The 72,089-nt window shown below is 37.0% G+C and overlaps 1 protein-coding gene across 1 annotated transcript; it reads left to right on the top strand.

The window, feature by feature from the left end:
• Positions 1–523: 523 nt before the first annotated feature.
• Positions 524–43,842, top strand: SLC38A11 (solute carrier family 38 member 11; the record flags this gene model as incomplete). The annotated part of the gene is made up of 10 exons (XM_080671459.1): positions 524–598; positions 7,050–7,184; positions 8,070–8,135; positions 11,675–11,781; positions 14,580–14,659; positions 26,873–26,943; positions 27,621–27,782; positions 31,307–31,419; positions 34,192–34,323; positions 43,549–43,842. The coding sequence occupies exons 1-10, from the start codon at positions 538–540 to the stop codon at positions 43,840–43,842; spliced, it is 1,221 nt and encodes a 406-aa protein (XP_080527585.1). The 5' UTR covers positions 524–537.
• Between the last annotated feature and the right edge of the window lie 28,247 nt (positions 43,843–72,089).

Genomic DNA, 72,089 nt, shown 5'->3' on the forward strand with positions numbered 1-72,089 from the left:
ACAATTCATAACAAAATAGTTCATATTGCCCCCTTCAGCTTTATTAAAATATTTTGCCCTTCTCATTTTTCTCTCCTTTTCTTACATGGCTGCCCATTTTGACTACTCATATCCCATCACCCTTCTATGCTCTTTCTGTCCTCTCTGTTTGCCCAGGTAGCACATAAAGAAAGTTTTGGGTCTTTACTCTCCATATTCTAGGTCATATGATCCCTTCACTCTGAGGTGAACATTATTCGTGTGAACTGACATCTATTTTTCATTGGCTTCTTTCTTATTCTTATTTCATCACCTTATGAACTTGCTCTCTTGACATGTCCTTAATTTAAAACATTTTATTCTGAAATAAGTATTAATATATTAATGCTTGAATTTAGTAGTCATATGCATTGTTTATAATTATGTCATATAACTATGTCAGTTTACTTAGCCTATATATAAGAATTGGGGGAAACTTCTGTATTTCTATATGTTTTATTAATATGATGGGTGGGGCATTTTGTGTTTTTTTTTTTTTTTTCAGGATTGCCATATTCAATGAAGCAAGCTGGCTTTCCTCTGGGAATATTGCTTTTATTCTGGGTTTCATATATTACAGGTAAAATACTCTAGATTTGCTAGTTCCTGCAACTTAAATTGCACAAGCACTATTTTACACACACACACACACACACACACACACCGTAATTGACTTTACTGGATCAAAGAATCCTAAAGAATTTAGACATTATGTCTGAGGAGATTTACTTTTCTTGCTAATCCTCTGAACAGATTAGAAAAGCATTATATATTACCAAGCCTAAATCCTTTTCATGTGCCTTTCACTTTATGCAGCAAGTGGTAGGTGGGAAAGTCATTTTAAAGGCTGATTAAAGCTAAGTCAGCTATGTGCTGAAAGTGTACTCATCAGGACTTCCTTTCCCATTCCCACAGTGACCATGGGCAGGTGCACAAGAATGAGCTATGTCTGTGCAGGTGGAACTGAAAGCCCTGGAATTCCCACCTTCCCCACGCCTGCTCAGGCTCCCCACCAGCCCCTGTTTCTAAGTGCAGCAACAGGGTGCTTTTTACTACTCTCTTCTGCCTCCCCCTTTTCATGTACCATGTTCATTCACACACACGTTTTGCCACTCCCCCCCTATAAGTGCAGACTATACACTCATAATCAGCTCCTCTTCCTGCTGTCCTCCTCTCTGCCTTGTCATACCATCAACTCATGTCATGACAAATACAGGGTCTCTCCTCTACCTTAGGATCACTGTGAAAGAGGCAGCAATCACAGAAACCATCTGCTGTGGTTGCTGCTATGGTGGCCGCTATGTGTAGCCACCCTGATGCCTTTTTACCAGATAGTGCAAAACACCTCAGTGTTCCCTTCTCCAGAGAGTTGACCTGAGCCTCAGTGGCACCACTTTCCTTTATGAGGTTACGAGCCCCAGCTGCCATGTCCCCACAGCCTCCAGCCAATGACTGACTGGTGATATAGGAACTTGCCTCCAGGAAGGAACCAATGTGTGGTGCCCTTGGAGCTCCAGAGCATAGCTAGTCTCCACCTGGGACCTCATCCTTGCTGACTTTTTCCCCTGCCCTATCCTCTCACTCACCTTCTCCTGGGAGCACTCCCTCAATTGCCCAAGAATCTCTATCTCAGCTCTGCTCTGGAGAACCTACCAAGATGTTATCTCCCATAAACTCTCAGGCTTCCAAGCTCAGTTTGTAACTAATTTTCTCAGGCTGAGAAAGAGAGAATAAAGCATGAAGTAGACACCACGGTCAGGGTTGCGAAGGCACTGGGCTCCTTCCTCCTGCCTTCTCTTCACCACCCAAAACCTGAGCTGCTTTTAGCTTCTATAGTTCTTAATTTGTAGCTTAGTTTGTAACTTAGTAATGGAATCCATAATATTCAGAGTTGCTGGTATTTAAAAATTGCATTCTATTCATACAAGCATTTATCACACTAAAAAAAAAATCCCATTTAAGGATTTACCCTTATCGTTTCTAATTTCCTGCTTCTCAGTCAATCAGCACTGACAAATAATTTTCACCCAGGCATAATAACCATGGTTTATTTAAGTGCACTGTAAATATTTACACATATTACATAAATTAAAATATATAGATCAACTAAGAACTAAATACTTAAGGAGAATGAACAGTTTACTAAAGCTAAATCATATTATATACAAATAAAGCATGCTGTGAATAACTTTCTCAACTGATGCTATATATAAACCTACAGCAGTCATTGTGAGCAGTCCTTTGCAAAATCATATATTAGTTGATTCAATAATTTAGCTATGTAATAAAAATGTTATATTATTTTGATAAATAAAGGATAACCACACAAAAGCAAAAATTTTTAGAGATTATGGTTAATTTTGTTTTTTAATTAGACTTTTAAGAGCAAAATTTATAAGTAGGGTATAATATTACACTTTTCTTTAATTTTTTCTTTAAATAGACACTGTAATTACATAATAATTTGTCTCTAGTATTTTTTTTTTTTGTCTTTTTAAGGCCTTTAATGAAATATGACCAATTCAACAGGGAGTTTTTCAAAGTTCTGTTTGCATGTTTGTGAAATGTTGAGAAACAAAAAAAGAATCACAACTATTTACAACAGTTTTATTTTAAATTGCCCTAAAATTTTGTTATTTGTTGATTAGAGTAAAATAACTTTTATTGTCCAAACATACAGAATTATTTAAAAGAAAATTTTCATGTTGAATAACAGACTCATTCAGGGATTAACTAAAATTTGCATATAATATATTTAAAGTGAGATCAAAATGTTATGGTGATTGATATTTGAGATTCCGAAAAGGTTTCAGATATTTATAGCTTGTATTTACAAGTAGATGAAATCATTTATATTTATTATTGACTAAATTCTTACCAAATTGTTAACTTTAAGCAATACCTTTTGAACTTTTATGAAACTCTACATTCTCATTCCAAGCATACAGCACTTCACCAAAATTTACAACACCTGTGAAATTGGTTACTTCCTCTCTGTTACTCAGGTTTTCATTAATTATCTTCTTTGGCCAATAAGTTGCTGTTTTACTGCCTTTAGCATCTGTCCACTTTCTGATCACTCCTCCATGTTGCTTCAAGTTAACTTTATAAAACCTTGACCCGATAACTGTTATTCCTCCAATCAAAGCATTCCAAGATTCCATAATGACAATAGGAACAAAGTAGTATTGCATTCAAATTCCTTCATAGTGTAGTCACAGTATGAATTTTCAGTCTCATCTCCAACTATTCTAACCTCTCTGTTACACTGTCACCAACACTGTCACGTGTGGACCTTATGTTTTAGCTGTTCTGATATATCATTCCTCGCATAGAGAATATGCTTTCACACCACCTTCCCATGGATAGTCCCCCCTGCTTGACATTCTTTTTTTTTTCCTCTACCTGGTAAAATCCTATTCAAAGTTTAAGGCACTACTCAACTCTTCTGTGAAACTTTTCCTAGTTTTAAACAAAGGAACTAGAATTAATTGCTATGCCCTTTGTGCTTGCAGAATATTTTAAAATATATTTATTAGGTCATTGTCAAATTAAATTTAAACCCTGTTATATATTGATCATTGATTGATTTCAATATTTACTGACACTGCTGCCATTTAGCAATGAAAGCATTATCTCTGCCTGTATGAAGCTCAATATGTAGTGTCTCAGGCAGACAAAAATACATAATTATAATACTTCATTAAAAATCCTATCTAACAAAAGGGTTATATGCAAATTGACCATCACTCCATCACACAAGATGGCTGCCCCCATGTGGTCAAAGATGGCCGCCCCCATGTGGACACAAGATGGCTGCCACAAGATGGCCAGCAGGGGAGGGCAGTTGTGGGTGATCAGGCCAGCAGGGGATGGCAGCTAGGGGTGACCAGGCTGGCAGAGGAGGGCAGTTGCGGGGGACCAGGCCTGCAGGGGAGGGCACTTCAGGGGGGACCAGGCCTGCAGGGGAGGGCAGTTGGGGGTGACCAGGCCATAAGGGAAGAGCAGTTAGGGGTTACCAGGGCAGCAGGGGAGGGCAGTTAGAGGTGACTGGGCCGGCAAGGGAGGGCAGTTAGGGGCGACTGGGCCGGCAGGGGAGGGCAGTTGGGAGTGACCAGGCCTACAGGAGAGGACAGTTAGGGGCAACCAGGCTGGCAGGGGAGGGCAGTTAGGGGTGACTGGGCCATTAGGGGAGGGCAGTTGGGGGTGACCAGGCCTGCAGGGGAGGACAGTTAGGGGTGACCAGGACAGCAGGGGAGGAACGTTAGGGGCAATCGGGCTGGCAGGGGAGCAGTTAGGCATCGATCAGGCTGGCAGGGGAGTGGTTAGGGGGTGATCAGGCTGGCAGGCAGAAGCAGTTAGGAGCAATCAGGCAGGCAGGCAGGTGAGCGTTTGGGAGCCAGCAGTCCTGGATTGTCTGACTGCAGTCAGGCATCCCTCGAGGGGTCCCAGATTGGAGATGGTGCAGGCTGGACTGAGGGACAACCCCCACCCCCCATGCACAAATTTTGTGCACCAGGCCTCTGGTACCATAATAAAAATATATACACAATGATAGGGACATTGGGATTCAACACAGCAGGCATGTTTTGGGGAGCAGGAGATATCTCCACTAAGTGTTTATGAAAATATATGAGTGAGCAAAGAAAATGGACAGTTACTCTAAGCAGATGGAAATGTGGAAATACAAAAGGGACTGTGTAAATATTCAGTCTAGTTGAAGTTTAGGGCTGATGTTTGTAAGTAGAGAAAGATGCTGGTAGAGAGTTTGCAGAGGTGTTTATGAAGGCTCTCATGAGTGGCTCCTCATCATTACCGTTTCCTGAGGACTGGCCAGATGCTGAGCATGAAGCCACCACTATACTTAATCCTTTTGACTCCAAGAAGTAGGTATTCATGTTCTGCTTCTATGGAGGAGGAAACTGAAACTTTAATGGATTAAAATGACTTGCTCAAGGTCTACAGTTACATGCAACAGAGTTGAGGTTTTGATTATGTACATGGATGCTGGGGCCAAACTATCAGGCCCTGAATCCTGACTGCTCCATTGCTAACTCTGAAGTTTGGCAATTTACTTAACCTTCTGTGCCTCATTTTTCTCATTTATTAAATGGGGCTAATAATGGCAACTACCTAGGATTGTTGTAAATATTAAATAAGTTAATATAAGTAAAGCATTTAGAAAATGGCCTAAGGAAATACTGTGTAAGTATTTGCTAGCATTTTTGTGGTTGTAATATAGTAATAATTCAGAAAAGTCAAGTCCTTCACCCAAGGTCACACAGCTAATACATAACTTTTTTATGCATCATAAAAAGTAGTTGATTTTTATTCAGATTTATTAAAGGATCCCCTAGAGTATTTTGAGCAAAGACATGATCAGATTTATGATATGGTTAAGACCCATTAGAGGGGGGAATATTAAGAACGTCTTAGCAGATGTAAAAAATGTTTTGGTAGGGAGAGAGATTGGTGGATAAGAAAACTATTTGAAGGTTATTGCAGTAATCCAGACAGTATACGATAAAGGCCTAAACCCTTTATCATATACCAGGCTTAAATAAAGCAGGCTAAATATTAGAAATAAGGATATACAGTTGAATAATTTATGATGCAGTAATGGACTTGGTGACCAAAGGAATACAAAAGATGATGGATAATGAGAAGTCTAGGTGATTCTCAAATTTCTGTTAATAGCCATGTACTATTAAGGGATTGGAGAAATATGGATGAAGAAGCAGGTTTGAAAACAAATATATAAATTAGAATTTGGATATTTTAAAACTGAGATGTCTATGAGATCACCAATGTAAAGTATTTATTAGGCAGCTAGATGTAGAAATCTGGAGTTTTGGATTCTGGGCTAGAGATACAAATTTGGGGGTTACTAACATCTATGGGAAATTGAAACCATGGACATGAATAAGATCACAGTAGGACATCTTGAAGAGTGAGAAAAAAATCTAAGAATTCTGGATAAAAGAAAACTGGTGGAAAACGGAGTATACTAGTAAATGGCCAAAAAAGTAGGAGGAAACTCAAGAAAAAGTGAAGTCACAAAGGCCAGAGGAGGATGATTGAAAAAGAGGGAAATGGTAAACAGGAAAAAAAAAATGGTACTGAAAGAACAAATGAGATTAATATTTAGGGTGTGTCAACTGGATTTATCAATTTGGAGTTTATTGAAGAACTTAAAAGAAGTTTCAGTGATGTGGGAGGGACTCAGGGTGGAAATCATACTATAATTATTGGCATTTTCATCTTTGTCTTTGAATGCATTTCCAAGTTACTTAAAGGACAAAAAGAAATCACCTGTGGGTGGAAACATGAGTAAGAGAAAAGAGCAATAATCACACCCTGTGCAGAGCTGTGTACCTAATACATTGCATTGTTGTTCACTAGGTTAAATGGCATTCACTAGGTTCATTGAGTTAAATGGGGAAAAAAATAACTTTTAATTATATAATATTTATATATTTATACCTTTCATTTCAACTCTAAAATTGAAACTTAAATCTTTAAATTGTAAATTTCAAAAATTTTTAGAGTGCTCTCAACCATAATAACTATAAAATAGAGTTACTAGTTGTACTTTATTATAAAACAAATGATCTGAGTCTCATAAATCTATTTTTTATGTATGCTCACAACAGTTTTCATTCTCAGTCTTCAGACGTTGAATGCCTATGAAATATTTGATTACCTACATTCCATTGCATAGATGGTTGAGCCACATCCTAACAGTCTTTGCATTGGTTAATTAGGAAGTAAAATGAAAAACTGATGCTTGACTTTAGTCTGCACACCTTCTTCTGTCCAGTTCATTGCACGGATATGTTAAGTATACTGGTATCTTGATTGAAAAATATATAACTGGAAAGTAATATATAATGAAAAGAAAGTAAGTTTTGCTATGCTAATTTACTGTAACATTAAATTAATTTTTTAAAAAAATCCCTTTTTAAATCAAAAACATGAAAAACCTTTGTATTAAATGTAATCTGACATTTGTGTGTTTTTTTTTGCCACAGACTTTTCCCTTGTTTTGTTGATAAAAGGAGGGGCTCTCTCTGGAACAGACACTTACCAGTCTTTGGTCAATAAAACCTTTGGCTTTCCAGGATATCTCCTCCTCTCTGTTCTACAGTTTTTGTATCCTTTTATAGGTAAGATGAATGTGAAGATGCATATTATACTTATTTGCATAAACATACTTCCATTTCTGAATAAAATAGTTTTAATAGTCATTGCTTAGTCATTGAAGAGTACCCGTTGTTGAGATATATTCCAAATTAAGTATTTACTTCTTTAGCCATTTGTACTTGTTTCCTGGTCCTTTTGGTTGGTTTTCTGAGTATTTCAATGACATGAAATGAGAGTGATTTTCATCAGGTTAATGCTTGTGCTTCCCTAGTTTGGTGAAAAATAGAATGATCTGGGATTAAAAGTGAGTGAGAGAAACAATAGATTTTTTCTAAGGCTGAAATACAATTTCTGAAAACCTAAGGATTTGTGAAAGCCATGTACCATAATGGTGAAAATGTCACCTAGCACTTCTTAAATGAGTAAAATGTTAACATTCAACAATGGCCAAATTGTAATAGTAATACAGAAGCCATTGTTTAAACCATTAGTTTCTTATGTCTCCACCAAAGGCTAAGAACATATTTCTCAAAAATCTTACTTTTTAAATGAGAAGATATTTTGGAGCCTTTAGAACTTTCTGTTATTAATACTCACTTTGAGAAATACATGTGTTCCTGAAAAACAATTTGGAAACTGAATTTTAATGACAAGTAAGTCACATTTTAAATGACTACCAAACATCACCATTATTTAAAAATGCTTAAGTGAAAATATTTTTAATACAAATTGATAATCTTCCATAAATCTATTGTCTAGTTATTTTTAAAGTTGTACATATTGGTAGTCAAAATTTATATTTGAAAGTAGTAAGATTATACCAATACTTGTGAAGTAGCAACTGATTATTTTCAAAATATTCAATATGAAAATTGTTGGTGACTGTATTATTTTAATTATGTATTTAGCCATGATAAGTTACAACATAATAACTGGAGACACTTTGAGCAAAGTTTTCCAAAGAATCCCAGGAGGTAAGTAATATATTTATTACATATAGTTAATTTGGCTCATAATAATTTATAAGTAAAGTATTTGCAAGTTCAAGAGCTGGATGACCTCAAATATCTGGCAATATTTATGATCCATTCTGATCCTAAAGTATTAATCTACTTTTACATACAGTTTAATTATTATTTAGCTGTTTAAAAATGTTATTACTATTATTGCTGTACTCAGTAATATTATCACTATCAAACTATACCTAGCATAATAGTAAGAATTAACAGTAATATGTATTATAATTAATAGTAAATATTATGATAATAAATATTATTACAATATTTAGAATATGTATATTTGAAATATCTTATGCTACATATCACCATGTGTTAGTAATATTTTCTCATGTACTATTTTTACTACATCATTTCTTAGATAAGCAAGCGCTCTTTTCCCCCATGACTTCTATTAATATGTAACTTAATATAGTAAAATTAACCCTTTTTATTGGATAGTCTTGTAAGTTTTGACAAATGCATGTAGTCATATAGCAACAGCCACAATGAAAATACAGAACGTTTCCATAATATCCAAATTTTCCTTATTTCTCTTTCTAGTCAAACCCTCCCTCATCTCCAGCCCCTGGCAACCACTGGAATCTGATTTCTCTGTCTAGTTTTGTTTTTCCCAGAAGGCCAAACCAATGGCATCATGTAGTATGTAGTCTTTTGAGTCTAGCTTCTTTCACTTAGCATAGTGCATTTGAATTTCAGCTATGACTTTTGGGATATAGTAGTTTGCTCTTTAAAAAAATAATGCTTGGGAGTATTCCATTGTATGAATGAATAACAATTTATCTGTCACATAGTTGAGGGACATTTGGGTTGTTTCCAATTTGGGGTGATTATGAAAAAGCAGCTATGAATATTCTCAAGTGGACCTTTTCGCCATGTGACACAGCCCCCTCCCTGTTCAACCTTTCATACTATTATGGCTATTTGCATAATTCAGAGTCTTTGTGTTTTGAAGAGCTTCTCATCCAAGCCACATAATCCCCATCTTATTGTGACCTAACTCTATAGTTGTTATTGTAGCACAATAACAATAATGCCTGTCATCTTAGTACTTGTAACACTCATTCTAAAAGACATACAAAACAAAACCTAGCCCTAGCCGGTTTGGCTCAGTGGTTAGAGTGTGGGCCTGCGAACTGAAGGGTTCTGGGTTTGATTCTGGTCAAGGGCACATGTCTGGGTTTTGAGCTCGATCCCCAGTAGGGGGCATGCAGGAGGCAGCCAATCAATGATTCCCTCTCATCATTGATGTTTCTATCTCTCTCTCCCTCTCTGTTCCTCTCTGAAATCAATAAAAATATATTTTAAAAATAAATAAATAAAATGTCATAGACAAGGCTAAAGTTCCCTTTGAAACCCATTCCTGGCTATTAATTTTATAAAACATTAAAAATTACTTTTAAAACATAGGTTACATAGCAAAGAACACACTTTTATTCTTATCACAGTTTCTTTACATCATTGAATGTTATTTTGTAATGTATGATGATTTTATAAAGATTAATATGATGCCAAAGTTTTTTTTAGAAGTAGATAAAATCCTTAGTGTTTTTTTCTCCTGAAATAGATCCCCAATGTCTTAGACTGACAAGTGGGCAATTGCTTATACCTTTTCCAGATAACTAAATTCTTGGATCATGATACAAGTCAAAGTAATGAGAAATGTTGGTGTAAGAAATAGTATGTCTTTGATTTTGAAATTTTTGAAATATTACAATGTTCAGTACTCCCTACTATTGTTAAAACATTTAGAACGCATATTTGGGTAAATTTTTGTTAAAAGATAGGTATAGATCTCATCATTGGATCATTAGTGAAAAATGTCCTTTACATGAATAGAGATCCTGCTACTAAGCTCCTCCAGGCTGTTCATAGCAGTCTATTTTAGTGTTTTTCTAGGCCTTAGAATTTTCCCAATAAAGGAAGTATATTTTCTACTAAATATATCATAAGGGAAGCGGTTTGAAGGGGTAAATAGAAACAAATATACAGATAATTTAATTCAAACTATGTTCACCAGAAATATGTAAATATTTACATTCAGGGTTTTGGGTACTTAAACTTTTATTGTTTTAATTCACAACTTTATTATGATTGTTATGGCTGAGTTAAATACTTATGATTAATTATTCCATTCGTATGTGTGTGTAAAATTTATGCCATTTTGAAATTCCTATCTTGGAACTTTCTTTTAGTTAATTAGCCAAATAAGAAAATTAGTCCCACTTTTCAGACTAATAGCTTCTTTTTTATTTTTTTAAAATCACAATCACTTATTTGACAGATTTGGCTTTTACAGACTTTAAACTTCACAAAATTAAAAACACAAAGACTTGGTACTACTGAGGATATTTAAAAAATATAACTACATGATCTCTGAAGGAATTCAATATGAGCTAAAAAATTAAAACAATGGTGTTTTCATTGAAATAGATGTAGAGCTCCTGAAGCAAATACAGTACTGTGATTAGCACAGCTTTAAAATATATATAAATCCTTATAAGTATGTTTTAATTTATATTTACAATTTTTGGGGTATTTGACGGTAGACACACACACACACACACACACATCTTCTCTCTCTCTCTCTCTCTCTCTCTCTCTCTCTCTCTCTCTCTCTAGAGTCTAAGACATTGTATACTAGGTTTCAGCAACTTTCCTATGACTTACTTCTCTATTCAAGTTGCTTCTCTCTATTTTCCTTCAAGGAAAATACTTCTTTCTCAACAAAAGGAAAAAAAATATATAGTGAATATTTTAATCTAAATATTTATTTCTGAAACTTTGTTAAAGTTTTACTGTTCAAGTTTCTTTGAAATACAGAAAAATATTTTTTAAAGCCTCAGAATAGCTCTGGCTGGGTCAGTTGGTTGGAGCATTGTCCCAGGTTCAATCCCTAGTCAGGGCACATACCTAGATTTTGGGTTCAATCCCTGGTCCAGGTGCATACGGGAGGCAACTGATCAATGTTTCTCACTTCTATGTCTCTGTCAGTCTCTGTCTGTCTCTCTCTCTCTCACTAAAAAATCAGTAAATATATATCTTTGAGGATTAAAAACCAAAAAGCCTCAGAACATGCCTTGTCCCTGTGTAGCTTACTTTCTGAATCAACAGTTTGGCCATTAGAGGGTTTTGGACAAGGAGTGACATAATGTTTTTTGCTTTTAGAAAGGACCTGTAGTTTCCAGGTTAAGACTACACTGTACTCTAAGGAGACAAAAAAGGTAGAAACAAGGAAACTGGCCAGGAGGCTATTAAAATATTTAAATGTAAAATATTTTAACATTATATGAACTGTAGGTTTATCCTTAAGTTATTTTGTATTTATATTTTCATGTATTATTTCTAGTTTTACATGGTTTTATGGAGCATATTTACTCTCAAAACTTTGTCTTTTAGATATTATTTAATATTAAAGTCATTTGATAATTCAGTATTTACTGTGTCACTAGTATGTTGCTCATACCTATAAACACTTTATAACATTTGTGTTTTAGTTGATCCTGAAAACTTGTTTATTGGTCGCCACTTCATTATTGTGCTTTCCACGATTGTCTTTACTCTGCCTTTGTCCTTGTACCGAGACATAGCAAAGCTTGGAAAGGTAATTTTTACATTTTAAGTTGGCACAGAAATGTACTTCCTAATTTGCATTAATTTTGTCCAACTGCTGTCTGTATGGCTAAGTTCTTATTTACAGTATTTATCTTCAGTTTCTTTTAGTTTAATTATAATTGTGCTAGAGTAAACTATGGTTGGATCTTTAGCTTACTTTTGGGAATGGGAGGTTAAATAGTTGATAAATGTGAACTAAATATGCCCTTTCTTTTTCTTTTCTTTTTTTAAAGAATATACTTTTATTGATTTCAGAGAGGAAGGGAAAGGGAGAGAGAGATAGGAACATCAATGATGAGAGAGAATCATTGATTGGCTGCCTCCTGCATGCCCCCCAATGGGGCTCAAGCCAGCAATGAGGCATGTGCCCCTCCTGGGAATCAAACCGTGACCTCCTGCTTCACAGGTTGATGTTCAACCCCTGAGCCATGCTGGTCAGGCCCTTTTTCCTTTGTGAGGTAGATACTCTAACTGATGTCAGGCAGTACCCCTTTACATTTAGAAAATATAAAGAACTATACTTAAACCACATTTAATTTGCAAAAAATGTTTTATTGTTTTTATAGTCAGTAAGTTAATTTAAAAGTAAACTAAATTTAGCCCTAGCTGGTTTTGCTCAGTGGATAGAGCATCAGCCTGTGGACTGAAGGGTTCTGGGTTCCATTCCGGTCAGGGGCATGTACCTTGGTTGCAGGCACATCCCCAGTAGGAGGTGTGCAGGAGGCAGCTGATCGATGTTTTTCTCTCATCGATGTTTCTAACTCTCTATCCCTCTCCCTTCCTCTCTGTAAAAAAAAAAAAAAAAAAAAAAAAAAATTAAACTAAATTTAGAAATAGGGAGGAATCACTTTATTGGCTTAAAATTTTGTTTATAAATTACAATATCTGTTGTGCCTGTTTTTCATCCATTGCATGTCAATGTGTTGATTGATTAATTGTTGAGAATTTATGATTTGTATTGCTAAATATTTATGATTTGTATTGCTAAAGACAAATGCTGATTTCTTTCTAATGAGACCAATCACATAATTATTCAATTTTCTGCATATGCCCATCAACATAGAGTAGCCTTTATCTGGTTATATTTTATTTCCTTACTAACAAGGATGTTTGTATTTTACCCAAACTATTATTGATGCTGTATCTACATGATGCCAAGCATTCCACTGAAACATTTTTTAAATAATTATACATATATTTTTGTATTCTGTTTTGAAAAATCCAACAGCTGATTGAATTTTACTTTTTACTGTGATGTTTGATGTGTGTCTACAGTTAAGACGTCCCTCTTTTCAGGTAGAGTTGAGAATGGAAATGATATTCCAGAGTATTCTGACTATTCTGCCTGCCTTTCTTAACAGTCATCTGGAGATAAACAAGAGTATTTCAAAGGGGGCTTTTTATGGTGGAATATCTGAAATGGCTGCACTATTTTCCATTCACACGTTCAATGTAAACATAAATGTTGCCTTCACAGAGCAGAAGACAAGGAATTCATGAAGAGAAGGCTGCTAATAGTCTATCATGTTATTACCTGAACATTTTCCCCTAAATGCCCCTTCAAAGTGTCATATAGAAATATCTAAACAAATTTCCTAATGAGTAAAGCAGGGTAGTTAGGAGCCATGATCTGGAGTCAGGATACTTGCATCTGAATTTCTCCTTTGCCACTTTCTTGCTGTGTGACCTTGGGAATGTTACTTAATATTTCTGTTCCTCAGTAGATCAGAGGGCTCATAATAGAACTTGCCTCCTAGGTAAAAACTAACAACACAGAAAACAAGGTTAACAACAATTAAATGAAATAAAGTAAAGTTTGTGTTATATTTATCTTATCAGAGAAAAGAAGTATAAAATGTGTTTATCCATTAAAAAGTAAGAGATTAAATATAGATCTAATGTAATGAGTGTGTAGAACACATACATACACAGATCGGTTTATATTTTAACCAGTTGAAATAGTGACCAAAGAGAAAGGAAGAAGCAAAGAAGACTTAGAAATACAGACCAAATGGCAAGATCACAAAGGCAAACAACTAAAGCTAGAGAACAAAAAGGAAACATTAAAGGCACCCCAAAAATGTGAGAGGGGATTTTTGGGTTGGAAGGGTGAGGGTAAGATAAAGACAAGCAGAAGGAGCAACTATAGACAGAAAAAAAGCATAAGTCAAGACTAACATAGGGCCTGAAGAAAAATAAAGATATTTTCACTTTCATAAAAGAAAATCATCAGTTTTGTATTCTACACAGGAAGCCACTAAAATCATGTAAAGCCATCTTGCAAGATTACAACAGTCATATATGATACTTGCTATCCTATTTAAGTGGAAAAAAACAGACTATGATATGATAAAAAGTTATATACTTGAAATTATCAACCCAATCTATAAGAATAAACCACTAAATTATTGTATTTGAAACTGGGCATATATTTACTCAAGTTAAGAGAGAAACACCTAATATTTTCAATAAAATAATTCCTATACCAGCGATTTTCAACCTTTTTAATATCATGGCAACACATAAACTAATTATTAAAATTCTGTGGCACACCAAAAAAATATTATCTTTTTTTTTGTTGATATGACAAAAGAAATAGGCATATTGGTTCATTCACACCGGATGGCTATTGTTGTGTTGGCTGTGGTCATTTTTTTATTTGACAATCTAGGGCAAAAGTGGTCAGTGACCCTGACTAAATAGTCGGGTATTGCATTTTTAAATATTAATGCAGCAACACACTGCTCTATGAAGCAACTAATGGTATCGTTTCATTTTCTTTTGTAGATCTCTCTTATTTCCACAGTTTTAACAACTGTGATTCTTGGAGTTGCAATGGCCAGGGTAATTTCATTGGGTCCACACATGTAAGTTTTGTTGCTATATTGATTGGTCTTTGATTTATGACCTTCATATAGGTATTTATTTGGCGTAAATTTTGAAATGTAAAGTAATAGTGGTACCAGAAGCATCATTTTTCTTTATTATTTGCAAAAATGAGAGAAAATAATTACATGTAGGTAGGCATGCATGTTTACCTTGGACTCTGCATGGCTGATGAGAATGGTGAGAAATAGGGTCAGCCGTGGGCAAACTACGTGGAGCCGAAAGAACGGAGGGTTCTCTTGCTCTCCCCTCCGCTCCTTTACTTTGAATTTATATTAGTTCACACAAACACTCCATCCATGCTTTTGTTCCGGCCCTCCGGTCCAGTTTAAGAACCCATTGTGGCCCTCAAGTCAAAAAGTTTGCCCACCCCTGGTAGGTAGAGCACTCAGGAGGAAAAGTGGTAGATTATAGAAATTTCTATATATACCTCAGAGATAGATTTGTTCTTAACAAATTTCATCAATCTAGGCTGAAATGAGAGGAAGAAAGAATATTTTGGATGCTTTTGGCCATTAAACAAAATGTAGTCACATTGAAAGCCACCCTTTACTGTCTACTAAGATTATATGCTTTAATTATTTTATGTTAACATGCTTTGTCATTTGTGAACTAATAGTGAAAGATGATAGTGGTATTTGTTTTTAATGTTAATAATTGGCCAAATAAATGTTGGCAACTTGGTATCAGTTTCCCAAATTTTATTTACTCATCCATGAAATTCAAAGTGTGAGTACTGCTGATCTAAACTGCACAGTTTTTATTATTTGGTTATAGAATAAATTCACCAGAAGAGGATTGAGTAGTTCATCTCCATAGTCCCAAGAGAATGCTGGAATGAAACTAACTAAATTGGCTTTAAATGCAAAATTAGATTCCCATAATGCACAATAAGTATTTGTTGAATAAATAAATAATACATTATGGAGTTTCCATGAGACCTTAAATATTTTCACTATCCCAAATAAGACAAAATGAAATTAATTTAAGACATAATGACAGGCTAAATCTTCAAAGAATGTTACCTGTGAGAGAGGGAAAAAAAGGAAGCATGGTGAATAGCTACAATTAATAATGTGGTCCCCAAGGTAGCTTACTTTTTTCCTATTGATTAACTGTTCTTATACAAAAATCACTTCATTTGTTACTCGATGCTGTATCAGGTAAATACCAAAAATGAAGCCTCAAATTTATTGGGAAGAAAATATGAAATATCTAGTCTAACTGCATTTGATATGGCCTTTCCTTTGTAAAAACAAACATTTTTTAAAGACTTAAATAAAAGGGAAATGTGTAATTATCTATGATGCTTATATTAATATTCTTTTCAAACAACTTAATCCCAGCTCATAATTGTATTAGTCAACTTGGGTTGCTGGAACAAAGTACTATAGGTGGGTAGCTTAAACAACAGACCTTTATTTTCTCATAGTCTGGAGGCTGCCAGTGTGGTCAGATTCTGGTGAGAAATCTCTTCCTGGTCTTCTTGCTGTGTCTTCATGTGTCAGAAAGCAAGCTCTCTTGTGTCTCCTCTTATAAGAGCACTGATCCCATCAAGAGTGCCCAGCCCCCATGACCTCATCTAAACTTAATTATCTCCCAAAGTCCCCATCTCCAGATACCATCTCACTGGAGGTTAGCACTTGAACATTGTTGGGGGAGACAGTTTAGTCCATTACAATAGAGGTTTTGAAATGCACCTGGTTCACTTCAATGTGGCCACGTATTCTTTCATATAGTAAACTCGGAGTGCCTATTGTTTCTGGCTATTTTGGTGTGCCCCGAGAGAAAAAGAACAGAGAGGCATAAGTCAGCACCTGCTGCAAGGTACTCACAATCAGTTATAGAGAAGGGACATATTTTTAAAAAAGAAAAAGAAATGACAGTATAGTAGAAGGAGTGCTAAATAGAAGCATAAACGAGGGGTAGTGGCAGTGCTACATAAGAGAGTGTTTAATTGTCTGAATCAGGGAAGGTTTCCTGGAGGAAGAGAAACATGATCTGTATGTTTTGAAGGATGAATCTGAACTTTTCCAGATAGATAAGGGTGTAAAAGGCAATACAGGCCCAGGAACGGAAAGCATAAAAACCCAAAAGCATATATTAAATTCTACTGATATTTACTTAGCATCTATTATGTTGGTCTGTATTCAGTTCTGATTTTCAAAAGTTGATTGCACAGCAACAAAGAGCTAAGAAATATATTGAACACAGAATTCAATTAATTATTTTGGCTTAATTTTTCAATTGTATAAGACAACTATTTTCATTGAAGTTTTTATTATGAAAAGTGATTCTAGAGAATAAACCAGTAGGTTATAATAAAAGGTCTTGTAGATTTGGTATAGCACTATGATACAATATTGAGGGGGAAAAACAAGTCCTTAAAAGTTGAAGGAAAATAAATTATTCATTAATTGACCTTCAGGAAAACCATTTAAAGCAATGATTTTTCAACTCTGGCTTCTCATTAGAATTACCTGAGCTGAGCAGCTTTTCAAAATACTGATGTCAGGTCCCTACCTGCAGAGATTCTGAGGGATCTGCGTAGGGACCAGGCGATTAGATTCATTATGTAACAGTTATGAATCTGTGAACAAGGATCAAGAGCCTCTTGGTAAAGAGATTAAAACTATGAGTACACTTTTAACTGATGCATCATTTCTAAAAATAGACTGGAGATTTTATGTTATTTTAGTTACTCTTTTGTCATTATTTTTCATGTTTCATTTTCCACTTACTTTTTTTAGTAACATTTATATACAAAATGTTATGTGAGATACTATTTTGAATACAAAGAGAAATAAAATATCTCACAAATGATCATCATAAAGGCAGCATATCTCAATACAAAGGAAGAGAAAGGAGAAGCCACTTCCTGGTTGGCCTTAGTAAATTGACTTTATGGCCACAGAGCTATTTATTTCTATTGTAACCAAAATGAGGCTGCATCTTTCTAAGCTTCCTCTAGTGGTGATGTCTCATTTTATCTGAGCCTTTGAAATTATTCTAATAACAGTGTTTATTTACTTAACTCTTTCAATATTTAGATGTTAAAGAAGTGTGTTTCTCAATACTGTGCCGCCTTTTATTTCTGTTTGAATACTACTGCAAACAACTTCTATTTGCCCAGATTTACAATCAGGCTAATCAAATCCCATGTTCAGGGGTTGGCATAGTATCTGGCCAGGCAGGCTTCTTTCTGAAAATATGACAGCCACAAATGCTCGTAATCCATAAAACATGAGAAATTCAGTACTCCAATGTGTGTTTTTCCTCATTCTTGGTTCAGATGAATGATCAGAAAAACTATATTTTTTTCATAGGGTTTTTAAATTGGTATTTGAAAAAGATCTTTAAACCCACTATCAGAAAGGAGGAAGGTCTGTAATGGCTACTGGTATTGACCTTGTTACTATGGAAACACCTTTTTAGTGGTTGTGTTTTAAAAATGAAACACAGTTCAATTTCCTTTTTCATAACTCAGAGGGCCATAAATTCTGCTTTTTGATATGATTTCAAATAGCTCACAGTCCAATGACTTTCAGTTCTTTATGGAAATAATGGTCAGTTTATTGTATTTTCTAATCTTTTGTTTTCGAAAAACTGAGGCAGCAAAGCAATTTAATTGCTTTCTAGAAAGCGTGCTAGTATGAAAATGTAATAACACAGTCCTCCCATTCTTTTCCAAACTAGGATCAGAGACATTATTGCTATGAAAACCTTCATTCTGTGCTTTGTTAATATTCAATTATTTATATTCAAAATAGAAATGATAGTATGCAGTCCATATTTACAGCTATTTTCTCTTCATGTGGTATCTCTTTTACAGCATTTTAAACAACAGTGTGTGTGATTGGTGCTCCAAATATAATTGCAAAAAATGCAGCTACACTTTCCCCAGGTATTTATGCACATAAAATACGCCTTCCCCAAGGAACTCAACACATATTAGTTCCTCTACCCCTTATCCATTTTAATCCTGAAATTCTACAATATAATCCTAGACATAAGAAGGAACTAAAGGGAATTAAAGAAAGGATCAGAAAAAAAATGTGTTAAGATAGAGGAATAATGCATATTTGAAAAAATGGAATAATTAGTTTTGTTAAATGGGATGTTTTGATAATGTATACATTATTGCCCTTTTTGTTGCCAATGACAACAACCACAGGACCCTAACTGAATGAAGCAAAGGGAATTTATTGCTCAGATTACTGTAAAGTTCAAGGGTAGTTCTGTTATGAGGTTTGGTTGAATTTAGGAGCTCAGTCAATGAAATCAGACATAATTTCTCTCCTTTTTTTTAATCTCTTGGCTTCACTTCCTGTTATGTCTCTAGTTTCTGACAGGCTTTCCCTTTATCATGACAAGATGGCAGCAGCAGTCTCAGCCTACATCCATTCAAGTTCAAGTCTATATAAAAAGAAAGAGCTTTGTTTTATAAATTATCTCCAACTTTACTTCCAGTGTCAGTTCTGATTGGCTCTACTGAGGACCTGTGACAATCCCAGACCCTATCATCATGGCCTCTTTGAGTTGCTCATGTTTAGATTACTTGATTACCCTCCATGATAAGGATAAGGTCAACCAAACTAAATCACATAGACTCAGAGTGGGGGAAGGACGATCCTAAAGGAAAGCAAGGCAATGATGCCAGGAGCAGACACTGCCTGATGCAAACCACAAGTTTCTACTTCAAGTGACAGGAAGTTACTGGTAACCTTCCAGAGATTCAATCAAATAATATGGGTAGAAGCGAGATGAGAGAGAATTAAGATGAAAGCAAAATGATAGGAAAGTAAATTTTGCAAATCCTCTCCCTCCTCCTTCTTATTTATGTGTGAAGAGCATAAATAAATGCAAGTGACATGACAAAACAGTGGCTTGAGGGAGTAAGAACCCTAATAAAATATCTTTCTTACCATAGAAGATATTGAACTTGTTATAGATGAAGCCAGGAGATCTTGAAAAGTTGGAATTTACGATATAGAGTAATCCTTGGAGAGGAGTTGGGATACTTCCTCCTGTTGAAACAGTAAGAGTATGGAGAGTAAATATGGTTTCATTCTGAAGACCAGTAAAGGGTATTTGCATGTTCATGCATGGTACCCTCTATTTTTTTCTGAAATGGGATTATCTGAGAGTGTGGTAGATAGGAGTAAGTTCAGAACTTGGATACTTTGGTTGGTTAAATTTGGAATTTTACCATAGGACATGAGAAGGGACTTACACATAGGAATAAAATAATAATGCTATTTGTAAAATTATCTTTATTCATCTTTTGTATGTTTTGTTGTGTATTTTATGTATTTATCACCATATTGTGAACTCCATGAGAACAGAGATCACATTTGTTTTATTTCACACCGAATCCCCATTACTTAGCACAGTGCCTAACAATTAGAATTCAGCAAAGAACTGTTGATTAGTTGAATAAGTGGATGAATCTATGTTTTTTTTCCTGATTTTAGTTGATTCAACTTGAGGATTGACTGACCAAATTTTTGAAGTAATGAAAAAATAAAAATTATCTTGGGACAATAAAAATTTCATACAAAAATATTCCCTTGTCAAAGAAAATTTTCCTAAGGTTATTTCCATACTAGAAAAATTTTCTAACTCATTTGCAAAATATCATTTGATTCCAATTTCTGCAGCACTGTTAGAGCTACTGGTAAGTTTTACCAGTTTGCCTACATGAAGCAACAAATAAAATGTGCCCTTGACTGGGAATCAAACCTGAGACCTTTTGGTGCATGGGCTGATGCTCTAACCACCTCACAACACTGGCCATGGTCCATCATTCATATTTTTATAAATGGCTGCCTTAGTGAGGTTGGCAACCTGTTTGTTACTGCCAGTTAGAACACATACTGGTCTCTGGTATAGATTTATAATCAAAGAACAAAAATAGAGTAGCCTGTTGTTGTTGTTTTTTTAGCCAACAAGCATTTATTAAATGTCCAGCTGATGGCAATTACTCTTCTAGGAAATGGGACTGTGAAGATGAAGAAAAAAAATCCCTGGCCTTAGACACCTATAGTGTGTAGATGGGGAGAATAGACACTGGAGAGATAATCTGAATAAAATACTTAATAGAATTATAGGCAAGTGCCATGGAAACAGATGAAGAGTCCTTAACACAAGCTGGGCAGGCAGGCAGGTGGGCTGGACAAGCACATAGAAGGTAACCTCTGTAGACTAATTTAATAGAATTTCAAGATAATGCAATATGTGGTCTGCTGCTTAAAATGTGCTGGCATTAATTGGATGAAAAAGGAGAGTGGGAGGAGGTTGGAAGCTATTGTTGGCAGAAGTGTGTGAGGCCGAGAGGAATGATGCATATAATGACAGAATCAGTTCAAGATTATCACCTCAGGAGAGGGACATGGAGAGGACGGACACTTTGCCATGGATTAGGGCAGTGGTGGGCAAACTCATTAGTCAACAGAGCCAAATATCAGCAGTACAACGATTGAAATTTCTTTTGAGAGCCAAATTTTTTAAACTTACACTTCTTCTAATGCCACTTCTTCAAAATAGACTCGCCCAGGCCATGGTATTTTGTGGAAGAGCCACACTCAAGGGGCCAAAGAGCCGCATGTGGCTCACGAGCCACAGTTTGCCGACCACGGTATTAGGGGACTATCAAATAAAAATAAAGGCGTCTCCCTTAAGAATGTCCTCAAAAACTCTATCTTGCTTTTATGTTGCAGCAGAGGTGAGCACAGATTGGGGGTAGAAAGACATGATACAAGGGAAGAGGAAGTAAAGAGGCGGGTGATGCCAAGGTTTTCTGTTTGGATAACCAGACTGGTAGATGGTCCAGAGCTCACCACCAAAATGAGGAAATTGAAGAGTCTGTTCAGTCAATTAGCATTTACTAAATGCTTACTTGCTTTAGTCACTTTTCAGGTCCTTGGACTGGGAAGATCAATAAAGCACAATCCTTTTTTTGCAGGACTCTTAAAACTTATTGGGGGTGAGGTGAGGTGGACAAACACACCTCAGTAGACTACTTAATAGAGTTTTGAGCAGGTGTATTGAAATGTAGAGGAAGGACCCCAGATTTTTCTAAGTTATTAACCAGGATAGGAGAGGAAGCAGTCTGGGAAAAAATAATGAGTTTTTAATATTTTAGTATCTTTATTTTGAGTAACACCTGGTGTTCAGAGAGAGGAAGAAGAAGGAGAAGTCACCCAGCATTTTGGAAATGCAAGTCTGGAGTTTAGGGAGAGTCTGCTATGCACAAGATTGTACAGAGACAGTGTATAAGGTGAAGAGAGGTAAACCCAAGTAGAACCCTAATAGAAAATAATTAACTGCATTACATTTATTTTAATGTAAAATATTTTAATGTAATTTTGTTCTGTGCAAAACACAGTTGAGAATCAAAACAACGCTCATAATTCTAACCAATTTTTATTATATGAAGAAGTGAGGCCCTGGCCGGGTAGCTCAATTGATTAGAGTGTTGTCCTGAGGCGCCCAAGTTGAGTGTTCCATCCCCAGTCAGCCCATATGCAAAGAGCAGCCAATGAATAAATAACTGGAACAATGAATTGAATCAATGCTCACCTCTCTCTCTCAAATCAATTTAAAAAATAAATTTAATTTAAAAGTTATATAAAAAATGAAAAGTGAAATCCTGCCCTCTCTGATCCACTCTCTGCTTTTTCAATCCAAACTGACAAAAACAGTTAACACCAATTTTTAAAGAGTTAACAGAGAAATTAGAGCCAATAGTGGAGGAAGAGAGAAAGAAAGAAGAGACAATAAAAATCAAAAGTGGTTAGTGTCCCAAATGAGAAAAAAATAAGTATTTGTGATATTTGTGGTGCCAAGCTATGCAAGCTTTTTATATGATTCATATAAAAAAAGAAGATACTTTAGCCAAAAAAATCAGCATAATGTCTTATGTACATTTTAACTCAAGATTAGCTTTATGTAAAATGTGTGTGTGTTTTGTTTTTTTTTTAAAAAGGGATCAGTTTTGATGTTTAGAGTGATTCCCAAGAAGAATTTTCCTTTCCTAAATAGCTTTAATGTTCATATAAATCACAATTATGCAGAGAACAGAATCAGAAGAAACGTGAGCTGGGAGCCAGGAAGTGGCAGAGAGCTGTCAGCCAAGGCCGCACTGAGGAAGTGGGCAGATCTGCCTCCGTCATTAATAGCTGGTGGCCTGACAGGAAACGTGGTGCCTTTGTTTGCCTGCCAGCCGGAGCACTTAACTCTCCGATGTGTCTGGTTGAAGAGGTTAATATGTAAGGCTCTCTTAACAAAAATGCAGACCCTGCCTGAGATCATCTGATTTGGAAGGTGCCTGTGTTTAGTGGAAAAGAATCTGGGCAGGTACCACAGAGAGGTGTGATGTTTGATCTTTCGGATTGGAAGTCTTATGTTCTGGGGATCAGAAGCAATCCCCCTGAAGCTTGTTTTCATAAGTCTGTGAAGACTGAAGGCATATTTGTTAGGGCTTGCTTCCTATTGCTTTGCCTTATTACTACCACCCAACTGTTGTCAAAGTGGAATTTGTCTTTCAAAATAGGATGCAATGCCTGAACCCAAGAATACAAGCTGAGATAATTTTGCAGAATGAAGAACTCCCCCAAACCTCCCCACTCCCACACAAAAAGGCTTCTTAAAAAATGTAACTATGTATATGACTGGATTTTTTAGAGTAAGGGAAGCAAGCAATTATTCTTTTGAAAGTATTTGCCATACCAAGGCTGCAAACTGCTATAAGCCAGCCTCTATTTTTGTTAGTATTAAAATATATTAAAATACTTGAAGCATTTAACTTTACAGTAAGCCTCCATTATGTTGCCGTGATCTATTTGAAGCTTTGTGTGGCATTTTGAAGGATCCTGATTTTCCCCCATATTACTTTCATTTGGATTTATTTTTTTCTCAAAAGAATACATTCATATATTTCTACAAAATCAAATATTACAGATGGCTTTTAATGAAACAGAGCGATCTACTACCAAATCTTTTCCTATTTCAGATGTATCGTTTGGCATTTACATTTTTTACTTCTATATAATATGCTTGTAATTGCTATTTCTGGTTTCTCACTGTTGTCTTGTCACATAGTAAATGAGGATTTAGCTCTCTCAAATGATCATTTCTATCCTTCCATATCATAATATGCAAATATATAATACAATGTTCAAAATTTAATAGTTATAGCTCTCTTCTTGCACTCTTGGTTTTTCTCGAGTTAACACTTGCTTTTGGCTTTGTTTTTAACCATGTTTAGCTAGATGTCCAATTCAGATTTTTTTTAAGACTTTGTTTTTTTTTAGAGCAGTTTTTAGTTCACAGCAAAATTGAAAGGCAAGCATAGAGATTTTTCCATATAGGTCCCCCATTATTAGCATCCCCTACTAGACTGGTACATTGGTTACAATTGATGAATGTAGACTAGTATATCAGAATCAACCAAGGTCCATAATTTAAATAGAGTTCACTTTTGGTATTGTACATTCTGTGGGTTTAGCCAAATGTAATATGACATGCCTCCATCATTATATTATCATGCAGAGTATTTCACTGCCCTAAAATTCCTCTCACTCTGCCTGTTCGTCCCATTCCCTAAACCCCAACTCCTGGCAACCACTGATCTTTTTACTGTCGTCATAGTTTTGCCTTTTCTGGAATGAAATATAGGTGGAATTATACAGTATTTCTCTTCTTATATACTTGTTTTTTTCCTAGAATTAACACATGTATTATGGAAGACATTATGGTGAATATCCTTATCTGTTTTCCATCTTTAACTGTAGTGTCGATAATTTCCCACTTCTAAATATGCCATTTTTCTATTAGGTTAAGGAAGTTCTATTTTATTAATATTTTGCTTATCAAAATAAATACTGGATTATAGGCTATTCAAAATATTTTTCAATGGTGTTAGCTTTTACTTCCATTAATCTGTTAATGTGATGAATTGCGTTAATAGATTCTTCAGTTATTAAACTACCCTTGCATTTATTAGAAAAACTCTTTTTTGTCATGATTTTTCCTTATATATTTTCTTGATTGTATTTGATATTTCATTTTCTATTTCAGCATCTAAGCCTAAAGTCAGAACAATCTATATGTTCATTTTCTCATCCACATTGGTTATCAAGGTTTCAGCAATCTCATAAAATATAAAAAGATATTTTTTCATTTTTTTCTCTTGAAATGGTTGTCTAGAACTCAGTCACAGGCTATTTCATAAACAATTGCAAAGCCATATTCAATATCTTTTCTTTTCACTTTATCTAGATTTGAGCACATATTTTTTCCCAAGCTAAAACATCTTTTTTTTTTTTTTTTTTTTGGTACTTTACATCTTATAAAATCAGTATCATTACACTAAACACGGAAAATCCAAAATGATGTCTAATTACTGTTCCATACTTCATCTTTGCTAGGAATATACTGAAGGAACCATATGGGCCAAGAACATCTTTAAAAACTTAAAGAAGAAAAATGAATATCAAACTCCAATCTTTTCATTACTAATATAATAGTTAAAAAGTAAGACACCACTACATAACAAATGTTTGTTGTTAAATCTGTACTGAACAGAAAAAAATGAGTTTTATTTGCCTGCAAATCCTTTAACAGGAAAAGTACATCATTTAAAATATATTAGAAAGTTAAAAATAGTCAAGTTTCTGCAACTGTTAGTACTGCCTTTAAAAGAATATTTAAAGACCATGGACAAAATATGTATTTTTCCACATTAACATTGGAATTTGACAGGTAGTAGTGGAGGCAGCAGGTGGCAGCAACTCCCACTCAAAAAACTAAGGGAAGTGGAGCAAGCATTGTACCAGCTGGAGGCCTCCCTTGGAGGCTAGCTAGTTCCTTTGTGTCTGCATCTGCTCATTTCAAAAGTGGAAAGAAATAACATGATGCATAAATCTCACTAACTTTGACAAAACCAATGGGATGTTTTTGTGTCTACTTTGCTCTAGAATTAATAACAAACAAAATAGATGGCTTTGTGCTTTTTAGGACTTTTCTTCCCCATCCCCCTCTTCTAATTTCATGCATTCTTTGGGTTTTGCTAAAGCCTTGTCTTTTCAGGGAAGCTAGCCATACTTTTTTAGACTTTTGCTACCTTTTAGTTCATGACAGTGGATAATAACAACAATACAGTGCATAATCTGAACACTTAATATATTCTAGGCTCTCTGTCAGGAGTTTAGTATATGAACTCAGTGAACAAGGTACCATCATTATCCTACTTTTGTAGATATCAAAACTGAAACACAGAGAGGTTAAGTAACTTCCCTAAGATCACACAGCTAATAAGTGGAAGGGGCCAGAAAACCAAAACAGACTGTCCTACCTAGAGCCTATGCTCTTCACCATTACTGGGAAACCAATCCCTGCCAATAGAGAGGCGAGCAAATATTTTAATTCCACTGAGAAAGAGGCTTCTTTGCATTATTTAAAGTGTATATGTTTCCAGCCTTTTTGAGAAGTATGTCCACAGGTGGAAACAAGGTGACAGGGAGTTCAGTGTGGAAGAGATATTGAGATGGACAGACCAAGGAGAAATCTCAACTTCTTCACTTACTATCTGAGGAAGATTGACCAGTTATGTGACCACCCAGAACTTTACTCTCCTAATATATTAAATGGTGATAATAATACTTAAGATATTGGAAGATTGAGATAACATAAGATAGTTTCCCGAACATGGCTAAGTACATCATTGATTGACATTAGTTCATGTCCACCTTCCTCAATAAAGTAGTGCCAGCTATGAATTTCTGTTGTGTAGGATGAATCTGGAAGAATTAGTTGGAGGGGAATAAAGGGCAGTATTGATTAATTGAAGAATAACACTGCATTATTAATTTTTGTATCTTTCTCAATTAATATATCAAATGACTACATAACAAATGTTTGTTGTTAAATTAGTGACCAAATAATCATAAAATTAAGTAATTGGTGGATATTTAAAATACGTAATATAGCCTTTCCAAGTATTTGACATGCATTTTTAGAGGACTGGAGTTAACAGAAAGCATTGATATTCCTAAGGAATTTATTTACAATTAATGGAGATCCCTTATTATTTCTGACAAAGATTTTCATTTATATTGTGACAGCATTCCTTGTTCTCAGATATGCTTATGCTTGTATCTGTTTAATTATTCATTAAATTAACTATCTTTTAGACCAAAAACAGAAGATGCCTGGGTATTTGCAAAACCCAATGCCATTCAGGCTGTTGGTGTCATGTCGTTTGGTGAGTATATGGTTTCAAAGGCTCTTTCTCAATATGGAGTCTCCTGTACAGTGAAGAAGTGCTGTGTTTCAGATCTGTGTCTGGAGAACAGATGTCCTGTGTCTTAGACATCCTATTAGCAGCATATGATCTAGTTTGTGCCAACATAAAATTAGGCCCAAACTTTTCTCACTTATCACTAAAATTTGCTTCCATTTGGACAAGTCTCTTTCTCATGCAGAACATTCATGAAAGCCATTTTTTTCTTCACTTGAAAATCTAGCAAATGTTATGGATTTCTTTAAAACCTTGCACACAAAGTATTAGGAATTGGCCGGATGTCTAAAGTGCCTCTGTTACATCACAGATTGGAAAAGAAGCCGTGGACTGGAAATATAGTGTTGTTTATATTCCCCTTAAGACTGGAAAGGCCACTAGAAAACGGAAAATGGGAGAGAAAATTGAATAGGCCTGGTTTATATCAAGAGTGACATGAAGAGACTACACAGGCCTAATGTGAATGAAATTTCTCATTCCCAAAGCTGTTAGAAAGATTATTTTTTAGTATATCTCATAAATTAGTATATTTGAACATCAGTTCATCATCATTCCAAAGTAGCATGCATCTCTGAATTTTCAGAAGTAAAAAGAGGACACTGATGCTTGTTTCAATAATCATTTTTGTTGTTTGTTTGCAGCATTTATTTGCCACCATAACTGCTTCTTAGTGTATGGTTCTTTGGAGGAACGCACAGTAGCTAAGTGGTCCCGCATCATCCATGTGTCCACCTTGGTTTCTGTGTTTATCAGTGTTCTCTTTGCTACATGTGGATACTTGACATTTACTGGCTTCACCCAAGGTAAAATGAGAAGTTTGGCCTTACCATAATTTGGTATTCACATAGAGTGGTGTTATCACTTTTCATTTTGGGTACAATTATACCCAATGTTCTACTTCAGACAAATCTCTCTTCTGCCTATTTTTTTCCTCTACCTCCTTACCTTTCTGCTGCTCCTATTTCCTAATTTTCTCGTTTTAAAACTGCTAAACTTCTTTTTTTAAAAAAATATATTTTTTAAATTTTATTTTCTTTATTGATTAAGGTATTACATATGTGTCCTTATCCCTCCATTGCCCCCCACCCTCCCCACTCATGCCCTCACCCCCCTGGTGTCTGTGTCCATTGGTTATGCTTATATGCATGCACACAAGTCCTTTGGTGATGAGAGATAATCATTGATTGGCTTCCTCCTGTACGCCCCCTACTGGGGATCGAGCCTGAAACCTAGGCATGTGTATGTGCCCTTGACCAGAATTGAACCTGGGACCCTTCAGTCCACAGGCCCAAGCTCTATCCACTGAGCCAAACCAGCTAGGGCTATAAAAATATATTTTAAAAAATATAGCCCTAGCTTGATCCCCAGTAGGGGGTATACAGGAGGAAGCCAATCAATGATTATCTCTCATCACTGATGTTTCTAACTCTCTTTCCCTCTCTCTCCCTCTCTGAAATGAAGAGAGAGGGAGAAATAGTAACATCAACGATGACAGAGAATTATCAATCCAATACCTTCTGCACGCACCCTACCGAGGGTCAAGCCTGCAACCTGACGCTTAACCACTGAGCCACAATGGCCTGGCAAAACTGCTGAAATTCTGTAGTCCATTCTCCCTCCTTCATGCTTTCCCTTCAGAGTACCTGAATTCTAGTTTCCTTCTCTGCTACTCCACTGCAACTTTATTTTCGAAAACAGCAATATCCTCCCACTCTTCAAAGCTAATCAAAGCTAAGAATCTTCTTCTTGGTTCTGATTCTCAAGGACTTCTCTGAATCACTTAATAGTATCCAACATCCTTTCCTCCTGAAGAGAAAGGAGCACTACCGTGTCATCATTTGCTCTGTTAATAAATTTTTTCTCTTCAAGTAATTCATCTTTGCTTTCTCATCCCTCCCCCTCTCCACCCCCATCTCCCATTAATTGGTTCAGACAAGTTGCCTTTTTTCCTCTTAACAAATTCTCTGCAGACTTTCATTATCTTAACTAGTCCAGAACTTTTTATAGCCATCTTCAGCCTCTTGCCTGCAGGACATTTCTACTTAGTTGTTCCATTCTTGCCTTAAACACAAAACATCGTTATTCTCAAAACCAGCCTCTTCCCTCCCCCAACCTCACCTCACTGCACTACACCAAACTTTCTTCTCTGGTCTTCTATTCACACAGGCCCAACAACTGAGTGGTCACCTCTTCTCTTCCTTTGACCCTCACATTCCCTCATCTATGTAGTATAATATTCAATGTGACAGCCTGCTAAATGCTGATTCATGCCTCTCACAGCTTTTGCATGTCTATTATCTCATTTGACCTTTAAACAACTCTAGGAAGGTAAGTGGACTAACCAGCTTTACCCCCTGTTTAAAACACAAACAGAAGTGACTTGCCCAAGCTGGCTGGTGACAAAGTGGAAAACAAGTCTCCAGACTTCCAGTACAATTTTATTTTCATTTTTCTTGCTGCTTACCACATTTTGGTCAAGTGTGACCCATTAAACGCTGTCTCTTAGATGCCTGCTCCTCTTGGTGAGTTTTCAAACAGAGGTTACAGGTGACTATGATTAAAGACAGATATTACTTGAGAAATAAAAATGGTTTCAAAAGAAAGTGATTAACATAAGCCCAAATGCAGTAAAAATATAATACATGTGTGCACCATAAAAGTGCAGTAATGAAGTCCCTTGAAAGTCTTGTTAAGAATCTTCTCAAAATATTGCCACGTATCACTATTTTTGCCAAGATGAATGGTCTATAGGCTCCAATCTATACAAAACCTTGGTTTTTAAATGCCTTATCCGTAATACACAAACCCTTTTTATTGGTCACACCTCATTGGTGTATTTAACAGTGGTAATTGCTCAGATATAATTAAATCTTATATAACAAAGCTGACAGGTTTGGTAGGGTTGGTGTGTGTGTGTGTGTTTTTTTTCCTAGCTATAATTCCTTAAAATACACTTAGTCTCAAACTAGAATAAGCTGACATTGTTTTTTCAGGCCATTTCACCTAAGGCAGATCTGGTCTTGTTTGTGCAAACTGTGTGCTTCTTTCCCTTCTCTTTTCAGTAGATTAATTTCAGCTTGTGAGGAGGCAGTCAGAACTCTAGATTGTTCTTGACATTCCCAGTGACTTTTGAGCCGGTGTCGGCTCATTTTTTAGTGGAGGTTAGTGAAGGGGAGCGTCTGTCCTGTTTTCTTAAAGTGCTGGAACCTTTTCTATCAACCTTGAAACAGGTCTCTGCCACTACTGCTCTGTGGTTAATCCCCTTCGGCCCCAAAGAAACACCAGGAAGTAATATACATTTGTTCTAGTGGATGGTGGGAGGAAAGAGTCACTTGAAATAAGTCTTAGGAAGAGGCAGGTCATTTTGCTTTTTAATGAAAGAAAGTACAAAAGTATTGTTTTCTTTTTAAACAATGTAGTAGTGTGTGACTTTGAACTAATTTCCTATTCAGTCTAATGGAAACTGACTAAAATTTTAAGACGTAAGTGTGTTATATTTAGGAAATACACAGACCAAAGTTTTTTTTTTGTTACAGTATTGGGAAACTTTTTTTGCTGACCTGTCTTCTGTGCCCTCCTCCAATTACAGAGGTATCTGAGAAAATAGTCTCTAAGTAAGAACTGGTTCAAGGTATATATGGTCCCCCATTGAGTTTGGGACTAATGAAATATACTACTCTTCCATATGTTCAGTTTTGAATCAGTGCATTTACACTGGAGTTCATTGGATACCATGAAGGATAACGTATGTTTGGAATTCCTTGCTGTGGCCTGAGTTTGTGATTAGACCCTGCAGTGTGATACACAGGAAATTCAGCTCCCCAGACGCAATGGTCCACTCTTCCTTTCAGGATTGTCCTTGATCTATGAATAGCATTTCAAAAGGAAATTTGTTTATTTTAAAAGACCCTTTAAAAAAATAATGAAGTCACTTACCAGAAACAAAGACCAGAAGCAAGTTTATAAAACCAATGCACAAGAATTTAGGGAGTTGATTCTGGTGTACGAAGACAATGGATAAAAATACTTTTCAGAAGTTGATACAAATTTAAGCAAATCTACCAAAGAAAAGAATGAGAATAAGAGGAAAACTACTAGTGATTAATTCATCTTCAGGTGGAACATATACTAGTTTTCATATCAGACAATAATTACATAATTATTGAATTCAAAAACATATTTAGATTTGGCAATTTATCCTATGGATTAAATAAAGTGAAGTTTATGTAGCTTCATTGATATAATAAATATCCACTATCTTCTTTATTAGATATTTATATCAATGTATAATATTTATTAAGTAAATCTACTTTATATCATTCTCTAGGAGACTTATTTGAAAATTATTGCAGAAATGATGACCTGGTAACCTTTGGAAGGTTTTGTTATGGAGTCACTGTCATTTTGACGTACCCAATTGAATGCTTTGTGACTAGAGAGGTAAGCACAATTCCTTTCCAACACTTTATCTAGGGGCTCTCGCTACTACATTTAATTTAGAAAGATTTGTAAGTAATCTGAATCTGCAAATTCCCCAAATTTTCTTTTCAACCAGTTTAAAGATAAATGTATATTCAGTGTTTACAAGATCTTTTTTTTTTTTTTGAGTAAGATTTGGTTTAGTTTATATTAGCATAAGTGTAAATATTTACACAACTGCATTCCAAAATGAATGCCAGTCTTTAATAGAGCCAAACTAAGTTTTTAAAAACAAACAAAAAACAACATTCTTACAAAGAAATTAAGTACTAAAGTTTAAAACATGTTTTACAAAATTATCTTTTTGCTAAGATATTTTATAAGTCAACATGTATTAAAGGCACCATAGGACAGATTCTGATCAGTTTTCTTATATTTTAAAAACAAAAATACATTTCCATGGAAAAACAAAATTCCATTTACACCATTCATTTTATGGATATATTTTATATGTTCATATAAATTTATTTGTATTTATATACCATATAAAAGAATATAAATAGTATTATATATATTTCACTTTTAAATCAACTCCAAGTTATGTTATCTAGTCCACCTGGATTTGTGGAGGAAGATTAGGTGAAAGAGAACTAATCCTCTTGTATAAAATTTAGAGAACATGGCTTGTCCAGAGTTCTTTATGCAAATTAGCTAAAAATCCACTGTACCAGTTAGCAAAAAAACATGATCCTGCTTCACAATGGTTCTTTCAGGGATCACTCTGAAAGGGGATTAGTCAGGATCTATTCCTAGACGCTGTTTACACAGTGCACCATGTGAACGGCTCCAATGTGTGAAGTGAAACTCCTACAGAGCTTTAAACACACTAACTAATGAGCAGGCTTCTAGAGGCAGGGCGGTGCTTACCTTCTGCCAATGCAGGGGATGAGGAACAGCACAGGGACATGGAGTAAGGAAATGCTCAGCACTATGTAGGTCCTTCACAGTTAGCACTTGTCCTCACCTGCAAATGTGTAACTCACTGGTCAGTTCTCCACCTTGAATATAATGAAGACCTAGACTGAACTTTATGTTGATTTTTTTAAATCTAAGAGCCTTTAGAATTTTGCCAACTACTGTTGGATGCAGGAAATGGTTTTATTTTAGCTTCTGCTCAGTACTTTAGGTTCAGTTCTGATCTTTAGATGAGCAGTAACAGATGGTCATCCTCATATGGTTTCTGGTGAACTGTTTGTGGACAGTCCGAGTCATTCCACCTGCACAGCTATGTCTTCAATACTTGGAACTTGTATTTCCTTTCTAGCTGCCATGACAGGAAGACAGAACTAAATCAAGATCTCTGCCATCAGAACAATTACTAGGCAGAGGAACCTTGCCGTATACCTCACCCATTCACTTCCTTTTTCATTCTTCTTTTTCTTTTTCTACACATGCGCGCCCCCACACACACAAATATACAGTTGGTAAAAACATAATCACAACCATTTCTAGTTATAGGTAAAGTAGCCAGCCTCATACAAAGGTGTCCAAAAGCGTGTCTCACTATCCTGCCTCACTAGTGACTTTCCACAATTACAATTCTATCATAGAGGCCTCTATAAAAATGAATCTTAAACAAGTTAATATTTGGAAAGACATTACCAATTGTAAAACCATAAATGAGTAAAAGTTATTAGTATCCCCATTAAAGTATTGCCAAGGTTACAGTGGTATCCCTCTATGGGGAATGTTACTTATTTAGGACATTTACTTATCACAGCTTAGAGAGTTGGCTTTGTGAAGGTCCCCCACCCTCTGGAATCTCCTACCATTTCCAATTCTTGCCTCATGTTTTTTGTGGCGCAGTCACCACCATGTTCAGACTGTCTCCTCTTTGTCCTTCATAGGTTTCATTCCTGTTCTTACCTCATTGTTCTTTTTCACACTGTTGCATCAGTTTATAATTCTGCTCTAAATCCTATCCATGCTTAAAGCCCTGCCTCAAGACAAGGTAGAACAAGCACATTTCAGAAATGCTGTAAAGCCAATTACTGTAAGGAAAACAGATTTAGATAAATAAACCTCCTTCTAGTTCTAAGTTCTATTTGCTCTTTTTTATCCTGACACAAATTGATTACTATTTGTTTCATGAGATTGGTTGGATCTCTCGAATTAGTATAAGAATCATCTAGACATTTTCTCTTTGCCAACATATCACAGGTTAGGACATATTAAATAGTTAACTGTTGATTGATTTCCTAATCTAAGTATCAGTGGAAAATGGTGATCAACTTTTCTCCATTTATGTTGAGGAAAGGCAAGAAAAAATAGATTTAACTTCTATCAAATAGAATTTAGATTACATAAAACTAAGTTTCTGTCAGTAAAAGATATTACACATCCATTATTATTGAAGAAAATTATGGTAACTCCTTTCTTAGAGGTCATTCAAATAATCTCAGTAGCATCTGTGGATTGTCTTAGAGGTAACCTTGTTGGACTCAAGGAAGAATGATAGGCAACTTTCAAAAGTCTCTCTAATACTTGAGAAATATATTTATTCACACATTAGTGTGCTATGTACTGCCTGTCTAATAGTTCAACAAAGAATCCTTTTTATTGATGTGTGTATGTCTATGTGTAAGTACTTGGAAAAATGTACAACATTCATATGGCTTAAATTTTGATTGGCAGTATTTTATATAGTCCTAAGTGCCATAATATGAAATACTCTCTTAATAAATCCTGCATGTGTCTGAGAATCCCTTTCTAAATAATCTGTTTATTTGGCAGGTAATTGCCCATGTGTTTTTTGGTGGGAATCTTTCATTAGTGTTCCACGTAATAGTAACAGTGGTTATCATCACCATAGCCACGCTCGTGTCATTGATGATTGATTGCCTTGGAATAGTTTTAGAACTCAATGTAAGTACATTTAAAGGTTTACTCCTGCCATTCTAAACATCCCTTTAAAAATGATGTTTACATTTAATGTAAGATGTGTTTTCCTCAAAATTTTCCTTAAAAATTCACTTTCTGAAGTAAATTTAAAATGTGTTTGTTTTTAAATAGTAACTATTTATAATGATGATATTTTTAAAAATCTTTATTGTTGAAAGAATTACATAGATCCTCCTTTCCCGGACCCCCATTAATCTCTTCCTATAATGATGATGATATTATGTACTTTATGGGACTCTACTTTTAGAATAGTGGTTCTCCAACAGAGGAAATTTTTCCCTTCTTTTCCCATGGGACATATTGTCTAGATGTATTTTTACAATATATTTTTATTGATTTCAGAGAGGAAGGGAGAGGGAGAGAGAGATAGAAACATCAATGATGAGAATCATTGATAGGCTGCCCGCCCCTACTGCGGATGGAGCCTGCAACCCGGGCATGTGCCCTTGACCAGAATCGAACCCGGGACCCTTCAGTCTGCAAGCCAACGCTCTATCCACTAAGCCAAACTGGCTAGGGCTAGAGACATATTTAATGTCACAACTGGGTAAGCAGATGCTACTGGCATCTAAGGGCTAGAGGCCAGGGATGCTGCTAAACATACCACAATGCGCAGGACAGCCTCCATGTCAAAGACTTGTCCAATCCAAGATGTCAAAGTGGTTGATGTTTAAACACCCAGGTTTAGAGCACTTTTTCATATTTTATTTCCTATAATACGTAGTTATTATTAAAATAACTATAAATTAATGCATCTGGAATTTCATTGCCAAGTAAAAATAAGTCGAGAGAAATTCATTAAAATACGTGAAGAGAGTGATATCCATGCCCCACATTCACTGACAATGAACCAAGTTCTTTTTCTTTAAAAATTTTTTTTTCTCTCTCTAAAACTTTCTCTTGTAAAACCTACTGCTACCTTCCAAATCTGGGTCCTCATCATATCACATCTGAATTAATACTGGCTTTTTTGCTTCAACTAATATATATTTAACTTTTCCTTTCAATTTATCACCATCCTGCTTAAAAAAGCTCTACTTTCCCATAAACTCTGTCGCCTCTATAATCTAACCCTATGCCTTCTATGGAAAGTTATTTACCATTTACTCAAAATCTACCCTCATTTCTAGTCCATCTTATTTTTGGCCTACAAGTCATATTAGTTATTTTATCCTTTAGCTTATGTTTATTCTTTCTTATTATTTTCCTTTCATTTCTGTACAAATCTGTACACAGATTTAAGGTCTATTGCAGCTTCTCATTTACTCATTAAACAGGTATATATTGAATAATCATTGTGTGCCACACAATAATGATATAACAATGAGAGGAAATCAGAAAAGATTCATGCTTTCATGGAGCTTACAATCTCACAGATAAACATGAAAGTTCAGTTGCTATATAGGCAATAAAGAAGACAGAAGGAAGTAGATGAACTCCCAACATCTTTTTTGAGAAAAAATTGACAGGATTTGGTGACAGATTCAATTAGGGGAACAGAGAGGTAGAATGACTCCTTGGTTCTACATTGTGGAACTAGGATAATGATGTCATTTGGTGAGACATGAATAATGCCTCAGAATCACAGCACTTAACATTTATTAGTAATGAATTATGGAGGGCTGACTTTTACAGATGGAATCCCAAGTCATTATTTACTTACTCCATTGAGAGTTGAGGGATAGGTGAAGGTATTATGCCACTTAGATTTGAAGTTCCAGACAAAGGCAGTGGGCAATTCAGTCAGGAACACACTATACAGATTTTCTTGTAGCAGAGTATGTGGAAAGTAGGGAGTAAATAGCTTCCCAAACCACAGAGGACTGGGGAACCATCTATTCAACCAGCAATGGAAAGAAAGCTCATGGGAGAAATGGAGAAAATTCAAAATAACCTGTATCTACGTCCTCATTTTGCATAGGCCAAAGCCTAGGTAGGTTCACCCCAAATCATTTTTTAATTATTTTTTTTAAATTTTCTTAAGTTTTACATATGTCTCCTTTTTCCCCAATTGACCCCCACCCAATCATTCCCACCCTGGGCAAGCCCCCACCGCCCCAGTGTCTGTATCCATTGGTTATCTAAACATCCTTGCCAGCACTTGTGTTTGTTGATTTGTTGATGATAGCCATTCTGACAGGTGTGAGATGGTATCTCGTTTTGATTTGCACCTCTTGGATGATTAGTGACTTTGAGCATGTTTGTGAAGGTCCCCCACATATGTCTCTCAGCCTTCTATATGTCCTCTTTTATTTTCTCCTTAGTCTTCATTGTCCTAGGAACTGTGTCGGTAAAGATATTGCTACGACATATATCTTCTATTTTGCTGCCTATGGAGTCTTGTAGGATTTTTATGTTTTCCCATCTTACATTTAAGTCCTTTAGCCATTTTGAGTTTGTTTTTGTGTATGGTGTAAGTTGGTGATCTAGTTTCATTTTTTTGCATGTATCTGACCAAATTTCCCAGCACCATATACACCCCAAATCATTTTAAGTTCCAACCTTGATTTATGTAGATGGATAACTGCTACCTTAATGTACTAATTTATATATTACCGTGCATCATGTACTGTTTAGATGTCCATAAGCTGACCTTCCCTATCAAATTATAAGCTCTTTGAAGACAAGAATGAATTTAGCTGCCTTCTCCATCCTCCATGTATATGGCACAGTGCTAAGATCATAGTGCTCAAATTTCTACATGGGTAATTGCTCCTTGGGGACCACAGTTTAGGAACTATTTCTACAAGTGTTCCTGGACATAAGGGACATTGTTTAGTGTAGCACCAGGAAATTAAGTGTTACAAAACATTTTTGGTGCCCTAACCAGGTGTTCAGTTGTTTAGAGCATCCTTCTCTGATATACCGGCATTGTGGGCTCAATCCCTGGTCAGGGCACATATAAGCATCAACTAGTGAATGCATAAATAAGTGGAACAATAAATTGATGTTTCTCTCTCTCTAAAATTAATCAATAAATAATTTTTTTTGAAAAATTGTTGGTGTTGACAGTAATAGTAATCCTTCAACTAAGCTGAGGAGATGATCAACATAATAATTACCAGCTCTGTTATTTCTTATTTCATGACCTGTCTCATTTGAGTTCACTTTTTTTAATATTATAGGATTTTGATATGAGGGAAAATATGTTTATCAACTGCCTGACCACTCACCACATCTTGATAGCTTAACAATTTTTATACCCTTTAAGTTCACCAAGCCACACACATATTACTTATTCTTCAGGAATGATTTATTTTTGTAAATTCGACCATTACTTTCTATTAATTGCTAATCTCCTTTACACTTACACAACAAATAGTAAGCATTCAATCCATTAAATATTCTCTATTGTACTTATGTTGAAAATTTTTTGTGGTTAAGACAGAATTCTGGTATTGTAATCGAGAAAAATATTCGGTGAATATCCGAATATTCAGTCATAAAGTCAAGATCTGAGCTGGCTGTAGAGGACTATTTTTTTTAATTTAAAACATGCTTGTGGGTCCTTAGATTTTTAAAAACTTGATTATATAGACATTCATAAAAAAACAATTAAAGAAAAGTGCTAAATTTTCTGTTATTATCCAATAACCCAACACCATTATACTAGTTTAAAACACTTTGTATGTTAATAGAATCTAAGATCTCCTTTTCTTTCAGACCACCCAAGCATATGTTTTCCAATGAAAAGTCCTTTGGTACACACAATAACATATTTAGGTCTTCACTCAACTTCCTTTTGTGAGGACATTTGTCATGTTTAATACAGTCACATCAGGCATCATTTCTGTCAATAACTAATGCAGGCTGGACCATACAGCACTAAAAGTAATGAAAGCATGCTGTGTTCCACTTCAGAACAACAATGTGAGCTAATATGTATTGCGTACTTACTCTGTGCCATGCATTTTGCATGCATTATTTTCCTTCATCTGCATTTATTTTACAGATGAAGAAACCGAGGCACAAAGTGTTTAAATAGGTCACTGTGTTTACAACATTTAAACACAGGTTTTCAGACACTAAAGCCCACATTTTTAATCATTATGCTAGTCTGAGGTTTCCAAAGTATGGGCTCTAAATTATGTAAAATAAATATGTTCATTTCTCTATTCATTTTTTAAGCTAAAAATCTGTGCACTGAGTTTACCAATAAGAGTAATTCATAATATATAGGATAGATTTTAATAATGGTTTAAAATGAATACCATGAGATGAAATAAAATGGGACTAAAAACTTTGCATCTAAACTAATAATTTTTAACTAATAGGTTTTATCTTAGTTAATAATTGTAATACTTTAGGAATTATTTTCTATTGTGGCTTCTGAATCATCACTAAGTAGAACAATGATCTTCACAGATGAGATGTATAATAGAATCAGACCTTCAATTTGTAAAGTTATCAAAATGCTGTTTCTTAGTATAATAAAAAAATAGGATAAATTATTCAGGGTTATATTACTTGTTTAATAAAAAGCAAAACCTCATTTAGAACTTAGCTTCCCTTTAATTTCATAGTTTTCTTGGCAATAGACAACAATGACAAGTTTTTCCAAAGCAAACTCATCCTTGATTTTAACAGATTCGTTTTAGAAGCAAGTAAAATAAATGTAAGTCTCACTCTTGGTAGCATCTCACAGTGATGCTGCCATTGGAGAAAAGAGGCATCTGTGTTAATTGGGCCCTAGGGGTTCCCACTTGCAGCAGCAGAAAGAGAAAAGATGAAGCAGCTGGTGCCTGTGGCCAGAGTAACCAGCCCAACAAGCATTGTGTGCAGCTTACAGTGGGAGGGAAAAAGTAAGCCAGTTGCCCAGTGAGAGCCCAGGTGTAGAGAGCCAGTCATGAGGGTGAGCAGGCCATGGTCCAAGCTACCAAAGCCCTCCCCAGACAGAGTTTGTTCTTAAGATATAGGAATACATTTCATGAGTCCAAAGTCGAAATTTAAAAGCATTCTTTTATTTAGTTTTCAGCTTCATTTCATCATTTGAGAGGTTTCTATTCAGGTAGGAGAATTCAGATACTTTTCCCATCTCTATTGCCAGTAAAAATCTTTAATACCTTCTGTTATTTCCCTATAGCAGACTGCAAAATGCCCTGGCATCAACAGTGTTATTATCAAAGGAAATGCTGTCCGGGCTTTATAAATAAGGCTATATTTTATTGTCTCTCTAAGAAACAGTTATGGTATTTTTATGTCCTATCAAGCAATTTCAAAAAATTATTCCAAACCCGGTGGTGTATTCTGAATCATGGCCATATTAAATAGATTAAATGAGCAGATGGGACTGCTCGATAATTTTACACTTGATCTTGGGTCCTCACAACAACCTGTAGCAAGACTGGGCTTTCATATGTTAATAAAGTAATGGCTACCTAGGCAAGATACCCAACTGGCCTTCTTCCAGTGCAAACATCAGCTATATAGTCTAACTGCTACTTTTTCAACGCTTAAGAATCCTATATAATAAAGAGGTAATATGCAAATTGACCATCACTCCAACACACAAGATGGCTGCCCCCATGTGGTCAAAGATGGCTGCCTCCATGTGGACACAAGATGGCCGCCAGAAGATGGCCAGCAGGAGAGGGCAGTTGTGGGTGATCAGGCCAGCAGGAGATGGCAGTTTAGAGGGACCAGGCCTGCAAGGGAGGGCAGTTGTGGGGGACCATGCCTGCAGGGGAGGGCAGTTGGGGGGACCAGGCCTGTAGGGGAGGGCAGTTGGGGGGACCAGGCCTGCAGGGGAGGGCAGTTGGGGGCAACCAGGCCTGCAGGGGAGAGCAGTTAGGGGTGACCAGGCTGGCAGAGGAGTAGTTAGGCATCAATCAGGCTGGCAGGGGAGTGGTGAGGGGGTGATCAGGCTGGCAGGCAGAAGCGGTTAGGGGCAATCAGGAAGGCAGGCGAGCGGTTGGGAGCCAGCAGCCCAGGGGGATTGAGCCTAAATGGGCAGTTGGACATCCCTTGAGGGATCCCAGATTGGAGAGGGTGCAGGCTGGGCTGAGGGACACAACCCCCCTCCCATGCATGAATTTCATGCTCTGGGCCTCTAGTTACAATATAAACAGAACACCCATGCTTTGCACTGCCAGCATGTTAGGTTTGGAACAGTCCCAGATTGCTAACTGACGACAGCTTCTTAGCAGAAGCTAGTGGCAGTGTTTACCCTGATGGCACTCTCACAGTCCCAATTCCAGATGAATTATAGCTTGTTCCTATAGAGAGAAAAGACTTTCTCCATATACATACATACATACATATATATGTGTGTGTGTTTTAATTGTCTTTTTTTGTTTTCAAAAATTATTTCCAAGATATTAAAAAATAGTTATTATCAACACAGACACTGAGTCATTCAGGATTTCCCATAATTTAAAAAACAATGTCAGTTTCAAGTGTCACTATAGAGCTCAAGGAATCCATCATTCATTCAATTCTAACCATATGAAAACTAACCATGTGTATAGTGTGTACTTTTGTAGGTATTCATTTGAATGGCAAAATTATATTGTCCATATATTTTAAATTAGAATACAATTTGGTACCTCTTAGTAGTTTCTCATTCTTATATCTCTGACTGTAGAAATACTTTCCATGAAATGTGGTCAGTCCTATTCATCCCCAGATTTTTAGATGCTGCCTGACTAGTCTGATTTTATAACATGTCCTCTTTAATTTCCATTCCTCTGTACATTTACTGTTTTTGTAAAAAAAAAAAAAAAAAAAAAAAAAAAAAAAAAAAAAAAAAAAAAGAAATTAAATATACTTTGGGAATCATACTTGTAATATTTCTGGTATGAAGATGGTACTTATTATAAAACCCAGTAATTTTAGTAAATGGTGATCTGAAGAAAATATTTTCTTTAAAACTATTTTTAGGGTATAAAATGTTTTACATCATTCACCTTCAAAATCAGTTTTCTAAAATTTTACCAACTAACTACAGTTGTGTCAAAAAGCTTTCAAATCTTTTTTTTAAAATATATTTTATTGATTTAAGAAAAGAAGGGAGAGGGAGAGAGAATTAGAAACATCAGTGATGACAGAGAACCATTGACTGGCTGCCTCCTGCATGCCTGCTACTGGGGATTGAGCCTGCAATCCCCGCATGTGCCCTTGACCTGAATTGAATATGGGACCCTTCAGTCCACAGGCTGGCTAGGACTCAAAATTTTTTAGAAAAAAATTCAAACTTAAAATTACCCAAATACTGTGTCATCAAAAATATTTTAGATCATAGGTTATATGTGTATAAGGTTTCACTATATTCATCTTTCTATGTTTCTGTATATTTACAAATTTCATAACTTTTTCAAATATAGCAAAACATGAATTTTATGGAAAGCTTGATTTTAATTCTAAACCAATGTCACATTTGCTATTGAGTATAAGTTATAAAAAAAACTTGTGTTTTATGGCTTAAGAGAATATTGTTTGTTATATAATTATATTTCATTAATATGTGTCATATTTTAATATGTAGTAATTAATATTTAATAGAATTAGTAAATCTATTAAATGACTTAAATTTTAACATTACATTTTTATTTTGTTTTTTAAATATATTTTATTGATTTCAGAGAGGAAGGGAGAAGGAGAGAGAGAAACATCAATGTTGAGAAAGAATCATTGCTTAGCCTCCTGCATGCCCACTACTGGGGATCAAGCCTGCAATCTGGGCATGTGCCTTAACCAGGAATGGAACTAGTGATCTCCTGGTTCATAGGTTGATGCTCAACCAGTGAGCCGCCACAGATGAGCAACATTATATTTTTATTTTTTTCCCCATCACCATTTATCCCCTCTACGCATTCTTGCACCTCCCTTCCCCTCCCTCTTCCCTCCCCGCCCCTCAATGCCCATGAGTTCTCTCACTTTTTTTCTTTTTGGCTTAATCCCTCCACCATCCCAATACCCCTCCCCTCAACCAGAGCTGTCTGCCTGCTATCTATTAATCTGTCTCTAGTGCAAATTTGGCCTCCTCCAGGGGAAAGTTTCTTTTCCTTTGAAGTCAAAAACTCTTGGTATTTGTATGCTAGACAAACACTACTCATAATTTTCAATCTGACATTTCCCCTCAGGTTAGACTTATCCATAAGCTAGTGTTGGGGAGGGCGAATGAGTCACAGTCATTTTGAAGCATCAATCTTATATAAAAACTGCTGTTTGAAATTTTAACCCTACTATTTGGCTTCTGTAAATGCTTGCTTGCTTAAATAATAAGGAAAATAAGACTACTCCCACTTCAGAGAGGCCATTAAACCTTCCCTGGATGAAATTATCAGTGCTGGCACCAGGCCAGGCCTTTGGTTAAAGTCTCAAGGCCCCAGCACATAGGGGCTCTTTAAGAACTTGCAAAGGGGGCCGGAAACACCCCATATTTGGGAGGCCAAGAAGATAAAAACATATAAATAGGGGAAATTCCTCCAAGTTGGGGCCCAGAATTTGAGAGACATTTTCCTCTGGACCTGCGCGTAATAAATGTAACTCCATCTCTCTAATTATTGCTTGGTTCTTCTCCAGTTTTCTGTAACAATTTAGGTTTTACTGTCAATTTTCTAGGGTAATTAATGTGTTTCATTTTACTTGAAAGATGATTTAGAAATACGATTTCATGTTGAGTGCCCTTAGGGTTATAGTTATTCTTTCTCAAATAGGCTCCTACTTTTATACAAACTCAAATAAAAAGGAAAGATGATATGCCCTACATGCATCCCAATAGTTCCCTCTCAAACACAATGACAAATAGATCTCTTAGATTTAAATGGCATAGTAGATATACAATAATTTATATGAGGTATTATGATATAATGAAAATATGGAAAATTTCAAGAGTTTTCCAGAAGTCAGTTTTACCATCATTTTTATTTTCTGATTATCTTTCTAGTCTTAATAATTTATTTTATCTTATTCAATATAATTTTATTTTACTGAATTATATTTTAATCTACTATATATATATATTTTACTCTTATTTCACTCTCTCATTTGTAAATATGCCACTAGAAAAGAAAAACCCTATTTCTAAATTTATTTGGGGATTTTTTTTCTTTCCTTTGTTTGAGTTAACCAAACCTATCTAACTTTTAACATGTGCAATGACAAATACATTTTGTAAATGTTTTTAAAAACTGTCCAAGGAATGTTCCATCCGATAACATTATCTCGTTTCTCATTTTCAATACGCAGGGTGTGCTTTGTGCAGCTCCCCTAATCTTTATCATCCCATCAGCATGTTATCTGAAACTGTCTGAAGAACCGAGGACACACGCCGATAAGATTATGTCCTGTGTCATGCTCCCCATTGGTGCTACGGTGATGGTTGCGGGGTTCATCATGGCCGTGACAAATCCGCAGGACTGCACGCACGGCCAGGAAATGTTCTACTGCTTTCCTGACAACTTCTCTCTCACAAACATCTCAGTTTCTCCTTTTCAACTGACAACTCAACTTTCACATTTAAATATCAGTACCTTTCAATGAGTTGACTGCTTTAAAAAATATGTACATCTTCATAGACTTCTTAACCACATAATAGCATTCACACATGTTTTAGTGTCTATATTATAAAATTATTACCTTGGCATTTATTAAGACCTGGCTTTCCTTATTCTTTAGCTCAATATGAAATATAAAAAGAAAAATGAAATCCATTTTATCTTAAACTGGGACAAAATAAATGTTTTGTTTTACTGACTGCTGCACTAATCTTAATTTCAGAAGGAAAGTGAAGCCTTTGACATTTGCTGTCATCCTCTCAAAGCATTATTCTTTTATTTAATACTAGAGGCCCAGCACACAAAATTGTGTGGGTAGGGTCCCTAGGCCTGGCCTCCATCTTCTATTCGTTCGCCAGTCCCCAGGCCGAACACCGCCTCTGCTGCCGGACTGTCTGGCCATTATATCTCCAGCTCATCCCTGGCTGCTCGGGGCTCAGGCCTGCGGGAAAGCAGGTGCTGGCGACTTCACCTCCATGCGCATGCACCGGGCCAGCCGCTGATGGCACGCACTGCCCGCTTGGGGCCACTCACGCAGGTGCTGCTGCCACCGCCACTACTGCCGCCTGCTGGCACTGCCACTGCTTCTGGGGCTTGAAACGCTAATGGAAGCTGTGAGGCGCACCCACGACCTACCCGCCCCAGCATGAGCGGCCCCAAGCAGGCAGCGCGTTCCATCAGTAGCCGGCCTGGTGCACATGCATTCAGATGAAGTTGCCGGCACCTGCAGGCCTGAACCCCCAAGCAGCCGGGGACGAGCTGGTGATCCAAACGGTCTGACAGCCAGCTTGGTCCTCCCACCACCCACCCCGATTACCCTGTTCACCATCGCTGATCCATCAGAGCCTGCAGGCCGGGGGCAGGGACCAAGAGGTCAGCTGTTCAGCCTGCTCAGCAGTCCCCAATCCTGCCCCACCCTGCTCACGGGCCCGGGGGGGTGGGGGTGGGGAAGGGACCAAGAGGTGGTCAATGCCACCTCATGGTGACTGGTCATTTGGTCATCATGGTTGTCACGGACACTGACTTTTTATATATATAGATGTGAGACAACATATTCTTCTTTCAAATAAGTGGATGATTATTGGTATAAATTTTGTATGTGTGCCCTTTATGAAAAACAAGCAAGCAAACAAACAAAAAAGCCCACAATTTTTGTCTTTTAAAGTCTATGGAATCGAAGGGAAGAGAAGGGAAACTGTTAGAGAGTAAATATTCTGAAAGCAAAGTGAAGCTCTCATTATAATTTCAGCAGCATCCCTTGTTTAGAAGGAAGTGAATCCCTGGAGAAATGAGTAAGGTCCTTGCTGTGTTAAGAGCATGAATAATAGACTGGATTTACGGAGCAAGGTATGTGAGGAATCTACCTCCCAACTTTTGATCTTGTGAGAATATGATGGTAGTGCCATTAAATAAATTATGAAACAGGAGGGCAAAACCCCACAAGTTGTTCTGAGGTAAGAGCCCAATAGATCATTTTGCATCAGCTTTGGGCCTGGGTTGAATTCGAAGTGCTGGCAGGAATATACAACTGGAAGCTGAACTTTCAGACAAGCTTGCGAGAACAATCAGCGCTACAGAAAAGGCATTCTCACTCCTTCCGGAGGCGGGGTGGGGTGGGTGGGGGAGTTCCTCAGAGGAATTCACGGGAGCTTTGGTTGCCTGGATTCTCAGCAGACACTGAGATGGGGTTTGGCATGCAGGGTATTTATTAGGGATCACAGCTAATGGGAGCGAGGAGGAAAGCAGGATTGGGAGGGCAAAGTGGAACTGCAGTGCAGACCAACAGAGCCTCAGCCAAGTCCATAGGGAGTCTGGAGCACACCTGGCCCATCAGCGTTGTCCCTGTTCAGGAGAAATGGCCGGGTTTTAGCACCACCGCCTGCATCGGTCCTTGACGGCGGGCTCCAGGGGAAGGATGTGCCCTTGGGCTAGGCAGCTCTTTGCAGCCAACCAAACCCTAAAGCAACTGAAAGCTGGAAGCTGTCTGCTGGGAGCTGGGGCACCACATGTTTCTTGTAGGGTGTCTGGGAGGCACAGCTCTGTCCACCACAGCTGACCTCAGTTTTAATTAGGATTTCTTATATCTGTCTCTTTTTTTAATTTAAATCCTCACCTGAGGATATGTTTTTATTGATATTAGAGAGAGGAAGGGTGAGGGAGAGAGAGAGAAACATCAATCCGTTGCCTCCCATATGTGCCCTGACTGGGGATCAAACCCACAACTTGGGTATGTGCTGTGACAGGGAATCGAACTGACAACACTTTGGTGCACAGGACAATGCTCCAACCAACTGAGCCACACTGTCCAAGGCAGGAAATGAGGATTTCATGTCTTTATATTTATGACTATCTTTTATTTTTTTCAATTATAATTTACATTTAATATTATTTTATATTAGTTCCAGGTGTACAGCATAGTGATTAGACACTCATATACTCTACAAAGTGTTCCCTCGATATTTCCAGTACCCACCTGGCACCATTCTATGACAATCTTTTAAAAGTAACAACATAATTTGGGACCATCTGGGTGGCTACCTTATATCAAGTATCGCCCAAGATTTTATTTCTCACCTTTTCATTTATATTTCAATCAAGTTGACAATTCATAGTATTATAGTAATTTCTGCCAAATACTGAGACAGCATCACAAGCAGAGTTAATACATACATACATGGTGTGTTTGTACAAATCACAGGCAAAAAAAAAAAAAAAAAAAAAATTCCACAGGAAGTATATAAAGGAGAGTTTCACAGTCATTTGAATAATGAAGTGGTGAGAGCTGAGTCATCGTGTGTCTCGCATAGTAAGAAAGGCCTATTGAAAGCAAAGGAAGCTGCACCTTAGCAGGCAGATCCATACTCAGGCTTAGAGTGGTGATTTTGCTTCAATTAAACATCGTGCATGCCACTAAATCAATTTAAATTGGCTATGAAGATTTCCTGTATTTAATTTGTAGATTTTACAGTTGTTCAAGAATCATAAGGTTAAGTAGTTTGTGGCTATTTTTAGATTGCTTTGATAAAATAATAATTCTTTCATTCCATACTGAGGGAATGTAAGAAAAAAATTTTTAGCAGCCTTTCTCTACATTACTCAAGACTGAGAAACACTGACCTACATAGTTATTAGATAAGATCATGAGAGATGAGCTTTCCAAGAATGTACAAAGAGAAGCACGTCAAGGATAACGTAATTTAGCACTTAACTGCCTGTTATCTGGTACTTTCGTTATGGCTTCAGATACATTGACCTTGACTCTTCAAGTAAGTCAAAAGTTTTTGATAGGAACAGTGCTACATTAAGGCCTAATAAATATTTGTTCTGGTTTTTTGTTGTTGTTTTATTTTTTTCCGAGTCAACTGTAGAACAAGACTGCCTTGGATGCAGTTATCATACTTTTAAGGTATGATAGAATAAATCTTAGAAACTCACATCTATTTTGCAAGAATATCTGTCTGTTTCATTATTTTGCCACCATTCAGAACTTTAAGAAACCCCCAATCTATTTTCTGCCTCAGTGAGATTTCAAATAAACTCATGCCCTCTCTGCTAATTCTTGTTCTTAACAAAGCAACTTGAGATTTTTAAACCAATTTTTGAAGTTGTCACTACATTTGGACTTACAAAATGCTTAGTTCTTAAACAGGGGAGGAAATGGTATCTTTACACACTAATGTAAACACCCAACAATACATTTCCTTTAAGGATATAGATGGAATTGCATCTGTATAACATAAATTGGGTCCCCATCCATGTCACTGATAATGTGATCTTTTATCTCAATCCTAACTTGAACCATTTTTAAATATCAGAACAGGTAGACTGCCTTGCCTCTGACTATTTCCAATGGTGTCAAGCAATAATTGTTGCCTTTTGTCTTTCTTAAAAGACTCTGAAGTCCAGGTTACCCAACTAAAACAATTCTGATTACTCCTCTGCTGCACACAGTTACTCAGGTAAAGATTAATTTACTGGTCGGAGCAAGCCTCCTTCTGGTTTGTCTGCTGCACTCTACTCAAGAAAGCAGTGCTAGACTCCTTTTTAGTAGCACTGGCCCCTGACAGGACCTGGTATTGGCCAGTATGCCAAGACTGGCTCAAGCATGAACCAACCAGTGACCAGGCGGTAGGGTACCATATATGCTTCACTGACTGTGGTGGGGTAATAATTAACTACACCAAACAGGCTTCTTTAAGAATTTATAATTACTCTAACAAGTATATAAAAGATTTGCCTGGATAACAGAGCCAACTGAGTGGATGAAAGACACCATGAGCTAGAGAACCCCTGGACTAGGAAAGAAAGACAAGAGTGCAATCATCAGCTAAAGCAGCAGGTTCTCAAACTTTCACGTGCCCAGATCACCTGGAGGGCTTGTGAAAACACACATTGCCTGACCTCACCTCCAGGGTTTAGGGTTGAGAAGTACCCTAGGGGTGAGGCCCGAGAATTTACATTTCGGAAAAGTTCCCAGATAGGTGACGGTGCTGCAGTTGAATAAGGTAGGAGGTTGGACATAAGAGAGATGCTAGCTGGGGCCATTTGTTTAGAGGCTGGGCAAAATACAAGCAAGATGCAGAAATGCCACATTGGAGCTCAGGGAAGAAACGGGAGGGAGGCAGGAGGGAGAGCTATTGGCACTTATTAAGTATATTCATCCTTTGCCTCTTTGAAAAATCATTTGGTGATGCTTACTGAGGGGAGAGGAGGAACCAAGATGGTAAGGGTCATGAAGAGTAAGAGGAGAAGAGAGTTAACAAAGGAGAAAATAGAGATTATAATGTAAAGTCAACACAGCTGCAGTGGTTAAACTGAAAGCCTGGCTCAGGGAAAATTACCTGTGCTTCTCAGCTCTTAATCTGAGAAGAAAGAAAATACAGCAGACTAAACTCTCAACGGAATGTCTTAATTGGAAAATTACTCAGGGAACAGAAGTAAAACTGGGTTATACTCATCATGCAGATAAAAATTCATGTAGCTGTCTTTTATAGGATACTTTCATAGTCATTCCCACTAACGTTTGCTCTTCAACAATAAAGATTACCAGTTAATTTAGCTTTGGAAATTTTATTATATTATATATTTACTAGAGGCCCAGTGCACGAAATTCATGCACGAGGGTGTGTGTCCCTCAGCCCAGCCTGAACCCTCTCCAATCTGGGATCCCTCTCACAATCCAGGACTGCTGGCTCCCAACTGCTCACCTGCCTGCCTTCCTGATTGCCCCTAACCGCTTCTGCCTGCCAGCCTGATCACCCCCTAACCATTCCCCTGCCAGCCTGATTGATGCCTAACTGCTCCCCTGCCAGCCTGATCACCCCCTAACCCAGCTGTGGGCAAACTACGGCCCGCGGGGCGGATCTGGCTGTTCTATCTGGTTCTCTTGCTCTCCCCTCTGCTCCTTTACTTTGAATTTATATTAGTTCACACAAACACTCCATCCATGCTTTTGTTCATGCCCTCCGGTCCAGTTTAAGAACCCATTGTGGCCCTCGAGTCAAAAAGTTTTCCCACCCCTGCCCTAACCACTCCCCTGCCAGCCTGATTGATGCCTAACTGCTCCCCTGCCAGCCTGGTCACCCCTAACTGGCCTCCCCTGCAGGCCTGGTCCCCCCCAACTTCCCTCTCTTGCAGGCCTGGTCCCTCCCAACTGCCCTCCCCTGCTGGCCATCTTGTGGTGGCCATCTTGTGTCCACATGGGGGCAGCCATCTTGTATGTTGAAGTGATGGTCAATCTGCATATTACTCTTTTATTAGATAGGATAGAGGTCTGGTGCACGGGTGGGGACCAGCTGGTTTGCCCTGAAGGGTGTCCCAGATCAGGGTGGGGATTCCCTTGGGGTGTGGGGCTGCCTGGGCAAGGTGCCTGTGGTGGTTTGCAGGCTGGCCACGCCCCCCAGTGACCGAAGCAGGAGGCCCTGGTATCTGGGATTTATTTATCTTCCATAATTGAAACTTTGTAGCCTTTAGCAGAGGCCAGGGCAGGCCAGGGTGGGCAGGAATCTTGGCTTCCTCCATCACCAGGGGCAACCCAAGCCTCTGGCTGGCTCCAGCTCCGTGGCCGGCCGCCATCTTGGTTGGGTTAATTTGCATACTCACTCCTAATTGGCTGTGGGTGTGGCTTGGCATAGTGGAGTGATGGTTAATTTGCATTTTCTCTTTTATTAGTGTAGATAGTAACATGTTAAACGCTTTATTTTATTATTTTTTTAAAAGGCACATACAGATTTGGTCTGTCCTGCCTTCCTAACTCCCACTTAATGCTGGTCCTTACCACCTCACACCTAAACTAATGCCATGATCTCTTACCTGAGCATTCTGCCTTCAGGCTCTTCTCCCTTCAAGATGATTTTGTGCATCACTTCAAGAATTATTTTATTAAATGCATGCTTTGATAATACCACTTTCTTTTGCTCCAAAGCTTTCCATGAAACTCTTGCACTTATAGGATAAAGTACAAACTCCATAGCCTATATTCAAAGCTTTCATAATATGACCTCAATGTGTCATTCTGGCCTTCTCTCCCATGACTGCAGGAAGAGAACCCTTATTCTAACTAACATAGCTAAAGCATTACTTCATACCCAAACTGCTCTGTATCCCTTTAGCCTTTGCCCCTGAATTCTTGCCATTTTCTCATCTGAAATGTCCACCCCCACTTTGCCCCTTCAAAATTCTATCAATCCTTTCATCTTCTTTCTCCCTGTGCCATGCCTGACAACTCTAGCTGCAATTTAGTTCTTTCTCCTTTGCAATTCTGTCATTCTCATAGTTATGTTATATGAAGTACCCTTTTCTGTCCAACTAGATTAAAAGTTTCTTGAGGACAGACAATGTGTGTTTTTAAAATATATTTTTATTCATTTCAGAGAGGAAGGGAGAGAGAAAGAGAGAGAGAGAGATCAATGATGAGAGAAAATCATTGATTGGTGGCCTCTTGCATGCCCCACACTGGGGATTAAGCCCACAACCCAGTCATGTGCCCTGACTGCAAATCGAACCATGACTTCCTGGTTCATAGGTCGATGCTCAACCACTGAGTCATGCTGGCTGGGCCAGACAATGTGTTTTAAAGCCTCTTTTTATTCTTTATAGCCCATGGCATGGTGCCTTGAATGTAGTAAGCACTTAAGTATTTGAAGAAAGAGTGATGGTATAAAATGGTTAATTGTACCATGAGCCATACATATTATTTTATTGGATTATTCTAGCTATAATGGTTGTCATTAGCAATTTAATTTTATGCATTTGTCCAACAAGCTGATTTATATAACTAAGTTGGGTTCCTTCTTTTGTTTTATTATGCACAGAACCTACAGAGAAATATTTTGAAATTCTTAAAAAGATCTTCAAGTACATACCAATCAGTACACATCTCTTTACTTGTTTTGACTGCTAAATAAACATTTACTTTATCTTTTTAAATTGTAAGCTCCTTGAACCTAAGACTATGTCATATTTAGTTGCGGTGTGTGTTTTTTTGCCACTGTATGCTCATTTTACTCATTCAAGATGACTGATAAACATTAAATCACTTGAATTTATCTAAGTTAGATGTATTTAACTTAAATGCATACCTCACCAAGAAAACTTACATTAACCCCTTCATTTAATATTATTTGTAAAAAAAAAAAAACACAAAGTGTCAAAACTTTAAACTGAAATGTATTTATGGTCTAGGTGTAATTATCACTTTGCTTAATCTCAGCAGACTGCTCAGTAATTTGATCGAGCACTAAAAACAAGAGGTGGTTTAGGAACTCGCAGGCAACAATATAAGATAACACCTCAGGCAACATATCAGTTTGCAGTTTAAAATTTGAAAGACTTTGGAAATGTTTATTTCCAAGGCACAATGGCAACTATGTATTCATCATGTTTAAGCTTTATCTAGCCAGAAGACAACAGGCTAGTATTAAAACAATGTATCCAGCCCAGGCTTCTTATATTCGGCTCTGATCATAACATTATTCTTTAATTCGTTAGGTTCTGAGAGAAAAAAAAGAGTAAAGCATCTTCTGAGGAAAAAAATTATTTTATCCCCAACTGGCAGTCTTTGGGTGACTTTCTTAAACAATTTTGCATTCTGGTGAAGTGCTAAAAACTGTTTTTTCTAAGTGCCACCTTTTAACTATTGTTCCTCCATCTGCAAGATATAAACAAAATGGAAGTTGAGTCATATGACCTTGGGTTTTATGTGCTCTATGTCTCAAAGGGCCTAGGAAACACTCAGAAGGTTCTCCCTATTCTAGAAGACAATCTGACCTTTCAAAGTAGACATTTTAAACAAGAAAATAAGAAATTAAAAATAAGAGCTTCAGGTGAAAAATGTCTTTGGAATAATTGATTCAATAAGTGTAACCTAAATGCCAGCTGAGGATGCCCTGCTCCCAGGTGATGTGGTTAAACCTGATCATAAACCCATTCCAGTCAGGAGCCTATTCCATAATTTTGGCAAATTCTTCTGGCTTACTCTCTCATGTTTCTCTAGACCATCAGAAACTAGTGTTCTTTTGCTCTGAATCTTAAAACTTTATGAACTGATACAAAACACAATCCCACACAATCCCGTCTCAGTTTCCATAAAAGTCCGCTCACATCATGCATTGTATAACTATTGCTGTTGCATCTTTTGAAGATTTAGAGTGGTTACAAGAAAGGGTCACATCCCAACATACAGCCTTCAACCTATCTTCAGAATTCACCATCTAAGTGTTTCCTTTACTTCTCTCATTTTCCATCTCCTTCTTCAGATTAATGAGCAATTATTTCCCAATGACTTCCTCAGTGATGAGCCAGCACCTCCAGGCCTTTAGAGGACCCTTTCCCACTTTACCCCACACTTTGTCATTCTGTTCCTAAAAAGAATTCAGATGGACGCCGTCAACACATGCACATTTTTGTTTCATTTTCTTACATATATGTATCTTCTTATTTACATTCTGAATTACATCCCTGGTGACTGCTTTCCATTCAAAGAGAAGCCCAGAAGGCGTGTGCAATGCATAAAAGTAACATTTGGGTTCATAGCTTTAACTGGGAGCTGTTCTACCCCAATGGGTCACAGAAGGTTGACCAGCTTTTACTGTGGTTTCTCAACATAGTGAACCCACATGGTATAGATCTGTGCTTTCACAGTTCCCTGTTGCATATTTTCAGCCATTGTAGGTTTTTACCTCAACACCTGTTCTATTCTCCAAACAAACGCTTTGTAATGCCTATTATCTTTGCATGCTGGTCTTTCAGAATTAGATTAGATCAGGCCCAGCTGTAGTGGGTGGGTAATCATCTGCTTTATAAGTGAGGGCAATCTGAAAAGTCTACTTACTCATTTTTTCAGACATCCTCCATGGAATGCTACCATGGCAGCTGATATTGTTTATTGCTCTTCAGTATTTAAAATATAGACATCCCATCATAACACTAGGTCACAAATTAGAGGATCCAGATTAACAATTAGAACGTGTAATTCTAAGAGGATAAGAATGCTACCTTCCTCACTTCTCTCCACTTCTCTAAATCCCAGCAGGACTTAATATTTTGCTCAAATGTCTTCTTTCATAAAAGGTCTCCCCAGCCTTCTCCAGTAGACCATAACTTTTCTTCTGCAAGGCTATGGGTCTGACAATTAATAGAAGGAACAATCCAAGTATAAATAAGAGCTTTCTAACAATTAGAGATGACCAATGGTGGCATAGGCTACTCTGGAACTCACTGAGCCTTCTGTGCCTGGAACAACTTAGAGGTTGGGCAGACAAATACCCACAGTGTGGTAGGAGCAAGTCGTGTGCTGTATAAACATTCAGCTTGGTGATCTTTAAGGTCTGCCCTAATACTGAGCTTCCCTACTGCCTTGGGTGCTCTGATTAAATAAAATACAGAGCTGTTACGGAATGACTTCATTATATATTTTTGCGTGTCTTTTTATTTTTCCTAAATAAATATTAAACAGGGGAGACAATAGGCAGATATGCAGCAGCACCACAAAGTATCCGATTTCTAGGACTAGGTCACACAAAAGATGGGAGCTCACAGAGAGTTAGAAGGATCCTTTAACAACTGCACTTATTCTACTGTGAAAAATAATATAAACAGAGGCACTTCAAAAATGGAGTCAGAACAGTCATTTCCAGAGGAACTGCCTTACACATCTTACTCTTCAAACCTTTGGAATGTTTAAATTGGGCAAAATAACCTCTGGACTAGGTCAACATTGTATTCTAAACAACTGTTTGCAAAGCTAACAGGAAAGCAGACATTCTGACTACCAGACTGAAAATTAAAGACATTCTTTAGGATTAGCTCTATCATGTACAGTTGAGGAATAACTTAGCTTATTTGTACCTATAGAAATTACTCCCTTGACTTAACACCAACAGCAATGCCTTCCTTCTATTCATGTCATTCCCCTTCCCCCATTCCCTTCCCATAAAAAACACTTGCCTTCACACTCCTAATCAGAACCATAATTGGGTTTCTGCCTTAACCAGTGCTTCCCAAATAGTTCTTCTTTTGTTATCTCAAATGAATACTTTTATTTTTAGACTAACACTACCATTGGGTGTATGCAGGAATTTATTGCTGCCACTGCTGACCAGCATGCAAGACCAGTTCTCATTCTCTTCCTTGTCATCATTCCTGATTTTCTACTTAAGGGAAATATATTTGCAGGAAACACAGTTTAATAATGTGCTAAATAGGTCCATAACTCTTTAATTGTCCCCTTTGATTGCAGAAAATTCCCTAAGAGCATAAATAGCACTCAACCACAGAGAAGATGAACACAAATGCATCAAAATCATATTTCAGTTCACAGATGTGTAGCAACTATTGGTGATTATGAGCTGGAAGATGATTATATTGACCCAAAAAGTATGATTCTTGGACCATCAGCACTGGCATCAGCTGGGAGCTCTTTGGACAAGCAGAATATCAGACCCCAGCCCGAGCCTACTGAACCAGAATCTGTATTATAACAAGAGCCCCAGGTTGTTCTTAAGTTTGAGAAACACACTAATGTATAGGGAGCCTTGTCCATTGGGAGGAAAGCTTATTAGAGTTATACAGGAAACATTTAAATAAGAAACCACCTCTTGGAGAGTCTATTATGTCCACACCAGGGCTTTTATACTAATGAGAAAGTGCGATAACACATTTCGGGGGGATTTGGGAAGAAAAAACTATTATAAATCATTGATTCATGGCTATAACACTTAAGCCCATTTCTGTTTGTTGTGGGTTTTCCCCCAGAATGAGCATGCATCCAAAAAATGATTTTTCCACCCTGGCCTGGTGGTTCAATTAGTGACCAAAAGGTTGCGGGTTCAATCCATGGTTCCATGGTCAATGTTTACACTAATCAATGTTTCTCTTTTACATCAATGTTTCTCTCTCTTCCTATCCCTCTCCCTCTCTCTCTAAAATCAATAAGAAAAAAATTTTTTTTTCAACATTATCTAAAATTGAAACACATTAGGCATACCTTTGTTTTTAAATCATAATGACAATTTCTTTTTAACTATGGTAGAAACAATGCTACAAATGAAGAAAACTTATTTTTAAAGATTTTTAATTTATATTTAGAGCGAGAGTGAAACATTGCTTGGCTGCCTCCTATAGACCTTTACCAGGGATTGAACCTGAAACCTAGGCATGTGCCCTGACCAGGAATCAAACCAGCAACCTTTCAGTACTTGGGACAATACCCAACCAACTGAACCACACTGGCCAGAGCAAAAGAACCTTTAAGACATCCTGTTGATTTCTAGTTTGTATGTAAAAAACCCTAATGAGTAAGTCAGAACATTTTTACCATGGGAATTAATTTACTTTAAATTTTTTATCATATCTGTTATCAAACAAATGGGGGGGGGAGGATGGAGAGGAGTGTCACTACAATAAATGTTTAAAGCCTGAACATAGTATTTATTTTAAATGCATCCAGAGAACATAGATAAATGCATGAAAGGCATCAAAAATATTCTTTATGTTGCCTCTAGATTGAATAAGTAGTTGATTAACAAAATATCCACTATCATAAGACATACTCTTTAATTAGACTAAAGAACAGCTTAAAATGCATTTTAGTTTAATAAAGAGGAACATGTAATTCCATTGTTAACATTAAAAGGTTAATGAAAGAAATATGCTCTATTGAGAACCAAGCAATAACTGAGTCACAGACTTTAAATTTTGTGAGGGTCTGGTATTCAGAGAAGGCCGGATATTCTTTGTTCTAACTTCAACAACTCTTAACTATGAGGGTGAGCCACAAAACCAGGTCAAGGTGAAGGCCACTGGGGTTTCTCCTGTCATTAGTGTGACAAGGCCCACGTCCAAAGTAAGAAGGATGAATCTCAGCTTGATCCTTATCCATGTAAGCAAGTGATTTAATCTTTCTGATCTAATTTTCTTCCTCTGTAAAATGAAGAAATCATTGTATGTTCGGTTACTGTGAGTGTTTTCCCTATGGTAAGTAGATCCAAATTATTGATAATTTGAATGATTATGTACTGTATTACATTTACTTATTTTCTGTCATTAGGGTTTTTTTCTTTTTTCTTGATGAATTAACAAAAAAATATCATGCCTTTACAAATAAATAAATTTGGTATTTACCTTTTAATTTTATTAATGATCATTTTATCTAATGAAGTTTTCATTTTATATAGCCAAATATATTTGATATTTTTCAACAGTTTTAATAAAAGCTGTCAACTCAAGATAAACTATTTTACACAAACTATCTTCTAGTTTTGAATTAACTACAATTCACTCATGTATTTTAAAGTATTTTAATTATAAAATTATAAAGTACACATTGTAAATAAAAATGGAAGGACAAAGCATAAAAGAAAAAGGAAAATCACCATACTATTAATATTTTGGTTAATTGCTTTCCAATCATTTTCCTTTGGGGATAATGCTATTATATGACATAACAAGAAATATATAGTGGGTTTCTGCCTCCAGTTCCTGACACAGCTCCTAAAATCCTTGGAATTTTTTAAGTGATAAGGATGCTAGGATCATTGCTTGTTCTAATATATTGGTCTTTGACTGAAATTCCTGACATAAGAGCTAAGACCCTTGAAATCTTGGATTAAGAGTATTTTATTTTTGGCGGGGGGCATTGTGCTAATCAGATGACTGGTGGCTAGAGGCACCTAGATAGTTTCAAGTTCAGAGTTTGTCACCAGAAAGGCCAAGGCAAAAAAAAAAACAAAGAAAGAAAAAGAAAAAAGGAAGCCAACGCATAATTAGAAGATTGAACTTTCAACCCCATTTTCACCCTCGAGGGAGGGAGAGAGAACTGTTCTAAATGACTTTAAAACATTATTTTGGCTGTATATCCTAAGAAAGATATACTTTAAGGACAAAAAGAACAATTAAAAAACCACGCACTTTTATATAATTGTATTGATGATATTTGTGTTAGTATAGGCATTGTTATTTCAAGGATATTATATGCATATTGTGGCTCAAGGAAAATAAGTAATTATAATGATGTCCTTAAAAATTAGGATTTTGGACATGGGATGCAGATAAAACATTAATAAAATTTTGCAAAATTCCTATAATCCTAAAATTGAATTGAAAATACCCAATTCAAAAAACATTTTATCATAAAAGACTTAAAAACTTATTGTCTAGCTCTGTCCACTGCAAAGGCCTAGAAGCAATGACCAGTGCATAACATACAGAGCACAGCAAAGCCAAAACTGTGGCCTCCAAAACCATTCCTCCTGAACGGAACCAAGGCTCCTGGGAGAAATGGCTCAATGCAGAAGTGGAACAGAAAATGTGTAAGGTAAGAATGGAGTACTATCTGATGACAGAAAACAAAGAAGTAGAACCATCAAAAGAACTTGGAAGTCAACTTAAAGAGGTTTGCCTGCATTGTTCAAAGATGGGACAATATGAGTATCAATCAAGATAATAACAACAGTGGTTTAAAATAAATCTTGTATGTGTTAAAAACACACACAAAAACTCATCATCTTTGAAAGATTCAAAGGAATTAATGCATTAATCTGAAAACAAACAAGGAGAAAATCAAGCATTTTTGTAGTCTTTCCTTTACAAGCTGTACTACTGGGTAACCAAAGAATTGATGGAAGGAAGTTTCTCTTTATTAAATTAATCCAAATAATGGAAAGGGAAAGCTGGAATTCAAATATTGCCATTTTGTGACCCCTAATGAATGAATGAATGTAAGCATTGATCATTAATAGCTGCCAACACTACAAAAAGAGATAACCAGATATTATTTGTTATCAATAGAAAACTGCAACCCTGCCTATCAAGTAGTCTGGGGGTGGGGTGGGGATTAAACTTGAATTATAAAAACTCTAAATCTAAGTTATAATTTTTAGAAAAGAAAGAGGACAGAGAAATCTATTAAATGACACCATTGGAATGAGAAATTCACACATATGGAAAAATTCTATGTAGCAAATAACTCAATTACTTCAACAATAAATTGCAAAAAAAAAAAAGGCAGGGAGAGAAAGAAAGAAAAAGAGAGGAAGGTAGGAAGGTACAGAGGGAGGGAGGGAGGAAGGGAAGAGAGAAAAAAGGAAACTATTGATAAAAAGAAACTTAAGAGACATGTGCTGTACCCATCTTTTACAGATATACACTGAATTATTTATGGGTGAGATTTGCTTCAAAATGATCCGTCAGGTAAAACTAGATGTGGATGAAGGTATTCATGAAACAAAATTGTCCATAAGTTGATAATTTTTGTATACCTGAGTACAAGGATATTATGGGTGTTTATTATACTACTCTTTTCCTGTACGTATATTTGTAATTTTCCACAAGAAAATTTTTTTAAAAGAACAAAACACTTTTGGAGTATCCCCCCTGAGGGGAAAAGAGGGAGGGAATCTAATCACAAATACCCTTGTGGCCCACAGGGAATAAACTGCATAGTCTGAACTTTTTGGAACTTCTTTTTCTTTCCTTTTTTTTTAGCATTAAAAAAAATGTGTGAGCTCATAATTTTGTGGTTCTTATGAAAAAAATGTTATCCTTTAACTAATATCTGTGGCCAACCTAAAGAATTGTATAAGTTGAGGAGAAACCAAGATGGCAGCACAGGTGAACACCTAAACTGCTGCCTCGCACAACAATTTCAAAACTAGAGCTAAAAGTCAGAATGGACATCATCCAGAACCACAGGAAAGCTGGCTGAATGGAAATCCTACAACTAGAAGGAAAGAGAGGGGCACACGGAGACTCAGAAGAGCTGTAAAAGGCTGAGGTACGGAGACACGCGTGCAGAGAGGACAGGAAGCTGAATGCCTGGCTAGCTTTCTCTAGCAGGAGAGAGACAGAAGCTCCCGACTGCACTGAACCCCAGTTCCGGGTGAGACCCTGGGGTGCCAGACTCATACGGGGGGAGTCTGGGCTGTCAGGAAAAGTGAGGAGCGTACGGAAACTCAGGGGAGCCACGAAAGGCAGAGGTCTGGAGGCATGCGCGCAAGTGCGCACAGAGAGGACTGACTGTTGAGTGTGCCACTGGCTTTCTCTAGCGGGAGGAAGACAGAAGCTCCCAACTGCACTGAACTCTAGTTCCGGGAGAGAATCTGGGAATCCAGATTCACTGGGGGAGAAACTGGACTGTCTGGCAGCAGGCAAAACTTGAGGGTGGCTTTCTCTCAGAGGTGCCTGCAGTGATTACCGAGGGACACTGAGACCCAAAGGCCTCATAAGGCAGGGCCAATGGGAAGCCAAGGCTGTCTGCTCAGCCCTGAGACTCCACCCCATCCAATCTGAGCACAGGGGCTTTTGCAATTGCAAGTCTTGTCTCATAAGGCTGTCTGCAGCACAGAAGTTCTCCCAGCATAGACATAGCTGATCCTCACAGCCAATTGGCCTGGAGGTCAATTCCTCCCAGTGATACCAACAACAATCAAGACTTAACTACAACAAGGCTGTATACACAGTCCACAAAGGGGTGCACCAAGAGTGTCCACCTCAGGTAACTGGGGAGGCTGAGCCACTGGGCCATATAGGAAACCTAGCACACAAAGCTACTCTACCAACTCAGGGAAGCAGCAAAAATGCGGAGACAAAGAAACAGATCACAAACGAAAGAAATGGAGGAAAGCAAACGACTGGATATAGAGTTCAAAACCACAGTTTTAAGGTTTTTCAAGAATTTCCTAGAAAAGGCCAATAAATTTAGCGAGATCCTCGAGGATATGAAAAAGGATCAACTAGAAATTAAACATACACTGACTGAAATAAAAAATATTATACAGAGACCTAACAGCAGACTAGAGGACCACAAGAATCAAGTCAAAGATTTGAAATACAAAGAAGCAAAAAACACCCAACCGGAAAAGCAAAAAGAAAAAAGAATCCAAAAATTTGAAGATAGTGTAAGGAGCCTCTGGGACAACTTCAAGCATACCAACATCAGAATTATGGGGGTGCCAGAAGAAGACAGAAAGCAAGATACTGAAAACCTATTTAAAGAAATAATGACTGAAAACTTCCCCACCTGGTGAAAGAAATAGACTTATAAGTCCAGGAAGTGCACAGAACCCCAAACAAAGAGGACCACACTAAGACACATCATAATTAAAATGCCAAGAGCAAAAGACAAAGAGAGAATATTAAAAGCAGCAAGAGAAAAACAGTTAATTACCTACAAGGGAGCACCCATACAACTGTCAGCTGATTTCTCAACAGAAACTATGCAGGCCAGATGGGAGTGGCAAGAAATATTCAAAGTGATGAATAGCAAGAACCTACAACCAAGATTACTCTACCCAACAAAGCTATCATTCAGAATTGAAGGTCAGATAAAAAGCTTCACAGATAAGAAAAAGGTAAAGGAGTTCATCAACACCAAACCAGTATTATATGAAATGCTGAAAGGTACTCTTTAAGAAGAGGAGGAAGAAGAAAAAGGTAAAGATAAAAATTATGAACAACAAATACATATCTATCAAAAAGTGAATCAAAAAATCAAGTGAATAAAAAATCTGATGAACAGAATAAACTGGTGAATATAATAGAATCAGGGGCATAGAAAGGGAGTGTACTGACAATTCTCAGGGGGAAAGGGGTTGAGGGGTGCGGAAAGAGACTGGAAAAAGGTCGTACACCTATGGATGAGGACAGTGTGGGGGAGGTAAGGGCAGAGGGTGGGGTGGGAACCGGGTGGAGGGGAGCTATGGGGGGAAAAAGAAGAACAATTGTAATAATCTGAACAATAAAGATTTATTAAATTAAAAAAAAAGAATTGTATAAGTTGATGGAGATAGCTCTTGGAAATAAATGATATTTACTAATTATACTTATTTCCCTGGGTGCAAAAATAAAATGAAGTGAAAATACCATCATCAAGTAGTCTCCTTTCTTAGCTTCCTGTTATTTCTTTTTTAATGTTAAAAATGCAGTTGGCTAGAATATATACAAAGTAAGTTTATTATCTAACTATGTTGGAGACATAATTATTATCATCTACGATTTTTTTATATAGTTTGCCACTATACCAATAGTGACTACAAGACATATAGTTTCCAAATGGAGTGCTCAAATTTAAGGTATAAATAAAAGACTCTAATTGATGGCTTCCCCCACACACACTTGCTTTGGACAAGTTTCTGGGCAATCACAATGCAGGAGGCCCTAAGACCACACAGGGCGGTCATTGTCTTTTTCCCCTTCTCCCAGCAATACCCAACTGTTGTGCTGTCCATAGGAACACAGCGCCTTCAGTATGCATTAACATACACCACTCATTTAGGATTACAGGATCATAGATGAAAACGTTTGAAAAGGCTCAGAATGTCTATTACTGTGTAAGAAAACTCCAGACACAAATTATATAGCCTTGAGGTAATTTGCAAGGACACAGTCTCACATTCCTCAATAAACTTGGCACACGTTTAAAGCCTTAAACAGTCTGTTCTTGGATGGCCTCACTTTTATTCCCCTTGGAGGCAGCTGGCCCCTCCTTTGGTCTTGACCTAGGGTCACTGTCCTTTCGTGCTGGGCCTACCATCATCCCAGGCCTCCTCTGACTTTTACTTCTGTAGATTTCCTAAGCCCCTAGAGAGTCAGGCTCCTTTCCAGCCTGGGGCGCGAGTCAAGTTCTCTGCACTCACATGGAAACTATTCCAAGTGTGAGCTGAGAATTTTCTGACTAACCTTCCTCTGGAGTCTGGGCAATGGCGCAATTTACCTGAACTAGCCATCCTCCCGTAACAGATATTTTGGGGGTTTTCTTAATTATTTTACTTTTCTCCTCTCTTCTTCCTATGCTTCACAAGAATTGGTATTATTCTCTTTTCACTACTGATTGTGTATAGCAAAGGATTCCCCACCACTACCTTCAACTCCAAATTCCAGTCACAGTTTCTATGAATATGGGCAAGCTCAAAATACATCCTTGGACTTGTAAACTCTGTCTGACTGTCGAACCCTTATCACAGATGCTTTGGCCCAACAAAACACAGAGAATGACACTTTTCAGCTTAAATGCACATTTGTGGCAGGTTTGTGACAGTCATGTGTAACAAACATCCCTAGGGATCACCCAGATCCCCTTGGATCCTATCTTCAGAGGACTGACTTTAAGCTGCTGGAGTCCCTTTTGTCCTTATTCTTTTTTAAATTTATTTTATTCTTTATTGATTAAGGTATTACATATGTGTCCTTATCATCTCCATTGCCCCCTCATCCCCCCACTCATGCCCTCACCCCCCTGGTGTCTGTGTCCATTGGCTAGGCTTTTATGCATGCATACAAGTCCTTCGGCTGATGGCTTACCTCCCCACCCCCAACACTCCCCAGCCTTCCCACTGTAATTTGACAGTCTGTTCAATGCTTCTCTGCCTCTGTATCTATCTTTTTATTCATAAGGTTATAATGTTTATTATCCATAAATGAGTGAGATCATGTGGTATTTTTCTTTCACTGCCTGGCTTATTTCACTTAGCATAATGCTCTCCAGTTCCATCTATGCTGTTGCAAATGGTAAGAATTCCTTCTTTCGCCGAAACCGGTTTGGCTCAGTGGATAGAGCGTCGGCCTGCGGACTGAAAGATCCCGGGTTCGATTCCGGTCAAGGGCATGTACATTGGTTGCGGGCACATCCCCAGTGGGGGATGTGCAGGAGACAGCTGATCGATGTTTCTCTCTCATCGATGTTTCTAGCTCTCTATTCCTCTCCCTTCCTCTCTGTGAAATATCAATAAAAAAAAATAAAAATAAAAATAAAATAAAAAAAGAATTCCTTCTTTCTTTACTGCAGCATAGTATTCCATTGTGTAGATGTACCACAGTTTTTTAATCTACTCATCTGCTGATGGGCACTTAGACTGTAGAGCAAAAGAAACCATCAACAAAACAACAAGAAAGCCCACTGCATGGGAGAACATATTTGCCAATGTTATCACTGACAAGGGTTTAATCTCCAATATTTACAGGGAACTTACACAACTTAACGAAAGAAAGATAAACAACCCAATCAAAAAATGGATAACAGACCTAAATAGATACTTTTTGAAAGAGGACATAAGGAAGGCCAAGAAACATATGAAAACATGCTCAAAGTCACTAATCATCCGAGAGATGCAAATCAAAACAACAATGCGGTACCATCTCACACCTGTCAGAATGGTCATCATCAACAAATCAACACATGACAAGTGCTGGTGAGGATGTGGAGAAAAAGGAATCCTCGTGCACTGCTGGTGGGAATGCAGACTGGTGCAGCCACTGTGGAGAACAGTATGGAGTTTCCTCAAAAAACTAAAAATGGAGCTCCTATTTGACCCAGTGATCCCACTTCTAGGAATATATCCTAAGAAACTAGAAACACCAATCAGAAAGGATATATGCACCCTTATGTTCACAGCAGCACAATTCTCCATAGCTGAGGTTTGTCCTTATTCTTTATAGGGATAACCAGAAATGCCCAAGAGGCAGGCGCTACATTCCGGGGAAAACCCAGAGCCAAGTACTGACTTGTGTGGAAGTTTGACAGCCCATTTTTTGCCTCAAAGTGAAACAAATCTGAGATGTAATTTATGTTCTAAAGTACCTGGTGGAATCAGTCTGAGGCTGAAATTTCTCTCTCACTTATTTTGTCCCTCTTTTCAATCCTGCTTTCTCCATTTCCCTACCTGTTTCTCCCAGGAGCACGTCCTTACTGAATCTCAAATATTTATACATAAATCTTCATCTCAGGGTCATCTTCTGGAGAATTTAATCAAAGAGTTCTTACTATTAAAATGTCAGCGTTAAAGTACAATCAGTCCCCTGAATTCTGCAAAACTGATCATTCCAGATTTACTGAAACGTGGAAGGAGAAAGTTTGTGTCTACATTCTAGCTCCAAAAATCAAGAGATAAAATTTTCCCTTGCTAATTTTTTAGATTGTATTTTCTTGGATAATAGCTTCTTTTAAAACTAATGTTCAATTACATATTTTTAAGAATCAAAACTTACTTGTATGAGTTTTGTTTTTAGTAACAATTGCCAGGAAAAAGGAAGAATATAATTTCTACATGTAGTAACCTGAATATAATCTTTTGACCTGAGTCGCTCTCAAATATTCTGGATTTTTTTTCTTAATACCATATGGTTCAGAAATATGATCAAACAGCTTTGGTTTAAGTCAAACTTTAACATGTTTCCAAGTGTATTATGTAATATTTAAATATAACTACTTATATTTGATATTTTAATTTTTTCACTTAATATTATATCCTTGAAGTTTTTTCATGTTACAAAGATATTTTCAAATACATCAAACTCATATTAATTGACACACATTTTTATGGTAAATTTTATTTTTTCCAATTTTTTTGAACTATGAATATATATATATATATATTATAAACATTTTTTAATCTGTGTATAAAATATCTGGAAAAAATACATCAAAATATTATACTCATGTTGGAATGTTTTTCTACTTGTCTACATTTTTGAGATTATTATTATAAGAACATTTTATTTTCATAATGATAAATTTTAAACACAATATGAACAATAACATCAAAGAAAAGAGAAGTGTTTCTTTAAAACATTTTTAAAAATATATATTTTTTAATTAATTTCAGAAAGAGGAAGGGAGAGGAAGAGAAAGAAATATCAAGGATGAGAAATAATCATTGATAGGCTGCCTCTTGCTTGCCCCCTACTGGAGATCAAGCCCAAAACCCAGGCATGAGCCCTAATGGGGAATTAAACTGTCATCTCCTAGTTCATAGGTCGATGCTCAACAACTGAGCCAAACTGGCCAGGCAAGAGAAATGTTTAAAAAGCAAAGCTTCCTAAAATATATAAGCTTACATAATTTTCAAAGATTTTTCAAAACATCTTCTACACTGGCCCATAAAGAAAAAATTCCAGATTATGGCTATTTATATTGAAAATCACAAGCCATGTTTCTTCCACCTAGTAGATTGCCTAATACTACATCACAATTCACATATACCGAATAAATGATATTTTGAGGTAAAATATATGTATCGCTTTTATGTAACTTTGTGTTCATTAACTGATTAAACAAGATATTTCACAATGAGCATCACTTTTGATATATTGTTGTTGTTGTTGTTAATCCTCACCCAAGGATACTTTTCCATTGATTTTTAAATAGAGTGGAAGAGAGGGGTAGAGACAAAGAGAGAGAAACATTGATGTGAGAGGGACACTTCGATTGATTACCTCCCATAGGGGCCCCAATCCAGGCCAGGGATCGGGCCTGAAACTGAGATATGAGCCCTTGACTAGAATCGAACCCAGGACTCTTCAGTCTGTGGGCCAATGCTCTGTCCACTGAGCAAAACCAGCTAGGGCTTTTTGATATTTATATTATGTGTAGAAATTCAAAATTCATATTCACATGCAAAACCCAATCAAAAGGAATATCTATTTAACATAAGCAGATTGAACATTAAACAAAAGGAAGATATAAGAATTTAATATTTGTCTTCCCTAAATGCAAACACCAATACAATAATGATTTATGTTTGAGGTTTATACTTTTTATCATAATTTGGCTATTGTTTTACATATTTAGTCACTGCTTTTAATATCACAGTTCTAAGGGAAGCACTTAGTCCAGAAAGTGTTTACATACTGCTGAGTACATTTGACTTCAACTCCAGACTCCTCATTCTTCAAATGCAAACATGTCTTAATTCATTGGAAAGAAAGTACACTTAAGGAGCTAATTTAAGAAATAGAGCATTTCTACTGAGAAAAGAGTTGTGTTCTCATATCAACACCAGATAAATAATGACTTTGTGTTGATGTAAGACTTTTAGTCATTTGTAGGAAAGTTTCCACAGTTATTCTTCCCTTAAATGCATTACAAATAAATTAAACCTGTGACATCTCTATATGGATACTCAAAAAAGCACTCAAATATCTAAAATAGCAAAATATCACCAAACATTAGCTCTTGTTCCATTTTCACTCAGTAATCACTATCTTAGTATTTCTTTTGTTTAGCTGTCCTGTCTCTCAAAAGCAAAACTATGGCAAAAATGGCATAATTCTTAGTAACAAATTAGACATCAGCTGAAGCCATAGGAAAACAATGACAACAAAAGGATGATTTAACATGAGACTGGCTACCATAGGACAATGTTCTGGATAGTCTGTGTCAGGGGGTCTGAGCAATAGAATAACTGTCAGTGTGAGGCGGGCCCATCTGGATTCAGGCTAAACCATGATGTTGCTTGAAGACCTTTCCAATTGCATGAGCTTGTGAGTATACATGGAGGCAAGTCTTTCATGCCATCTACAAAATTAGACCTCTACAACTTTATGGAAAAAGTGAGACAAATGTACTTTCCAGGCAATGATTTAAGAAGGAAAAATATGTGTGAGGTATTAATTATATTGTGATATCTTGCAATACAAGGTACAATAAAAACAAATAAGTTTTTCTTCATCTAAGAGGTACTAGCACTTTTCTTTGATTGAAATGCACATGTACATTAATAAGGTATTTGAAAGAAGAGTTAACATCTTAATAACATGCAATTAATGATGTCTTGCATGAAGTCAAAGCAAGAAAAAATCAGTGTGAATGACCTTTGAATTGAAAAAAGTCAGGTGGAAATACTTTCAGTTATTATTTTGGCTGCATAAAGTCTAAAGCAATGAAAGAGATTGCAAACTTCTTTTACAGAACCCATAGGACTCAATATCATTCTTCAGCAGTGAAGTGAATTCTTGGGAGGAATTATGGCAACTTATTTAGGCTAAAATAAGACGACTAGTAATAACATTATCCTAGTTGTAGTCAGCATGCACATCTCACCTTCACCAACTTTGTGAAGCAATTAAAACAAAAATAAAAACTTTTTTTTGAGTTATTCTAGTAATTTTGATGAGCTATAACTAGTCTATGAAATTTTTCCTAAGATATTTTTCATGCCCTTTATTTATCAGCAAATATGAATACTCCTTATATTTACATACTAATTAACCTTCATTCCTATTTCTCAGAAATATGAATGCACTTAGATGGGCCAAAGACATTGCCAAGCTTTTCACACTGTCTCCTATGTATTGATCTCCTATATGAAATGACCAGGTCTTTTGCTAGGTAAGAGCAGCACGTAGGTTGAAATCCTGATGTGGGGCATTGCCACAGGGAAGAAATGTAAAGTACCCTGAGACCAGGCCTTTTTCCCATCATGTTAAGGCCTGCTGGAGCATCCTTTTAGCTTTTGCTGCTTGTTCAAATATAACCTCGTAAGTTGTGACTTTTAGTTCAAAGACGTCCTTTGCCAATTTCCTTTGCCCTACACCCCTCTCTACTACTTAGAGATTCAGCCCCGCTACCTCTCCCAACTAACATCTGAGGAGTGCCTTTTATTGCCCTGGCCACCCACCAAATTTACCCAGGAAAAGCCAAAACAAATAGCACCACACCGTAGACAGACATTATAAAATGGGTGTCACTTTGTCAGAAGCTTCAGCAGGGGGTCTCGAGGAGTAAGTTGAGGCTAACATAAAAAGACTTTCTGGAGATCTCCACTGCCCAAGGATCAAGGCTCTTCTCAGAAGCAGGAGGGGAGAATAATTTCAGGATGACTTTTCTGACTCTACAGAGCTTGCCACAACCTCTGAGTCTGAGAGGTAAAGGTTATGCTTCTTAACGAGGAGACTGGTAGGTAAATGAATGGCTGCCCAGTCATACCAGGAAAGCGATGGCACTCCAAATGCAGTGGGTTATGCCTGTCCACTAAAAACCCAAGGTGCAATATTTTTCAGTAATGTAGGACTTTACTACCAATGAAAAGCTACTGGAGGGTTTTGAGAAGTGAAGCTGTGTTTTTAAAAGGTTACTGACAGCTCTGCAGAATATAGACTGAAAAGGACAAGAGTGGGGGAGAGGAGGTGAGTCCAGAATTCAGGTAGTGGCTACAGGTAAGAGAAGATGGCCACTTGGTTTAAGATGCTGGCATGTGGGCAATGGCTCTAAGAAAACACTGTTCCATTTTATTTTATTTTTAAAAAAGATTTTGTTAATGTTTTCATTGATTTTAGAGAGAAAAATAGAGACATCAATGATGAAAGAGAATCATTGATCTGCTGCCTCTTGCACGCCCCACAATGGGGACCCAGCCAGAAACCCGGGCATGTGCCGTGACCGGAAATCAAACCTTGACCTCCTGCTTCATAGGTCAACGCTCAACCACTGAGCGATGCTGGTCGGACAACAGTGTTCCATTTTAGAATAGTTTATCTGAGGACCTTCTTTTTGGCAATAGTCACATAGCAGAGTTAATCACAAAGGCCACTTCTAGTACCCCAAAATACAACTGTGTCATCTATATGTAACGGTGTGCCTAGTAGCTGACCTCTCTGTGCTTCAACTTTGTCTTCCAGAAAATGGACTAACAGGGTATTTACCTCATGAAGTTGTTTTGAGAATTAAAAGCGTTAATACATGTGAAGCTCTTAGGGTTTTGCACATAGAAAGTATAAGTACAGCTATTATTATTAGCTTTCTATTTTCTATGCTAGAGTGGCAAATAGGAGAGCATAAATCAAAGTCCTTCAGAATTTACATAAAATTATTACATTTTACATTATAATCCAAAAAAAAGGTAAAAAGACAACCTTGCTTTGTTCCACTGGTAAATATTATCTGATCTATGACGGGCCAGCCAGTCCACAGTAAACAAAATTCAGTTTAGCTCATGACTGATTCCTGCCCTCAGAGTCAAAACACAGGAGTGTTTGAAAGACACAAGCAATGTTTTGTTATCTTAACAGAGTTTCCTTACAAGGGGAAGTTAGCGTATTCCTTTCCTTCTCTCCTTGCATCCTAGGCAATCTCTGACAGTGCCCATGTCTCCTCCATGGCTCCAGCTCTCACTCGAAAGCACTACCTACCCCGAGTCCTTACTTGCCTCCAGCAATCACTGGTCCACCTCTCATCAGATGAATGTGTGGTGAGCAGGAACCAGGAGCTGGACACAGGTTAGAGCTCATACCATGATGAGTAGCCTTTACTCACTCTTGTTTAGTTTCTCTGTTTTCCATCACCAAGGTGATCAATTCCCTGAATTAATTCCCTGTATTTGAAAGATTGAGGGTAGTTTCTGTTTTCCTGGCCAGATGATGAATAATAGGCTATTCGTGGAGTTGATAAAGCAGGACACTTCACATTGGCTAAGACCAGAGCCCTCTATTTACTAAATTACATAAACATTTTAAGGGAGGCTATTTTATCAACCATGAGTTTTCAAAATAATTTTAAATAATGCTTAAACTTTTGTTATTAAGATAGTAGCTGCTTATTTTAGAAAAAAAAAGAGAAGTGTAAAAAATAAAACCTTTTTTTAGTTACTATTGAGATACTTCTCCTGTATTGTACTTGTTTATATCACAGTGATATTCTTTTGGTGGAGCCCTAGCCAGTTTGGCTCAGCGGATAGAGCATTGACCCGCAGATTGAAGCGTCCGGTTTCAGTTCAGATCTAGGCCACATATCTCAGTTGCAGGCTCAATCTCCACAGGAGGCAACCAATCTGTGTATCCCTCACATCAATATTTCTGTCAGTCTCGCCCTCTCCCTTCCACTCTTTGTAAATAATCAATGGAAAAATATCCCCCAGTGAGGACTGCTAAAAGAAACATAAATATTTTTTTGGTGGGGAGCAAGATATGAGCTATTTAAGATAGTATAGACACTAATTTAATATTAATTATTTGATAGCAGAGCTTCAGAGAGATGGAAAGAAAAGGAATGAGGGGCTATTAATCAAGACTCTTTTAAGCCCTCTGGTGCACAAAATGAAGGGCCAGCAGAAAGCAGTGATAGTTACTAAGGAAGAACAAGCAGGCTTTGTAATCCGGGGCTTTCTGCTAGCATGAAACAAGAAAGCACAGAAGGAGAGAAGATGGTTTCTTCCAGGGGCAGAATGGGTACATTCCTTTGTATACACTGAGGCATCCCACTTCATATTCCACCTTAATTCCCAAATAATTTCTCTTTAAAGACTTATCTCTAGAGCTTTCTCGTTTTATCCATGAACACAGAGCACAGTTTGTACACTGCAGATAAGAATACCAGGATGTGTTCACGTGACTTTAATTCCATCTTACAAATCAATTCTTTTATCTATAGGAATTGATGCATTCCAAAGACCTCAAAAATGTAAATTAAATATGTAAGAGTCACTCAGTTGGAAATAACTTACCCCTAAAAGTATAAGATATTCTAGGATTTGAAAGAATGTGAAGAGTTTATTATATCTATCATTTAGCCAACCCAGAAAGTTTACATGCAAACCAATAATCATTATGAATTCATCTATAAAAATCCTCATTAAAATATATTATTCAATTTCTTTTTTATTATTTGCTTTCTTGTTAGTCAGTGTCTTGAGATTTTAAGAAGGCATCAAATATCAAATGATGACCTTGTTTTCAAAGAGAAGAACTACCTTAAGTTTTACGGGGACTACAGACAGCCCTCCTTCTGTACTGGAGGCCAGAGAAGAGTGAAGTAAACGGACCCCCTGTTGGTAAGGCAGAGTTGGCAGCTTTCTCTTGACGACTGAATTCCAAGGCCAAATAGCTCTGAAATTCTTACTGCATCAGCCTTAGTCCTGTGGAGCACATGTGAAGTATCCCATTTTTAAAAAGTATTTAAAATGATAATGTTTTAAAGCTTTCCACTATAGTAGTTTACAATCAGAACGTTATCAAAGGCTACTTCACTTTGATAATAAAATATCACAAAGCATTACAAACAAACTGGCCAACAGATTACTGTGAAAATATAAATATGGCATAGAGTATTGGCCATATTTAAAAAGAACCCAGTTTAATTATATAGCTCTTGTGCCTGAAAGGATACTTGATTTTAAATGCTTTCAACATGATTTTAAATGCTTTCAACTTTAATTCTGAAATAATTTCCCTTCAAAGACTTATCTCTTGAACTTTCTCTTCCTATCCATGAGCACAGGCACTGTTTGTACATTGCATATTAGAATACCAGGATATTACACACATGACTTTTATTAAGTCTTGCCAAAAACTGATAATAATAATTGCTACTGGAAAGGTATTTCTCTTTTTATCCTTTTGTTTTCCCCTTCTCTTTTTCCTCTTTTTCGTTCGCCCTTTCATCCCAGTTCTCTACCTTTCCATCCTCCTCTTCCTTCCTCTTCATGTTTATTTAGCAAAAACCTGGTCCCTAACAGTCCCTCAGGTTTCAACTCTGTCCTGATCCTCATTCCTCTCCTTCTCTACAAAATACATTAACATTTTACATTGATTCTTAGCTCCTTAAACTACTTGAAATCAAGACATTTAAAAATGTAAATTCTTATTTTTGGAAATTAGTGATAATATCTCAGTGTCATGAGAAATTGACAAAATTAATAACAACAATGTTAGAGTATTACCAAGAAAATTCAATGGCCCAGCTGGTGTGGCTCAGTGGTTGTGCATCGACCCATGAACCAAGAGGTCACCAATTCGATTCCGGTAGGGATATCTGCCTGAGGTTGTGGGCTTGATCCCCAGTAGGGTGCATGTAGGAGGCAGGAGATCAATGTTTCTCTCTCATTGATGTTTCTATCTCTCTATTCCTCTCCCTTCCTCACTCTATAAAATATCAATAAAATAAAAAATGTTAAAAAATGCAACAGCTATTGAAAATCAATTATGATGTACTATATCCAAAATGTAACGAATTCACTATACTCTGACTAC

This window comes from Plecotus auritus (genome assembly GCF_963455305.1).
Source record: "Plecotus auritus genome assembly, chromosome: 5".
NCBI lineage: Eukaryota > Metazoa > Chordata > Mammalia > Chiroptera > Vespertilionidae > Plecotus > Plecotus auritus.